The sequence below is a fragment of the Zingiber officinale genome, chromosome 5A (assembly GCF_018446385.1).
Source record: "Zingiber officinale cultivar Zhangliang chromosome 5A, Zo_v1.1, whole genome shotgun sequence".
NCBI classification, from domain to species: domain Eukaryota; kingdom Viridiplantae; phylum Streptophyta; class Magnoliopsida; order Zingiberales; family Zingiberaceae; genus Zingiber; species Zingiber officinale.
Genome location: NC_055994.1, coordinates 97,979,474 through 98,051,562, shown reverse-complemented (window position 1 = coordinate 98,051,562; position 72,089 = coordinate 97,979,474). Strand labels below are relative to the sequence as shown.

Genomic DNA, 72,089 nt, shown 5'->3' with positions numbered 1-72,089 from the left:
TCCAATATGTGCCATTTAAGATTAAAATCAAATCTTCCACCATTAGGCACATTTTACTCTTTCAAGGAGTAAATAATAGGTCCATTTCATTTTCAAAGGTTAACTAAATCTTGAAAATGCTCCTTGAGTGTCAATTTCCTCAAAGTTGGGTTAACTACCCTTCTAATCGGAGTTGACACTCTCTAACCCATCTATGGGGTAGAGAAGATGCTCCTAGGAACCCAACACCTATTGGTGCTCCTTGGATGCTCTAGGTACTCACTAGGGATAACTTCCCTAGATACCTTCCTAGTGACCTTGTTGGGCTTCTTAGAAGCCTTGGTCACATTTTCTAGGTCAACTCTAAGGATAACCTCCCTTGTGACCTTGTTTGTGACTTTCTTAGACTTCTTAGAAGTCTTAGTCACATTTATTGCAAAAATACTCTTAGGGATGACTTTCCTAGTATTTTTGGCTTGACCACTAGACCTAGGGTTTGTTCCATAACTATATGGAACTCTATGGTAAGAGGGCACATCCTTCTTAGCCTTTGGTTTGTATCCCAAACCTCTATGGCCATTAGATGACCTTTGTGCTCCTAGACCTAGGTTATGCTCATTTTGCCCTAATAGGATATTTTCCATCCTTTTTAGGGTCTTTTCCATTTTATCAAGTCTTGACCTCAAGACTTGATTTTCTCTCACTAAGTCCTTAGTATTTGACCCATGAGCATTTTTGTTTCTAGGCTTGTATCTAAAATCCTTAGAGTTTACGCCTAGATTTTTACCTACAATCCTAGCCTTAGGTGTAGTAGTTTTAGCATGAAAAGCTATATGTTTTTCTTTAACACTATCATGCTTTCTATTTTCATGGTAAATAGCATTAAAATGATATAAATTTGAACTATCATGCTTTTTACCATAATGTAGAGGAGTAGGCTCAATAAATGTTACCTTCTTCTTTACCTTAGAGGCTCCCCCTTGACTAGAGCTTCCTCCATGAGCCTTGACCATCTTCTTCCCCTTAGGGCATTGACTTCGATAATGCCCTTTTTGTTGACACAAGAAGCACACAATGTGCTCCTTGCTCTTCTTTGTCCCGGGGGTGGTCACCTTGGGCTTCTCCTTGCCCTTTTGTGCCACTTGGCCCTTCTTCTTGGCCAAGTTGGGACACTTGCTCTTATAGTGTCCATGTTCCCTACACTCAAAACATATTATATGATTTTTATTATTAATTGAAATATTTATACCTTTGCTTGTAGGGGTGGCATCTTTTTCTTTGGATCCGGAGGTAGAAGCTTCCTCTTGATCGGACCTTGATTCTCCTCCATTTGATTTTTCTTGACTTGTGGAGGTAGAAGCTTCTTCCTCCTCTTGATCTCTTGACCCGGATATAGAAGCTTCTTCTTCTTCTTGATCCGGTGTCACCAAGGATTGCTCCCCCTCAATCCTAGAGGTGGAGGCTTCATCATCTTGAATGTGAAACAAGGAGTATGCTCCCTCCTTGTTCCCTTCGGTGCATTCCCTTGAGGATGAAGCTTCTTGGATTTCCTCTTCTTCGGAGGTTGAGTATCTCTCAACCTCGGGGTCCTCCTCTTAGTCTTGCTCCAAAGAGTCACCCTCTTTGGATTCTTCATGATCTTGTACAGTGGAGGGGATCTCTTCATGAAGCTTGGCCAATTTGCTCCAAAGCTCCTTGGCATCTTCGAACTCTCCAACTCGAGCCAAGATGTGGCTAGGCAATAAGTTGACCAGAAGCTTGGTCACTTTGTCATTTGCCTCGCCCCTTTGAATTTGCTCTGAGCTCCATCTGCTTTTCTTTAGAAGCTTGCCCTTGGAGTTTGTTGGAGCTTTGAAGCCTTCCATTAAAACAAACCATTGCTCTATCTCCATCATAAGAAAATTTTCGATTCTTGATTTCCAAGAATCGAAACTCGTAGAAGTGTATGGTGGAGCCACCCTTGTGTCAAATCCAAGCCCATCTTGGAATTGCATCTTGAAGTTGAGCTTGATAAAGTCTTGAACTTGAAGAATTTGCTCCAACTTCTTCACCCTCTAGCTTTTGTTGTTATGCTTGACCCTTCCGGCGATGATTCCGGTGAAGAGCGGCCTCGCTCTGATACCACTTGTTAGGACCAAAAGTAGCTAGAGGGGGGGGGTGAATAGCTCGTCGCGTTCTCTCGATGCTCGGCGTTGCTTGGCGTTGCTTGTTTCTTCAAGAATATGCAGCGAAAAATACAAAAACAAATGCAACAACGCTAACACGGTTGGTTTACTTGGTATCCACCTCACAAGAGGTGACTAGTCCAAGGATCCACACCACGCACGCACCCTCCACTATGAAAACACTCCTTTTCGGTAACTACCGAGGGCGGAGAAGCCCTACAAGACTCTCAGTACAAGAAGAAAGGAAAGGGAAACAAAATACAAGCGCAAAGCTTACAATGAGTACAGAAAAACCCTAACCCTAGCTTCTCTTCTTGCCTTTGATCCGCCTCTTGACTTGGAAAGCTTCCAAGATCCTTCAAGAACTGGCGACCTGATCTTTGAGAGCGCTGTGGAGGAGTAGGCGAGAGCTCTGGAGTGAATCGGAGAAGTTCTTCCGCAGCCATCGAACGCCTGCAGCTATAAACGACGCCAACGGTCGGATCCCGATCGATTCGAATGTTCCCAATCGATCGGGGAGGCTTTGGATCGATCCACGGATCGATCCAGAGCGCCTCTGTGCTCTAGAAACGCGCCTGGATCGATCCACGGATCGATCCAGCGCTTATCGCGCGAAGCAGCCGCGTCCCAATCGATCCACTGATCGATTGGGACCTCTGGATCGATCCACGGATCGATCCAGAAGCTTTCTGTTCGCTGGGACAGGTCTGGATCGATCCACTGATCGATCCAGAGCCTGGATCGATCCACGGATCGATCCAGCACTTGGTTTTTGTCCAAAACCAAGTCCCAAACATCCCTAACCAACATTCGGTCAACCTTGACCTGTTGGTATGTCATGCCTAGCATCTAGTCACTCCCTTGACCTGCTAGGACTCCCTTACCAAGTGTCCGGTCAATCCCTTTGACCCACTTGGACTTTTCTCTGTGCCAAGTATCCGGTCAATCCCTTTGACCTACTTGGACTTTTCTCTGTGCCAAGTATCCGGTCAATCCCTTGACCTACTTGGACTTCCTGGCACCAGATGTCCGATCATCCTTGATCCATCTGGATTTTCCCTTGCCTGGCTTCACTCACCAGGACTTTCACCTAGCTTCACTCACTAGGGTTTTCATCTGCCTAGCTTCACTCACTAGGACTTTCACTTGGCTTCACTCACCAGGATTTCCATCTGCCTAGCTTCACTCACTAGGACTTTCACCTGGCTTCACTCACCAGGATTTCCATCTGCCTAGCTTCACTCACTAGGACTTCCTTCTGCCTGGCTTCACTCACCAGGACTTTCTTCTGCCTGGCTTCACTCACCAGGACTTTTCTTCTGCCTGGCTTCACTCACCAGGACTTTCATTTTGCCTAACATCCCAGTTAGGACTTCCCAGTCAAGTATCCAGTCAACCTTGACCTACTTGACTCTTCTTCAATCAATATCTTATTGTCAAACATCTAAACCCAAACCAAGACTCAGCTTGGTTACCCAGGTCAACCTTGACCTGAAGGATATTGCACCAACATACTTTTCCGCAGCGCCTCATCCCGCGGACGCACCGAGCTCGTTGGCTCTCTCACATGCCATCTTTCTCGCTAGCTGTGTCTTTTCCTCATCTCCTCGAGCAACCTTCCACTTCGAGTTCTCATCCCTCGAAAACACTGCACGCTCCCTTCTCGTCCGCTCGCGTACTCTTCCACAGCATCTCGTCCCTCGGATGCACCGAGCCCGTCGTCTCTCTCCCGTATCGTCTTTCTCGCTAGCTGTGTCTTTTGCTCGACTTCCTATGTCATAAGTTCCTGCACACTTAGACACAGGGTTAAAAATCAACAGAACCTAACCTGACTTAGTTGATCACATCAAAACCACCTTGGGATACCAATAGGTCATGTTTTGTTACCTTCGAATCAGGAGTTCCTTCATGTAGCTCAACTAGTTTGTCCGACAATTGCTTTACATTGTCGAAGGGTCTGACCCAATTCAATTATTCCTTCGTCATCCATCATGAGAGGGTGTTTAGGGTCTTTTTGTCTATCTAGGCCTTCTTCTTCATTTCTAGGTTCCAGTCCTCAGGTTCGAGTGGTTTGTCAGCGTTGTTTGTCAGGATCGTGTAGCCTTTGTGGATGTTGAACTACTGCTCAATGTCTATCTTCAGGTAGACCTCCATCCACTTCTTCCAATAAGGGAAGTCGTTCTCGTTGAAGAGAGGAGGACGAGTAGTGATATAACCTTTGATTTGCAACATTCTTGGATCTCGCAAAATCACGAATGCAAAGAAAATCTCAAGACTTAGTCTTGGATTAGCAAAGTTGGAAGATTAAAAAGGAATACACAGTTAATTCAAAGAGGTGACTGACATCAATTTAAACTAACTACAATAAAGAAGCGAAAAATTGGAAAAAAAAATGAGAATTTTTTAAATTAAAAAATTAGAGGGAAAAAATGAAAGGCCTCCTCGCTCTGATACCACGTTATATAATTTTTTCTTTCAAAAAAGAACCCTCTGCTTGATTGGTAGTTTCACCAATTCAGAGCAGTCTCGCTTTGATATCACTTGTAGGACTGTAAATACGCTAGAGGTGTTGGGACCGAATTCGAAATTCGATGATTGTGTTTCTACACTCCTATGCACAGCGGAAGCCAATTACTATGCTAAAGAAGTTGCCTCTAGGTTTAACAAAAATATTTTTTTATTCAAATTAAAATCAAACTCAATAGCCCTAATCCTTTTTTAAATAACCTAAGAAATAAGAAAAAGTCGCAACAAACCAAAGAAAAAAGTAAAAGAAAACTATCCTAGAAAAGGAGATAAAATTTAAACTAATTTTTAGAAAAAAAAACTAATCCTAAAAATTTAAAATAAATAAAAGAAAAAGTTAAAAGATAAAATCTAGAGTTCATCAAAAGACATAGCATAACGCGTTCATGCCAGGGGCAGGGGATAGCCGTGTTGACCACTAGAAAGACAATTCCGCCTTGTCTGAACTTCAATAGAGCGCAATCGCATTATAAGGTCATGGGTTAGTCATCTTCCTTGTCAATAGTCTCATTCGTCCTTTAAGACCCAAAAGGGAGGCTTGTAGCCTCATTTTCTTCTCATCACAACTCAAAGGGGAACATTCTCGTATCAGAGGACATAAATTTGTCATGTTTCTAGATACTCCTGCATCAAATGCCCCAAGTTGAAAAGAACTCATCCTCAAGTTCATGGTAGTATCTTCAAGATCAAAAGTCCTTAGGTGCTAGTAAATCAAGAATCATCTTGTAAGTGGTAGAATGGGAGGAAGATCCTCTGACATTATCTCAGTCAAATTTCTAGGTGGTTGTTGTACTTCTGATGGAACATGCATAGCATCCTCAGATAATCTATCATCTAGAATTTCATGATTGACCAAAATCTCACAATCATCACCATAAACTACCTCGTCATATACTGGGTCGCTAGTTGACTCGGTCTCATCTTCTTCGTAAATTAGATCGATGACAATTTCAATCTTATCGTCCATATCTTTCTCAAGACAAACTTTATTCAAATTAAAATAAAATAACTTACGACTTTTGAGATCTCAGACACTATGATCATAGTGTGAGACTTCCGCAATCGGAACCTATTTGTCATGATCTTGACATCGTACCTCACGATCTTCAAGATATTGTGTAGCTAGATGCTTGGATAACCCGTGAATTGTCTTTGTAGATCTTTAATGTGCTCGTAGGGTAAGCTTCGATCCTAGTGCAAGACTTACTCAAGTGGAACCTGTCTTTCACAACCACAACCATGACTACAATAATCATTCATAGATCTAAGACTCTAATACCAACTGACGCAGGGGAAGGAGCTTTGGGTACAATGTTCGAATCAGAAATTTGTAAAGAAAGATAGAGGAAGATAATTCGTAAATATAGAGGAGTCGCATCTAGGTTTAAACGAAAACAAACTTTATTCAAATCAAAGTTAAACTCAATATATTTTTACAAGAGCCCTAACCCTTGTTTAAATAGCTTAATAAATAAGAAAATGTTGCAACAAAAAAAAAGTAAAAGAAAACTTATCCTAAAAAAGAGATAAAAGCTAGCCTAACTTTTAGAAAAGAAATTAATCCTAAAAATTTAAAACAAATAAAAGAAAAAGTTAAAAGACCAAATCTGGAACTTTGACAATCCGGTTAGCCGATTCCAGCTTGTCCGGACTCCGAATAGAGTGCAACCATATCAGGAGACCACGAGCTAATCATCTTCCTTATAAGTAGCCTCGATCGTCCTTCTTCAAGACCCAAAAGGGAGGTTGGTAGCCTAATTTCCTTCTCTTCACAACTCGAAGGGGAAGATAGTCGTATCAGAGGACATAAACTAGTGGTGTTGCTGGATGCTCCTGCATCAGACGCCCTGAGTTGTAAAGAACTCGTTCTTGAGTTCAAGGTAGTGTCTTCAAGATCAAAAGTTCTCAAGTGTTGGTAAAGCGAAAGTCACCTCATAAGTGGTAGAATGGGAACAAGATCCTCTAACATTAACTTGGTTAAATTTATGGACAACTCTGATGGAACATGCACTGATACCAACTAATGTAATGGAAGAAACTCCGGGTGCGACTTTGGAATTAGAGGTCATAGGAAGATAATTCGTAAACAAAGAGGAATTGCCTCTAGTTTAAACGAAAATAATTTTTTTATTCAAATCAAAACCAAACTCAACATGTTTTTACAAGAGTCTTAACTTTTGTTTAAATAACCTAAGAAATAAGAAAGAGCCCCAACAGACTAAAGAAAAAGTAAAAGAAAACTCATTTTAAAAAAGGAGATAAAATCTAAACTAATTTTTAGAAGAAAAAATCCTAATCCTAAAAATTTAAAATAAAAAAAAATAAAAGATCAAATCTAGAGTTCATCAAAAGACATAGCATAACACGTTCATGTTAGGGGTATAGGGTGGTCGTGTTGACCACTAGAAAGACGATTCCACCTTGTTCGAACTCTGATATAGTCCAACCGCGTCAGGAGACCACGAGTTGATCATCTTCCTTGTCGGTAGTCTCGATCGTTCTTCTTCAAGACCCAAAAGGGAGATTGGTACCCCTTGTTTTCTTCTCATCATAGCTCAAAGGGAAATAGTTATATTAGAGGATATAAATTGGTCATGTTGTTGGATTCTCCTACATCATTATGACTGATCCTGTCCGAATGCCGAATCAACGAACGCTGGGCACGTGGCACTTCCGGCTGCTGGCGTGGATCTTCGACTGGCAGCACCAAGCTCTGGCGAACCTGCATAGAAGTCGGGCCTGGAAGGGATTCCCGGCGGTGACCCTCCGACGCTCAAGTCAGGCGAAGCTCCAGAAAGAAACAGTGGCTTTAAAACTCGTAGACTGCGTACCTCCGGCAAAGAATGAGGGCCTTTATATAGGGCAGCGAAGAAGTGAGTGTACACATACCGGGGCGTACACGTGTCCATAGCCCATACTCTAGTAAGGACTTGTCAGTGAGCTTCCCTAACCCATACTGCTACAGTCTTAGCATGTCCTCGATGGGACAGCGGAATCCCCTGTCACAAGATTTGGAGCATGGCCCACACGTGAAACATACCTGCTGTCAGAAAAAGACGTTCCTTGTCCTTTTCCCCTTTGCTCCAAATCTGGCTTCCGGGCGGACAGCTCCCTCAACATCCGGCCGGACATATGCGATGGTTTACTTGGGGAGATCCTCCATCACGTGCTTTATGGGGACTATTAGCAGTGTTACCTTATGGCTTTGGCCGAGCGTGAGGTCCGCTCGGCCCACGACCTTTTCCACTGAGCGCCGGAACCCTGATTTCGACAGGGCGCCTTTAACCATCAGCCGTATATCGTCCGGTCGGCAAGCCGATCGGACCCATCCCTCTCCGGGCGTTCGATTCCATCGGCCGGCCGGACGTCCGGTCGGACCCTGCCCTCTCCGGCCGTCCGGTCGGACCCGGCCCTCTCCGGGCGTCCGGTCGGACCCGGCCCTCTCCGGATGGACGACTGCCACTGTGACTTCCACGTGGCGTTGACTTCACAGGGCGGGGTCCCCTGCTCTTACTACCGGATCACTTGCCTCCCCTTCAAGTCTAGTGGAAGGAGGCGAATAGTCCGACTGACTGGACTAAGAATCTGGCCGAGCGGCTCCTCCATGCTGGTATCCTCCGCTCGGCCAACCATAGAGGTAGTATTAAGCGAATCAACAATGGCATTCACCAGATCTCCTCGTGTTCTGTGCCAATCTTCGACATTAAGGTTGAGCATGCTTTCATTAAATGCTCCGAATGATTGAATGCCACGTGGAGCACTGCCATCGGCGTACGGCGGCGGTGGCATGGTGTTTTGATGTGATCGAAGCGATTCGAAATGGACGGCTCGATGCATGCTTTGATTCCCGTGACCTGGATCCAACGGTGGAGGTTGCCCGGTCTTCACCCTATAAATTCTTCGTTTCCTTCTCTTCCTCACCTGCCTCCGCAATTTCGACCATTGCCTCCTGCGCTTCGGAGCTCCGGCGATCCTGTTTCTGCTCTCCGACGCTCTCTGGCGCCTTTTCCTTGATCCCTTTCTCCGCAGCAAGGTCTTATATCTTTCCTTCCTCCTTTCCGGTGTTTCCTCCGCATTTCTTTCTCAGTTTCGATCCTTGAAACTTCCTTTCGTCTACTGTTGTTTTGCTCCTTCCTTTTTGCCTTTTGACTCCTCCCGATCGGCCCATGGCTAGCTCTTCCAACCCCGAAGATCAGTCGCTCGGCCCATGGTACACCACCATGCAATCCCGATTCGAACAGCGGGACTTCGATATTTTGGCAAACAATTTCGAAATCCCAGAGGATTTCGAAATTCGTTTAGCTGGTCCCTCCGCTCGGCCTCACAGGCCGCCGCGTGGAGCTTTCTGTGTCTTCCGAGACCAGTTTATCGCCGGTCTTCGTTTTCCTGTGCACCCTTTCATTATAGATGTCTGTAATTTTTTCGGTGTGCCGCTCGGCAGTTTAGTACCCAATACATTCCGTCTCCTCTGTGGTGTTGTCGTTTTGTTTAAGATTCACAACATCCCCCTCCGACCAGAGGTCTTCTTTTATTTCTATTACCCCAAGCAAGCCGAGCCGGGCACCTTCATGTTCCAAGCTCGGCCCGACTTGGTCTTTTTCAACAAACTTCCTACTTCCAATAAACATTGGAAGGATTATTTTTTCTACATCCGTATGCCCAATCAGGCAAACTTCCCGACCTAGTGGCAGGTCAGTCTGCCCCCCACTCCCGAGTTGAAGAAGTTCAAGACCCGACCGGACTACCTCCATGCTGCAAATATACTGGCCGGTCTGTGACTTGACATCAACAAACTTCTCCACGAGGGAGTAATGTACATCTTCGGGCTGAGTCCTATACGGACCCCTCTTCCGGCCGGCTTCGGTAAGAACTTTGGTTGGGCATTTGCTTTGATTGCTAATTGATTTCTTTTCCTTTCTTTGCAGCGGACATCGTTATGGATTCGATCATGGCCGGTGTTTTGAAGAGGAAGGCGGCCGCTCTGGAAGCCGCGGCGGCCAGAGAAATGGAAGCTTTGGGTATCCAGCCGGTCGGATCCCACGAAGGAGAGAGCGGGACTCAGGCTGAGTCGACCGCTCCCGCTTCTCAGCAAAACGTGGCCAGTGGAGCCACTCCTGGAGAACCAACGGCCCCCGAGGAAAGTTCCGCTCGGGAGGAGGAGCAGCCTCTACAAAAGAGGTGTCGAGTGGAGACTCCTCTGCGGTCGGCAACCTCCGCGGTCCAACCATCCGAGCGGGTCACTGCAACTGTTCGGGGCAAGGCGCCAGAGACCAAAACCATCTCGTCCGACCGGACGCCTTCGGATTGGGACGAGCCAGCTGCTCCAGTGGAGGCTATTCCAATCAGCACCCTTCCGCCCGCTCGCCATTCAGCCAAGCGCTCGACCATTCATTCCCAGTTTTCTATGTCGGCTTCTGATCCCCTTCCGACTGCCGGTCGGACGACCCCCGGTCATGGCCACACGATTCGGGTCACTGTTCATCTTCCGACTGAAGAGCTGATTCCAGAGGTCGACCGTCCATCTGCGCCCGAGCACACCATCACCTTGAAAGGGCCCCTAGCTGAGATGTGGGCCGATGCTCGGGCACGCACTGCGTTGATACCCCTCGGAAACTTGGCCAATAGCCACATGCGGGAGGCCACGGGGGTAAGTTTGCTCTACTATGTTTTGTATGCATTCTTTCCGATCGGCCGCTAATAACTATAATTTTCTTTTGCCAGAGATGGGTGGATGAAATTGCGGTTTCCAACCGCTTGGCCTTGGTGGATGAAGAGCTACGGCAACTGAAGGTCGCAGTTGGTCCGTCCGGCCTTCAGGGCCCTTCCTATTCCGAGCTGGAAAAGGAGCTGAAGAAAGCTCAAACTCTGCTGGCGGCCGAGCAGAAGAAGACAGCCGACCAGGCCCACGCCTTGGCCGAGTCCGAGCGACAAGTCAAGTCGCTTGACACAAAAATAACTCTGGCCACCACTCGGAAGAATACAGCTATCTCCGATCTAGAGAAGAAGAACATTGAGGCTCGGGGCCTGGAGCTGAAGATAAAGGAGTTGACAGAGCAGCTCGACAGGGAGAAGACGGGCCGCTCGGCCGACGCGGAAAAGCTTAAAAATCTGAACGAGTCCCTCACAGGCTCCCAGGCGGCTTTCAAAGAATATCAAGATGTCGAGCCGAGCCGAGTCGCCGCTCTACGACAGAGCTACATCCGATCGCCCGACTTCTCGGAGAAAATCTGTGAGCGGATGTACACAGCCTTCGACTTGGCCATGACTGCCACTATGACCTATCTGAAGTCGAAGGGCCTTCTTCCGGAGTCCACCAATATTCCGGCCGGCGATCAGGTGGCGCTCCTAGATAACATCCCCAAGACCCTCTACGATTATATCGAGTAATTTTTGTAATTTAGCCACTCGGCTAAATATGATCCCTTTTGTACTTAGGCCGCCCGGCCTGAGATTTTATTTTTAATGCAATGCTTTCCTTTTGCGCACTCTATCTTTTTGCACTTTGTCCTTTTGCTAATTAATATGTGTGTTGCCCGCTCGCCTATTATCACACCTCTGGCATTCGAAAGGTATTTTTGTGAAGTACTTGGCAATGCCCTTCCGCTCGGGCAAATATTCCGGACGCGTAACATTCCGCTTTGCTAGAAAGGATCGCTCGCTATAAGCTGACAAGAACCTTTGGGCCTTGAGCCGAGCGGAACGTAGAGTCGGTCGAACGATATTGGCGGCGAACTTCTCGAACACTTGCAGTCTCTCCCCCTTTTTTTTTCCGCTCGAAATATTTATAGATGTCGGCCCGTCTCTCGATATTTAACGTCGGAGCTCGACGATCTTCCCCTCGGACGTTTATAGACGCTGGCTCGTCTCTCGATTTTTAACGTCGGAGCTCGACGGTCTTCCGCTCGGATGTTTATAGATGCCGACTCGTCTCTCGATTTTTAACGTCGGAGCTCGACGGTCTTCCGCTCGGACGTTTATAGACGCCGGCTCGTCTCTCGATATTTAACGTCGGACCTCGACGGTCTTCCGCTCGGACGTTTATAGACGTCGGCTCGTCTCTCGATATTTAACATCGGAGCTCGACGGCCTCTATGGCTAACTTCGACACTGCCGATCGGCGAAACCCTTGGCCATCCTTCGAATTAATTTTTCTTCCTGCATTACAGGGACATGGGCGACTAACATATACAAAAATTATTTACATTCGTGCACCTTTCACCCCGCTCGATAAGGTTGGAGATGATTCGCACTCCACGGTCGATCCAGCTGCCGCCCGTCTTCATCCTCCAAATAATAGGCTCCCGAGCGGAGCTTTTCAATAACCTTGAAGGGGCCTGCCCACGGTGCCTCCAGTTTGCCGACGTCGCCGACCGGCTTGACTTTTTTCCAGACAAGATCACCGACCTGGAATGATCTGGGGATTACACGGCGGTTGTAATTTTGCTTCATCCGTTGCCGGTACGCCATCAGCCGAACGGACGCCTTGGCTCGCTCCTCGTCGACCAAATCCAGCTCCATGTTCCTCCGTTCGGCGTTGTCATCATCATAGCTCTGGATTCGGACGGACTCGACGCCGACCTCAACCGGAATAACCGCCTCGCCGCCATACACCAAATGGAACGGTGTGACGCCCGTCCCTTCCTTCGGAGTCGTTCGGATGGCCCATAAGATGCCCGGCACTTCATCCGGCCAATTTCCTCCCAAATGGTCGAGCCGAGCACGCAGAATACGAAGGATTTCCCGATTGACTACTTCGGCTTGACCGTTGCTTTGGGGATAAGCCACGGACGTGAAGTGTTGCTCGATGCCGTAGCTTTTGCACCAATCCTCTAGCACCTTCCCCGTGAATTGCCGCCCATTGTCAGAAACCAATCGGTGAGGGATACCGAACCGACAGATGATGTGTTGCCAAATGAATTTTTTGACCATCTGTTCGGTGATCTTTGCCAGCGGCTCGGCCTCCACCCACTTGGAAAAATAATCGACCGCCACTAGCAAAAATTTCCTCTGCCCGGTCGCCATCGGAAATGGACCGACAATATCCATTCCCCATTGATCGAACGGACATGAAACAGTTGATGCCTTCATTTCCTCGGCCGGTCGGTGGGAGAAGTTATGGTACTTCTGGCACGAAAGGCACGTAGATACTGTCCGAGCGGCGTCTGCTTGTAAGGTCGGCCAAAAGTATCCGGCTAGCAGGATCTTCTTAGCTAGTGATCGTCCGCCCGGATGTCCTCCGCACGATCCTTGATGTACCTCTTGGAGGATGTAAGCCGAGTCTTCCGAGCTCACGCATTTCAACAGCGGGCGTGAGAAAGCCTTTTTGTAAAGCTGATCGCCGATGAGTGTGAACCGACCGGCTCTTCTCCTTAGCAGCTGGGCTTCATTCCGGTCGGACGGTATGGCTCCCGATCGGAGGAACTCTATGATGGGTGTCCGCCAGTCGCTTGGAAATGTGAGGCCTTCCATTCGGTCGACGTGCGCCACCAACAGTACTTTTTCAATTGATTGCTGAATGGCGACCGGCGTTATTGAGCTCGCGAGTTTGGCTAACTCATCGGCTGCTTGATTTTCTGCTCTGGGTATCTTCTGGACAATAACTTCTCTAAAGTCAGCTTTGAGCTTCTCAAAGGCTTCAGCGTAGAGCTTGAGCCGAGCACTATTGATTTCGAAGCGAGTGAAGCGTTACCCGACCGGCTCCCACATGCCGAGCTGCCTGCAAGCCGGCTATGAGGGCCTCATACTCTGCTTCATTGTTGGTAGCTTTATAATCCAGCCGGACGGATAAGTGCATCTTCTCTTCTTGAGAGGAGAGTAACAATATTCCAATCCCGCTTCCGAGCCGAGTGGATGACCCATCCACATATATTCTCCACATAGCTTCCGGCTCCGACCTTTGCACCTCAGTCACAAAATCGGCCAAGGATTGCGCTTTGATCGCCGAGCGGGGCTGGTATTGGATATCAAATTCACTTAACTCCGTTGTCCATTTGATGAGTCGTCCGGATGCCTCTGGATTTAGTAGAACACGTCCGAGCGGGCTATTGGTTTTGACAATGATCGTATGCGCCAGGAAATATGGACGAAGGCGCCGAGCGGCAAGGACCAGAGCAAAAGCCAGCTTCTCGAGCCCAGTGTAGCGAGATTCAGCATCTTTTAAAATGTGACTAAGAAAATACACAGGCTCTTCTCCGCTCGACCTCACTAAAGCTGAGCCGATTGCATGCTCGGTTGAAGACAAGTACATATGAAGTGGCTCACCCGCAGTCGGCTTGGCTAATACCGGGAGAGAGTTCAAATATGCCTTCAAATCTTCGAACGCCCGGTCGCATTCTTCGTCCCAGTGAAATTTTGTAGCTTTGCGTAAGATCTTGAAAAAAGGAAGGCTCCGGTCGGCGGTTTTGGAGATGAACCTAGACAGAGCGGTTATCCGACCGGTCAAACGCTGCACTTCCCTTGTATTTCTTGGAGGCGGCATATCTTGTAGAGCTTTCACCTTGCTGGGATTTGCTTCGATTCCCCGCTCGGTCACTATGTACCCCAGAAAGCGCCCTCCTTTTGCTCCGAACAGGCACTTCTGGGGATTTAGCTTGACTTCATATTTGCGCAGCGTTCGGAAGGTTTCCTCCATGTCTTTGAAGAGATCGGCCGCTCGGACGGACTTAATGAGAATGTCGTCCACATAAACTTCTAGATTCCGTCCGATCTGCTCTCTGAACACTTTATTCATCAAGCGCTGATATGTGGCCCCCGCATTCTTCAATCCGAACGGCATTACATTATAGCAATAAGTGTCGTCGGCCGTCACGAAGCTGGCCTTTTCTTGATCTTCACGAGCGAGCGGCACTTGGTGATAGCCCTGGTAGGCGTCAAGCATACAGATTAATTCGCAGCCGGTCGTAGAGTCCACCAGCTGATCTATCCGGGGCAGAGGATAAAAATCTTTCGGGCAAGCTTTATTGAGATCCCGAAAATCTATGCACACTCTCCACTTGTTGCCTGGCTTGGAGACTAATACTACGTTAGCCAACCAGCTCGGGAACTGCACCTCGCGTATATGGCCAGCCTCCAGAAGTTTTTCCACCTCCGCTCGGATGATGGAATTCTGCTCGGCGCTGAAGTCCCTTTTTCTTTGCTTTACTGGCCGTGCGTCCGGTCGGACATGTAGCTCGTGCTGCGCTATGCTCGGCAAAATTCCGGGCAGCTCATGTGTCGACCAAACGAAGACATCATGATTTCTTTGGAGGCATTGGATCAGTTCTTCTTTCTGTTTCTCCTCCAGATCGGACGCTATAAAGGTTGTGGTCTCCGATCGGGTTGGGTGAATCTGCACTTCCTCTTTTTCTTCATAAATTAAAGAGGGTGGCTTTTCGGTGATGGCGTTTACCTCGATCCGGGGCGCCTTCCGAGCGGAATTGGCCTCTGCTCGGACCATCTCGATGTAGCATCGCCGAGCTGCTAGTTGATCTCCCCGTACTTCTCCCACTTTGTCCTCCACGGGGAACTTGATCTTCTGGTGGAAGGTTGAGACGACCGCTCGGAATTCGCTGAGAGCCGGTCGTCCCAAAATGACATTGTAGGATGAGGAAGAGTCGACCACCACGAAGTTTATTGTCCTTGTCCTCCTGAACGGCTCTTCTCCCAGCGAGGTAGCCAGCCGGATCTGTCCGACCGGCTGAACTTCGTTACCCGTAGAGCGGAGTTGTCATGGGCAACAGCTCGGCTCGATCAATTTGCAGCTGATCGAACGCCGTCTTGAATATGATGTTGACTGAGCTCCCTGTGTCAACAAATACGCGGTGAATAGTGTAATTTGCTATTACCACTTTGATGAGCAGAGCATCGTCGTGGGGTACTTCAACTCCTTCCAAGTCCCTGGGCCCGAAACTAATTTCGGGTCCTTCTGCTCGTTCTCGGCTACAGCCGACCGCATGAATCTGGAGCTGCCGGACGCTCGCCTTTCTGGCTCAATTGGAGTCTCCTCCGGTCGGCCCGCCAGCAATAACGTTGATCTCGCCTTGGGAAGTATTGCTTCTATTTTCCTCTTCCCAAGCGGACGGTCGAGACCATTCTCTGGATGCCCGGCGATTCCCCTGCCTTGGAGGACGATGCCGATCGGGAGTTTGTGGCTGTCGCCTATCAGCACGCGTCCAATCGGCTTCATTAGTTCTTTGTCGCCTGTCGACTGAGGGAGACCGTCGTCCTGCATTCCGGGGCACGGGATGAGTCACGAAGGGAAGGCTTCGGCAATCCCTTGTGTTATGCGTATCAGTCCGGTGGAAGAAGCAGAACATCGGGGTCCATTTCTTCTTTGGCTTGGGCCGGGCGGCGGCTACCTCTTGCACGTGGGCCCTTGCATGGGGGGATCGGATTGATTCGGCCCTTGGTCCTCTGGGCGGCTGATGTGTGGCGTGTGGTTTCCGCTCGGCCGGAGGAGCTCTCTCGGTTGGAGTTTCTTTTTTCCTAGCCGCTTGTGCCTCTTCCACGTTGATGTATTCGTTCGCCCGGTGTAGCATGTGATCATAGTCTCGGGGCGGCTTTCGGATGAGCGATCGAAAGAAATCCCCATCCACTAGGCCTTGTGTGAAGGCATTCATCATGGTTTCTGAGGTGGCCGTTGGAATGTCCATCGCCACTTGGTTGAACCGCTGGATGTAAGCTCGAAGCGATTCACGGGCTTCTTGCTTGATGGCGAACAGGCTCACGCTCGTTTTTTGATAGCGCCGACTGCTTGTAAAATGATGGAGGAAGGCCGTTCGGAAGTCCTTGAAGCTTGTGATGGATCCGTCCGGCAGCCTCCGGAACCACTATTGAGCCGATCCCGAGAGAGTGGTAAGAAAAACTCGGCACTTTACTCCATCTGTGTATTGATGGAGAGTGGCTGTATTATCGAACTTACCCAGATGATCATCCGGGTCGGTTGTCCCATTGTACTCGCCGATCGTCGGAGGCACGTAGTGCTTGGGCAGATGGTCTTGTAGAATAACCTCCGAAAATTGGCGATTGATCCGCTCGGGAGATGCGTCCGCTCGGGGGGCTTTCCCTTTTCTGTTGTCTCGTCTTGGTATTTCATCCGAAGATGATCCCCGCTCTCGATTAGTTGCTAAGGCTTCAGGAGGAGTGCGGAAGAGAGCTCGATGGAATGGCACTGTCGCTGGTGGTGCTTCCGCTCGGCCACCCGATGCTGACGTGGCTTGCTGGTCTGGCCGCTCGGCTGTTGCCTTCTGTTTTTGCTCCACAAGCTTGGCGGCCCTTATCTCAATCAGAGCGTCGAGTTCCTCGTTCGAAAGCGTCACCATGTGTTGTCGTCCAGCTTCATCCATTGTTTCCGCTCGGATACAGGAACGTTCCCACAGACGGTGCCAATTTGATCCTGTCCGAATGCCGAATCAACGGACGCTGGGCACGTGGCGCTTCCAGCTGCTGGCGTGGATCTTCGACTGGCGGCACCAAGCTCCGGCGAACCTGCACAGAAGTCGGGTCGGGAAGGGATTCCCGGCGGCGACCCTCCGACGCTCAAGTCAGGCGAAGCTCCAGAAAGAAACAGTGGCTTTAAAACTCGTAGACTGCGTACCTCCGACGAAGAATGAGGGCCTTTATATAGGAGAGCGAAGAAGTGAGTGTACACATACCGGGGCGTACACGTGTCCATAGCCCATACTCCAGTAAGGACTTGTCAGTGAGCTTCCCTAACCCATATTGCTACAGTCTTAGCATATCCTCGATGGGACAGCGGAATCCCCTGTCACAAGATTTGGAGCATGGCCCACACGTGAAACATACCTGTTGTCAGAAAAAGACGTTCCTTGTCCTTTTCCCCTTTGCTCCAAATCTGGCTTCCGGGCGGACAGCTCCCTCAACATCCGGACATATGCGATGGTTTACTTGGGGAGATCCTCCATCACGTGCTTTATGGGGACTATTAGCAGTGTTACCTTATGGCTTTGGCCGAGCGTGAGGTCCGCTCGGCCCACGACCTTTTCCACTGAGCGCCGGAACCCTGATTTCGACAGGGCACCTTTAACCATCAGCCGTATATCGTCCGGTCGGCAAGCCGATCGGACCCATCCCTCTCCGGGCGTTCGATTCCATCGGCCGGCCGGACGTCCGGTCGGACCTTGCCCTCTCCGGCCGTCAGGTCGGACCCGGCCCTCTTCGGGCGTCCGATCGGGCCCGGCCCTCTCCGAATGGACGACTGCCACTGTGACTTCCACGTGGCGTTGACTTCACAGGGCGGGGTCCCCTGCTCTTACTACTGGATCAATGACATTTCAGAATATAATTTATTTCACGACCATGTCATTCTTTCTTCACATTATTTTCAAAAGATAAAACATTTGAATAGCGACAACAAAATATAAGAATAAAACAACTAGATAGAACTGAACAATTGATATATTGTTAATGAGGTTTTTGCATATTTTAAAAAAAATAAGTCCAATCCAAGTAATTAATTAGAAATCCAAAGTTCTAACACTAAAATATCTAATTAAAGTGACAACAAAAAGTTCAGCAAACCATTCTTTATATTAAAAAGGTTAGCTTAACTTAAATTATACTTTTGAAATAAATCAGTTAGGCGGTCATCTATAATTTTCAGTCAACCTTAAAAGAATTATAAAATAAATAATGAAAGTTATCTGTAATGAAATCTAAGATTCAATTAGAAAAGAACATTGAATTATCTTTAACTCATCAAATTTAATGCACTGCCTTAAATAGGAATTACTATTACCACTTATCTAAGTATGGGATTACACCATAACCATCTCATTTTTTCTCACTTGGATGACACGACGATGATGTAGAGGGGTATCGGGGTGGTGAGGATGACGAGGAGGACAAACTGTTCCATCTCCAACTAGTTCAGCTACTGCTCACTATCCATCTCAATGAACAAGGGAATTACGAGGATGAGAAAGATGGTGTCAACAATCTACACATCCTTTCCAATGCTACAAAGGAGCTTCTTGGTCATGGTGGCAGCCTCGGCGACAGTAGCCCTATCTCACACAACAATCCTATACTCCTAGGTACAATTTTGGATAATATGCAAAACTAGCTATTTTATTTGGTAAATTATCATATTTATTTATATTTATTTGACATATACAAAATCAATTAAATTAAATTAATAAATTTAGATGTATATTTATTCAGTTGGTTAATAAATACTATTCTTAAATAAAATTTGTAAACTATATTCATTAATAAATTTCTTATTAAATTTAAATAAAAAAATTCTCGAAACTAAAACTAAATTTATGATACCAAACTTACTAATTAATCAAACAAACTTTAAAATATAAAATTTTAAATAATCCAATAAATTTAATTAAGAATTCAATAACATTTAAACAAATAAACTGAATATTAAGAGCACGCACCTTTAACAAAAGTTAACAAAATAAAAGACCTTCTAAATTATGTAAATTATGGTCCTACCTTTTTTAAAAAACAAATCAAAAGCATGTCTATTTTTTAAGAATATTTTTATTTTCAATAAGATTATAATAGCTATTGAATAACTACTAAAGAAAATTAATTATTCTATTTTAATTAAAATTACTATACACGAAAAGTATTATTAAATCAAATTATTTTTTACCAACTTAGTCAAAAAAAAAATACTTAAATTTTATCCAATTCACTTTAAGTTAGTTGAAATCATTTTAAAATAGTTATAAAAATTGTTAAATAATGGCAAAAAGATGATAACCCTCATTTCAAATATTTCTCAATCCATTCCTAACTTATATCAAAGAAGGTAAATCAAGGATGGCCCAAATAGTAATTAGTGCATGGGGAAGATAGAAACCTGAAATGTAAAAAACTATTAAATGTTGTTACACATAGAAGCTACTTAGACAACTAATAACTACAAAAGAAAAATTAGAGCTAAATCCTAAATCTAAAATTTGAATCCTAAATCTTGAACGCTATTATACTCAAATTTTTTTTATAAACTTGGTAAAAAATATTATACTAATCAAAATCCTTAATTTTAAAGTTGTAAAAACTACTAAGGAGCTACTAATTAGTTGCTACATAATTATAAGTAAACTCTGAATCTTGAAAATATGGAGCCCTGAATTTTAAACTTAAAAATATGGAGCCCTAAATCTTAAAAAATCAAATCAAACTGAAATATCCATCAATGTAACTTAATTCAGTTATCACATTTATTAATTATGTTTGAACAACACATTGCCTTGTATTGTACGTTTGAGGAAGTCCCCGAGCCCCGGGTAATGGTGTTAGGTCCTTCAAATCCCCAATAGCCCCTTACCACTTTCCTTAAGCAACCTCTTCCAACCACTTCCAGGACACAATGATGGTCTCCCCAACACCTAGAACCACAACCTCTCGTCCTCGCTAATAGGCAGTGGCTCTTTTTCCTGCGGCCGAAGAAATCTCAAAGGGGGCGATCTATCGAAGGTCAATTCCTTCTGCGGCCGAAGAAATCTAACGGCGCAATAGAGAGAAAAAAGAAAAACAAAAGGTAGAAGAGGGAAGAAAAAACGAAGAGGAAAAACACCATGGATACTGCTTAATTGAGTCTTCACGAGTGCTCACTAATTTATGAGTAAAAAAATTTTATGGATCTGAATTAAAAATTAAATTTTTAATTAAAAAAATCTCCATTAATTATCCCAATATATATTATATCCATAATGCCGACAGACACCAGCACACTGCCCCAAAACCTTGGGCACTGCGTGCATCTCTCCGCTGCTGCCGCCTCAAACTGAACCTCTACCAATAGGCTGCACGCGGTGACCGTGGCAGCTCAAACGTACACAGCAACAGACACCTGCAATTACAACACTCCCACCAGTCCACCAACAAAGAAGACAACACATATATAAGTATATAACATTAACAGGACAATGCCATAAAATATATATATATATAATCTGACGATACACGTACGTCGATCCAAAAAACTTAATCTCACATGTCCAACTATTCCAATCGAATTTAATGAATGCATGGCGAGCTAGGTAGCTATATAGCTGATTCCTTCAGGTACCTCGTCCTGATCCTGGGGACCAAAATCACGAGGCAATTAAGGGTCCACGCGCGGCCACAAGCACCATGGCTAGCTCGATCACTCTAACCCTGCAACACTAGCTGCCGCCTATGAGTCACCAGTCTATCGTTGCATGCCCAGCCGTTTTGGGCCACCGTGTGTGCCCACGGGCGATCCGTTCCCTCGACTCTTTATCAGCCTGCCCGTGAATCAAAGGTAGGGCTAAAAATAATCATGACCAAATTTAATTTGTTATTTGATTTGACCAATTAAATTAATAAACTTAATAACTCATAAAAATAAATGAACAGATTTAAACGTTTTGTTTTTTTAGTTGTGTTCGACTTGTTAACGTTTATGAAATAAAATTTTTATCAACATAGTAAATAAATTAAAAAGAAATAAATGAACAAACAAACTTGTATATATTATCAAATAAGCTCAAACTTATAAAAAAAAATCAAATCAAACCAAATTCGAACATCCATTTTAACGATTTTGATTTATTTTAGACTTAACTTAGTTTGACTCGATTATCTTATTAAACAAGTTAAATTTAAATATCACAAAACTCAACCCAACTTAACTCATTTACAACATGACACAGGACAAGCTATTAAATCTGTTGATTCACGTATAAATACTGAAAATGTTCTTCTACAACTTATTAATTCGAAGAGAAATATCAAAACATAGAAAAAAAAAATTCAAAAGAAGGAGACGACAGTTAAAAACAATATTAATCATAGCTTCTTCAAAATAAATAAACATGCGTTTAAATAATCTAAAACCAACTTGCAAAAGACAAAAATACCTTTAAATATCAAAAGAAATTACTAAAAATAATAATAAAACAGATGTTTTGAGTTTTAAAAAATGATATTTTTATTTCGAAAGTTGGTCGATTATGGGTCTACCGTGTAATAAATATAAGTGTTTGGACGAGCTTCAATTAAAAAAAATTAAAGAGCATCTTATTTTGATATCCGAGTTAAATTATGTATGACCTTTAGAAATTTACTATGTCTTTCCGCATCACAACCCTAATCAAAGGGTTGCCCGGCTGTCTACATCTTCTCTTTAACCGCACCAGAGCCTATGTATGTGAAAGAGAACCAGAGGGGGGCCTTGAGGTCAGAAGAGAAGAATGTTGCCATAGCCTCTTTAAATTTATAAAGTACTCTGAGAAGAAAGTGACTAACTCGGTAGCTAGAGAGCATATCTATATCTATTGATTTTACCATAGCTGATGGATTGATTGGTTCATGGACGACATTGCATGTGGCATAGGCACCAGCTGCTGCCTTTCAGCTCTCATGACTCGCCCAATCATTAGTGGTTGTGTGGTTGTGATTGTGGTTGCGGTTGTGGTGCGGAGACCCCTTCCTTTTCTCGCTAAAGAGCTGCTTAATAATAACGGTGCCTAGCTAGCTAGCACGGTGGGCAGGCGGCCGGTGCGTGTATGGGACGGGCAGTGAGACATCATTTGTCACTTTAAATAAAGTGCTCGCTAAAGCTGAAACGCTAGCTTCATCATTCCTTTGTGCTTAATTAATTAAAAGAAGCAAAGATGTGGTTGCTGATGCTGCCAATCAATCAAGTATTAATTTAATTTAATTTAATTTAATTACTGAGAAAGATGCATGCACACGTTATTCATAAAATAATTAAGCTTGTTAATTAGAAACAGCACCAGTGGACGATATTATTAATATCTAAATAGGAGTGGTACAATTGTCAACACACAATTACCTAACTTGATTAGTCCGTTTGGTCCACTAAGTCTAGCTTAGCTAGTCGATCCTCCTAACTAACCCACGAGCCTAACTCTGTTAATTTCTACCTCGACAGTTTGTTTGGCACGATCATAATCTAGTCATTCCGGTCGGATCAATCGATGCACAAATGAATCTAAAAAACACTTATATAAAGTATGAACAATTTATAGGAATTTTTTTTCTAAATGAAACATGCAATTAAAAGATGCTAAATTTCTTGGTCGTCCGTCACGAGCGCTTCTTAATTTATCCTGATGGCCAGTTAAAAAATTCCATGAGACTAGATCGATTATCCCAGAGTATGGTGCAACTGTAAGAACACTCAGTTGCATGTCTCCCAAGTACCCATGAGTCAATTCTCAACTATGACATATTTATAAGAATCTTTCCTCCAAATGAGACTTTTAACTAAGGGATGTTGGGTTTGACCACCTGTCCTAAGGGCTTTAATTTGCTTTACGATTTATTCTAGTGACTGGTGAAAAACTTTCGTATAGTTAGAATGATCAGGTTAGACTCAACATTATCCAACCTGATTAATAACTTTTTAGAAATGCAAAAAGATTCGTTGACTTCTAAATAATATCAAACTGTTGGCTCAATATTGTGATAGTGTTTTTTCTAGGTCTAATTTAATTAATGAGCAAGTTTATATAAAAATGTATTTACATTCATTTAATACATATAAAAAGTTAATTAAATATCATTATGATAAATAAATAAAAAAATTTAAATGAACAATTATGAATTATAATAACCGATCAAATAAGTTTAGAATTATATATAAAACTTTCAAATAATCCAATCCGATAGTGTGAATTTATCAAATCCAATCCAGTAAAAAACTAAAAGGAAACTAAGCCCAACTTTGAAGAACCATCTCAATAAATTTAAACCTTAGAATAAAGTGACTTACTTGGCTTAGCTCTCAGCATTTTATACCTTCTAGTGTCCATTTCCCTTCTGCTCTCTATGAATTTAATTATCATCTGCACATTAACCTCAAACTAAAACGTAATGATAACTGACACTGAAGAATGTTTACAAGGCAAATTCTCTGATTACAGTGATTTTTATGAACTTCATTCTTCATTCTTCATTCTTCATTCTTCATTCTCCTACTACTTTAACTTTAATTACAGAAACAAAACGATACAATTCCGTATGAGCAACTTTATCAGAGGTAGCATCATCTGTCCCTCAATCGACATGCCCTTTTAAAGTCTCTCTCTAAATCTGCTCCACCGTTCCCGATGCAGCTTGTCCAATAGCATATGATAGCATGGTCCCCGATCATCTCTGCTCCGCCCTGCCCTGTCGCTCCTGTCGTTATTTAATCCGCTTCGCAATCATGATCCTGTCATTTTCCCATCAATTTCAACACCATTTCAAACATTAATAATTTCCTGCCCCGGTCCATCCATCCTCATCGCTCGCGTCAACGAATCATAAATTGTTTGTTCAAGCAACAAATTTAGCTGAGTTAGTTTATCCTCTTCCTCCTCCTCCTCCTCCTCCTAATGTGGAAAAATATATTAATTTGGAAACAAACAGCTCGGCCATCATCTCCGTGATCATCGAGATTGAATCGTATCCGCTGTTGGTTTCTGGGTACCTCTGCGTCGGTCGTTTGCTGATCAGTTTGTTCCTGAAATTAAATCTCACGAGCCGCTGAAGTCGCCGGCGCCGGAGAACTTGCCTTTCTCCGCCGCGTTGTTGCTGCCGCCGGCGCCGGCGCCGTGGCGCAGCCCCAGCGTGAGCGACACGTCGCCGAACCTGCCCGCGGCGCCGTAGGGCCGCCGGTACATGTCGATGAGGACGCCGTCGTCGTCGGCGCTCCTCCCGCCCTCGCAGACCGTCGACGTCGCAGCCTCCGACGAGGAGCCGACGTGGTGGAGCTGACCTTCCGGTGGCGGAGCAGCGACGGCAGTACTGTGGGTGCCCAACTCCCCGGCGGCCTTCTCGCTGTTGTCCCCGTCCGGCGACTTGAACTCCTTCTGGTACATATCCTCCACCATGGGCTTCCATAGCCGGACCCGGGCATTGATGAACCAGTTGGAAACCTAGTCAGAATTCAATTCGTTAAACTACCTACCACTCCAATTAACTGATCACGATGACAAAAGCTCAAAATCATGCACGCACAGTGAAAACAAACAAACAAACAAAATGTTCTTAATTCTTCGTTTCAAACACAAAGTGAGAGAGAGATGGTATAAATTAAAAACCTGGTTTCTCGAGAGACCAGTCTGCCTCGACAACAGATGCTTATCTGCATCGCTTGGATACCTGAAATATAATTGAGTTCACCAGTCACCAAATTAATAATTTTAATTAGTTACGTTCATCAAAACTACTAATTAAATGCGGATGGATTAAAATGACTACGTGGAGCAAACTGATAAGCTTTTGCTTTGTAGTAAAGAAAAGACAACCTTGGCGGCAGCGCATGCTCAACTACTTATTTAAAGTGGGAAAAAGACGAATTTACGTCAGAAAGCTGTTCTTGATAATTATAAAAGTAAACTCCCTAAGATCAGTAATCAGTTAGGGTTTTGAAATGGAATCAGCGAAGAAGAAGAAGAAGAAGAAGAAGAAGAAGAGATCAGGCGAGAGGGAGACGTACGGGTGGAGGAAGTGCTCGAAAAGCCAAGCTCGCAAGATGTTGACGGAGCGCTCCGGGAGGCCGCGCTGCGGCCGCCAGGCCTCCTGCTCCATCATCCCCATCTGGTGGAACGTGCGCTGCTGCCGGAGGTTCTGGTCGATCATCTTCAGCTTCGGCGTCTCGCCCTTGGTGATCCCTCCTCCGGCGCCGCTGGCGGCGGCGCCGTCCTTGTCGCCCAGAACCTCGCACGTCTGCCGCAGCTGCGCCGCGATCGCGTCCTTGAGGCACCGGAAGTGCCTCGACATCGCCTTCTGCGCCAGCGCCGTGTACGGCGCCGCCGACCCCAACCCCATAACCGAGTCGAACGAGCTCACCACCGCCTGCATTTGCTCGCAGTAATGGCTGTATCTTCTCTCCACCTGCAGAGCAAAGCAAAACAATTTAACAAATATGAAACAAAAGTGGGAAATCAATCATTGTTTTTTCTTTTATTTTTCTCGATAATTAATTTTATACTACCTACATATCCATCGATGTTGCCGCACAGTTATAAATAGTCGACGGATTTAATTTACAGAAACGAATAGATAAATATATGGATAAAAGACTGCCAAAAGATTTACGTGACGACAGTGCCTGCACCAACCCATTGCGAGATCTCTGATCGAATGGTGATTCGCAGTGCAGTAATTATAATGATTGTTTATAGAACACAATGCGGGAGAGATCGTTCTTGAAACAGTGAACGTAATGCATGCGTTCGCGTAGTGTTCATCATAAACAGTGAAATGCATACTGCTACCGCCTTAGCAAAGTCAACTCCCACAGCTAGCCATGAATTAATGCCCATTTTCAGGACAGTTGTAAGCTAATTTCGTAAGAAATTTGAGTGAAGAGATCTAGATGGAAGGGAGAAGTACGCGTGCCTCGTCGAGCATGGAGATGAGCTTGGCTTTCTTCCTCTGGTACTCGAATTTTTCGGCAGAGGACAATGGCGGCGCGTCTGGTTTGGAGGCCGATGACGAAGGCGCCGCCATTGTTGAGGTAGAAGGGCCGGCGGCGGCGCCGGATTGCCGGCCTCCCCCAGGGGTTTTCGGTTGCCCTGATCGCCCCACGCTGCAGAACTCCTCTAGTAGCTGCTGCGCCGCCCGGGCGTACTTGGAGCTCCGGAGAAAATTCACCATGCCTCCCATGCCGCCGCCGCCGCCGCCGCCGTATACCTGCATCATCTGCACCTCCTGACTTTGACTGTGACTTTGACCTTCTTGTCGGTGAGATTGCGTTATGGGCAGTGGTTGTTGCTGCTGCTGGTTGTGGCTATTGAAGTAGAGCACTCCTTCCCTCACTTTTAACTCCTCTGCCTTCGCCATGTCGAATTGTTGCAGAGACAGAGAAAGCCCCTTCCCTTCTACGATCCCTCCGAAGGCCGCCGCCGCCGGCTCTCCGAAGGATTGGAAGCTGGTTTGGTTAATAGGATGGTGCTGGTGTGTGGGCGGAGACGGCGATCTCCGCTGCTGCTGTGGGGGATTCATTAGGAAAAGCTGCATCGCGGCGGCCGAGTCGGCGTTTAATCCCATCAGCGGATGCTGCTGCGGCTTCAACGCCGGCGACGATGGTTCTCCAATCGAGCTTAAACCATACCAATCGGAGCCGAGGAAGGATGCCGGCGGCCTCACCGGGAGACGGTACCCGCCGGCGGCGGACATCTGGCTAGCCAGCAGCTCCGTCGCCGACGGACCGGCAGGGAAACCGAACATGTCCGACAACATGTTGCCGGCCCCGGCGATGCCAGCGGCCGACTCGTACACGCCGCTCCCGGTCTGGGTTTGCCCATCTATCGGAACCAGCTGCTGCGGCTCCCCGGAGGCGTCGACGAACCCTTGCACCCTCAGCTTCTCCCGCCGGCTCTGCTGCGCCACGTGCTGCTGCGGCGGCGGCTCCTGATTCAACGTCGACCGGTCGAACCCGTCGGAGAAGCTGAAGAGGCCCTGGTGGTATCCCTGGGACATTGATGTGCCCCCGGCAGCGGTGTTAGCTCCAAAAGGCGGGGACTTGAGGTAGGCGGAGGCTGCCGGCTGAGAAGGCAGCGTCACAATTCCCATACCGTCGTCGTCGTCTCCTTCTTCATCATCATCATCATCATCATCCCGCCGCAGCCCCAAGTACTCTCCACCTTACAAATTAAACTAGCCGCAGCAACAACACAGTAGTCATGATCTACACCGACAGATCACGAAGTACACCTCCACATCTATATATCTTCAATTCCCAATAACCAAATCCAGCAAAATTAAACCAGATCACAGAAAGATCCCAAGATCTATTTGTAAATCAAACATTACCCTGTCGCCGAGGCATGCAGAGGTCGGCGATCGAGGATTTCAGGCACAAAAGACATATCGTTGTCTCGCCATGGGACTGAAAGCTTAATCTCAAGCTAGCAGCTCCTCCATCTCTTTCTTCCTCTCTCTTTCTTTCTTTACCTCCTCCTCCTCCTCCTCCTCCTCCTCCTCCTCCCTCTCTTAATTTCTTTAATCTAAAAAAAGAAAGTGAATGAAATGGAGGCTGGTAGCGGACAGGCACAAGATAAAAGGTCGCTGTTCTTCTATAGACGCCTCCTTATCTTTTCCTCTTCCTCAAAAACATCCAATAATTCAAGCCCTTCCTCTATCAGAGAGAAAATAAAAAATTCGAAAGAAAGCAAAAAGGAAAAGGGGAAATTAAATTAATTAACCTCGTCTCTTTTTCATCTTAATTTTGATTCTGCTATACATATCTATATATATATAATCAAAAATAAAAGAAAGAAATTACTAAGTTGGTTCGGCTGCCCTTTTCTTTTATGCAACCTACTAGCTCTGAATTATAACTACACACACATGCATGCATATATCGTCGTCCTGTGAATTTTGTTGGGTCAGAAGCTGTAGGTAGGGTTAGCAGGGCTACAAGTTAAATGCCTAAAGTGGAGTGTAGCACAGCACACTTTGGCCCCCCTCGCTCAAGGTAAAGAGAGGGAGAGAGCGCACAGAGCAGTGTGGGTAGTAGAAGGTGAATGGGATCGGAGGGCCAGCTTAAAGGAGCAGATAAGGTGGTGAGTCCCAACCCAACCCAATCCAACCCTGCGATTTCGCGCGCCTTGGTAGATAGATTGATATGTGTGATCTGATTATCGATCGCCAGGGCCGGGCCGTGATCGGACGGCAGGATTGAGGCGGTGGCGGTGGCGCGACGGTGACCGTGTATTCCGTCGGCTGCTTGATGATGATCAGTCTTGTTGACAATGGGTATGGCGTACAGATTGTGATTTAGACACTTCACCGAATCGCACACCGCTTTGTTATTTTTTTAAAAAAATATATTATTATTATTATTATTATTATTATTATTATTATTATTATTTAATAATTCACGTATATTATTTCCAGAGCCAACTAATTTTGAAGACGATTATTGAGTCTTAGAATAAATTTTTGTCAGCTGTCATAGTAAATTTTAAAAACACAGATAAAATTAAATCTATCTAGCTATAAATTATAATATATATATAATTAATATATAGAGATAATATTATTAAAATATTTTTAATAATGACTTAAAGAGTATATTTAACTAGTCAAATTCTATCCATTAAGGATTGGACAAGGATTCTTTGGTCCAAGATCCCTGGATCAATCCTGAACTCTTATATGTTCATTGGATGGGTGGACTGTACTTCACCTGTTAAATAGGTAGGGTCCAGTTCATCCCACCAATGAACATGCAGAGCCTCCTCTGGTTCAGAAAATTCTAGACCAGAGGATCTGACCTCTTAAGTATTATCCAATATCAATATTATGAACATATGATATATCCTATGAGAAATTTAAATTCCAGTACTAGAACTCGCCCTATCTTTTATTATCATTTACTATATACTAGTAGTAGAAGCTAATATAACACTCTTCTGATAAAAATTAATTTAATATTATATTAATCTCAGCAAGAAAAAAAATATATTTTCTAACTTCGTCGGTCTAAACAATTTATAAAAATTTTCTATTCATGGTATTCCTAATTCTAAGATATAGGACTAAAGAAAACTATAAATTTCTAATTGATTAATAAGAAAAAAATATACTTTCTAATATCGCTGGTCTAAAGTATTTATAAAAACTTCTCTGCTCGTAATATTCCCAATTCTAAGATATGAGACTATAGAAAATTTTAAATTTCTAATTGATTAATGAAAAAAAATCCCAACAATACGCTGCAGTTAAGTTTCGAATTCTAGATTCAAAATTTAACGAGCATAAGAAATTCATCTTCCACCTATGAATCACTGAAATTGTTAGGCCATTGTATAAATTATTATTTATGTTTTTAAATTTACCCTAATAATTGGTAAAAAAAATTTATGAATTCTATCGGTTAGCTTTGATTCGATCATATGACCTAGATAGATTATAAAAAAAATGTTTTTATTTAAGGTTAGCTAATTTAGTTTAAAAATGATTTTATTTTGAACTTATCTCAATCTTAACTCAACCATATATAATGCCTTACGTCCACCAAACCTCTTGGATTTTTTTTATTCTCAATTGCACCAACCCTTGTAAACTATTCATTAATTAAACCTCTCTACCAATAATACTTTTATATAAACTAAAATAACTCTCCCATATTAGTAAAAAGTTTACCAAATTTAGTTTACTTACTATTGCATCATCAAACAACTCTTAGTTCCTTAGAATTATTTAAAATGCACCCGAATCAATCCTCGGTCCACCCGATCATCACTTGGCTAAACCTACGGCATCATAATCACATTCCTTAGGCATCACGTGCTAAAGGAGTGATGGTAGACACTATAGATCGCGCTTATCCTCCTAGGCCCACATTTCTCATTCATTATTTATTAGGTTGCAAGTAGTACATCTCATGTCGATCACTTGTGTTGAATTAAAGTTTCCAATTGGTCTTTTTTTTTTTTTTTTTTGGTTTGTTTAAGTTTGAGATACTAAATTTTTTTTCTTCTCGAGTTGTTATCTTCTCATTTATTTCTGAGAAGAAAACTATTTCGCGTACACATCATAGAATATTACTCCTACCAATATAATCTAGCGCATTAAATCATTAGTGTTTGTAAATTCAATTGAATCCAATTAAAGACTTGTCTATCAATTTGCTATTATCCAATTCAACCTTGAATAATAATATTTTCTTTCTTTCTGTTCAAAAACAATGTTAAATCAAGTAATATTGAACTTGAAACAATAGATCCGGTCTCATAGAAATTTTTTACTGACTATCAAGATAAATCGAAAAATTCTCACAATAGACCGCCTAAGAGCTTATAGAGGATATTGATATATACATAAGAAATTCATATATATTTTATCTAAATTTTATTCGCATTTGTCATCGCATCTATGCGTACCAAGTCTTCCACCATGAGGCTACGATCCTTTCACATTACACCACACTTCATTTGACTTGGGGTGTTTGTAGGGTGGGCAATTAATTTGTAGTTTACAAGAAAACTTTTTTAGCTTTTATTTTTTTTCTCTGGAATATTTAGTTGAATGAAAAATATATAGATGTGTGCCCTTCAAGTGTATCTACAAATATAGTATCGAAAAAGACTTTTCCCCTTGTTGGCTAATTAGAATCCTTCCAAGTCCAAATGCTTGTTTGCTTGTGAATAAAATATTCTTCTCCTCACCTAATGCCTTTTATCCACACGCATGGCATCTTTCATTGCATCTACATAAAAAAAATATTTTAACAATAATAATAATAAAGTCATTTTTAGAATATCTTACTAATTTGAAAGGGCTCATGACTGACCAAACATGGTTTTCTTGGTTTTTATTTCAGCTTACTCTTCTTTCATTGATGGAGAAAGGTGAAATTGACTATTGACAGTTCATCTTTTTATTCTATGCCAAAACTTGAGCAGGATGACCATTTTAAAGGAGAATTATATGCTAAAATATTATGGAGTTTTGTATCTCAAAGATTTTTTTTATTAGTTTGCTATACAATTTTTTTAATAATTTAAGTATTCAAGTTTCGTCTAATTAATCTGTTAGATGCCCGCCTCTGTAATATTCTCTTATTAAGATCGAAACTCTAGTCCTCTTATTTAATCCTGCATCGCACGCGAGAAAGCATTAATTTGCTATACATGAATAACGAGAAGGGAGAAAGAAGTTGCGGCTACTGTTGTTTCTTCACTGTTTTTTATTTTATTTTATATATATATATATATTTTCTTTACTATTTTTTTATCATATTTTTCTCTTATTTGAGGATATTTTAGGTTTAAAAAAAATTATTAACCCCAAAATCAAGAAAAATCTCAATTTTTCAAGATTTTCCGATTCCGAGTTGCATACACCTTTTGTTGACGTATCGAACATGACACATTACTCGGGAATCATCGATTACCTAAACCAAATGAAATTTTCATTGATAATCTTAGATAGATAATCAAAATTATTAAGGATAATCCCGAACCAAACACGTCCCTAGTGTTTTTCTTGTTGAGAGTTGATGTGTCTCGATGTGCTTGTACATACTTTTCGATCGATATGGTCATTTGCCCCTTGTGAAAAAATGACAACAATATTCTATGCTCGACTAACATGCCTAGATTTTTATACTTTAGAAAGAAAAACTAGTGTAGACTAAACTCAATGTGTAAAGTAAAGCTTGAGGAACTCTTTACAAGCACATACTGAAATTCTCAGAGACATGTTCTAAAAAGAGAGATCATTATTATGATTGAAAGAGTTTAAAAAAAATCCAATAAATATTACTAAATTAGCATCAATGTCAAAGTCCAGTTCTAAAAATTCAATTTTCATTGACCTTTATGATCTTGTACACATAAGGAGGTTGGGCACCCAGTACAAGTTAGTGAATCAACCTAATTAGAATGGGAAACCAACCTCTAGGTTCAGCGTGGTGAAAAAAAAAATCAATCTATATACTTAGCAAGAGAAGACTCAAGGACCTGAAGTATGATGAAACAGATTGGAATCTAAATGTTGGCACTTACACTGCCATGGATCGAGACCGAACCTACCACAAGGGTGCTTGGGTGATTGGGTTGGTCTGCGATCTCGAAAGAATCATGAATTTTCCACTGAAGAGAGTGATATTTTGCTCACCCAAACAATGGACGCAAATGTTCAAACTAAACGGTACATAAAATGACTCAATATAGACGGCCTCGACAGTTTGAAGCCTCACAATGACAAGGATGTCCCTCTCCGGGTAGTAGCTTGGTACGATAGTCGTACGATAATTCTTCCCCTATGACAATCTGACAAAGGATAGGAAAATAAGAATAGCTGTATACAAAAAGACAAATAGGACAGGAGAAAGATGCCATACATCTCGACTTGCATATAGACCGATATGAGCAAGCTGGATGTCCATGCTCTCCACAAAAACTAAATGATCAACTAGATTGGGTGAACAGCTGTAGCCATTTGGAAGATGATAAAATAAGTGTCAGGAGCATTAAAAGGCTAAAGAGAAGAAATGCTGACTGGAATATATGCCTCTTCACAAGTTGCAAGAATAAGAGCCGCAAAGCATGAATATTTTACCTGTGATTGATGAATCGTGCAACATTCCCATGTTTAGTTGCATCAATGACACATGGCACCATCCCACCAATCCATTGTCGGGTGCCATCAACATGGGCACTGATGTCATAAACATAGCTACAGCCATCAGAGTCATATCTGAAAATAATGGAGAATCAGCATAGAGGATATGAAAAGTAACATACTTTCATATCATACAAGAATGAGAATCAGCATAGATGCATTAGAATTTAGAAGCATAGCAAACCTCTACCTCTTTGTGTTCGTCTCCTCGACATTCAAGACCTCTCCAATGTACTCGCAAATGAAAGTGCCACGTGAAATAGTCTCCCCAGCCCTGACTGCCCAACCCTGCAAGAACAGACAGACTTAGTCAAGAATTAACAACTTTTGAGGACTTGCAAACGTTTACCTTCTTTTCTGTTCTGAATATTTCCAGCTTAATTTGAACTCCATTCTGCAATACTCTGTTGGGACATGTTGCATCACACTTGCAGCAGGAATTGCATTCTTGGACTAGGAGATCTTTCTGCAAAAATTGTAACAAGATGTCTTACAAGGACAATATACTCCACAAAAAAAATTGAAATTTCATTTGACGAATGATAAAATTTCTACACAAGCATTAAAGCAACATCAATGTAAAAGGTTAAGATGGTTTATCACACCTATTCAAAGGAAATCATCATTAATAGGACAGACTGGATGATTAAAAAAACTCATCGGGTTCCCTTTAAAGTAATAAAATTTTAGAATAATATGGCATGATCATATAGTATCCGAGAAACAAAAAGATTATATAGTTAGACAAGTTGAAATAATTATAATTGAAGGTGTAAGAAATAGAGATTAAACAATATTCTATTTAATGTAATTCAAATTGATTTAAGAGATCTGAATATTCCTATCAATATAGCCTCTTTTTTTTAGAGTTGGCACTAGGTATCCAACTTACGCTGACTAATCCTGGGGGTGATCATCTCGGCTCCACAAAGTTTCCCACCGGCGACTAGTAAATTGAAAAGTGCTCGCAATGGACGGTCAACCGCCCAGCATTCTAAGTCAACCGCACATTAAGGGAAATTCATCTGTTAATTCGTCAAAGCTGAGACTCGATCCTTAGATATTTGTAGGCACTCTGCCGCTACACTATTGCCCCGGGGCAATATAGCCTTGTTTACTCATACAGAAAGTGATGAACATAGAAAAATGAGAAAATTTGAGGGAAAATAGATTTTAATAGGTTGTTTCTCTGGTGAGAAAATGATGAAAGATAGAAAGTTGGAAAGATCAAACACCCAACTCTTTTCCAAAAAATGAGAAGTAGCTCCTTCCTCAGATTTACCTATTCCCAATTCCGGTCTTTCTTTCCATGATTATCTTCATCAGGTGCTGGCAAACAAGGACTACTCACCTCAAGTCTCACTCACCACAGGCACTGGCTAGGATAACTGCTGCTAGTGAACCATAAGGGGGCAAGACAAAGGAGACAGAAGATCAGAGTAAAAGTGGTCTTTTATGAAATCCTTGCATCTTCCCAATTTTTTCTCTTCCCAAATAAACAAATTTTTGCAACTTTCTTCTCTCCCTGTTTTCTGTCATTCTCTGAATATCCACATCCCCCAACTTTCTCTCTTTCCTAATAAAGACGCCCTTACCCGATTGCTGACAAAATCACCAACATGAAGGTAAACAGCTAGATGAGAATATACACAAGGATGTCATGCAGAGGATTCCATCAAGGTCATATATAGTCATTGTAGAAAAACCCTAGAGGAAACAACCTTTGAAATAAAAGATGGTTCATTTGACTGGTCAGGCATATATTTTCAATAATCTAGGTCATTGTCGAGTATTAAGAGACAAGTTATTTATGTATATATTTTAGTTAACACCAGGTATCTAGCTCTTTGAACCGGCTAATCCGATGATCGGCCCGGCCCTACGAAAGTTTCTCACTGACCACTAGGATAAATCGGGAAGTAATCATGGAGGCCCATCCAGCCAGCCAGCATCATTCTTAGGTCCGCTTCTCACGGGAGAGAAAATCCCCTATAGTACGCCAGATATTAAAACCTTAGATCCCTTGGTTATTCATTGGAGGCCTAACCATTGCACTATTGCCCCAGGGGCATCAAGAGACGACTTTTAGTTCTCTACTGTGATGATATCATTATCATCACAAATCTTCATTTTCATCAAAATTTAAATGTTCTCTCTAATACCGCAATAACATGATACAAACACCACATATCCCAGACACAAATTATACAAACAAAACCTGAAAGTGACAACGCTAATATTAAAATATGATGCAACTTGATTTGTTTATTAGTACATAGTATAACATTATTTTTTAAAGACTGATAATTTATTAAATTATGATACAGCTATCACAAGAATAACACAAGAATTTGCCAACCCACATGCAATCATATTCCTAGGTTTTTGTTTGTTTTAGCTGATCACTAATATTTTGTGGAGTTTTCATGGCCTAACTAAATAAGTCCTTTATTGAAACTCCATTCAAATTGCATGAAAATGTGAGCTAGAATGGATTAAAATTGCATCTATCCTCTGATCAATTATGAATCGATGCACATGCATACTGTCTTCCAGATATTTCTAAATCAATAAGGTCAGAATATTGCCTTGCTCATTGAAAAACTAAAAGAGGCCTTACAATATACATGAATTTGGTGGTTACCAAAGTCTTGCTCTAGTCAATATTTGATCCTGAAAGTGTTTCAAATTGCACTAAGCCCACTAATACATGAAATTTTCAAGCAGCAACCTCCCATTGAAAAAAAGTAGCCACTTTTAATCTTAGAGAGTAGCACTTTTGGTGCATTCTATGACTATTGAAGTTGTTGCCTTTGAATGAAATCAAGTTGATTAAACTGAACATGATTTGTTTAAATCAATACAACTTCATTAGAAGAATTATGATTATTAGAAGGGTCCAGGAGCCTACAATTTATCATTCAAGATGGTTTTTGTCTCAGCAAATTCATCCTTGTAATCCAAATGATTAGCTAAAGACTGTCTAGTGCCAGCGAAATGCATGTTAGAAAGACATTATGGTTTACACATGATAGAATTTTTTTGACCAAACTTACAAGCATGGCTTGATTGTCAAACTTGTAAATTAGAATAATGTGCCCGTGCACAGCTTAGCCAATGCCCCACATTCCACTGGAAGACTTAAAAGTTTTAATTTTTTTTATAAGCTTTAACATGAGCCATAACAGTTATGATTGTTGATTAAGCAATTGAATATATTTAATAAAACCATACGTGCCATTCAGTGAACCAAAATTTATACTAACATACAACCAAATATTTCTATCAGAGTTAGGCTATATATTCATCCAAGTCTAGTGTCTCAGAGATATTGCATCATCATAAACCAGTTTATGGTCTAATTTATTTTATTTTATTTTAATGTTAAATTTTATTGTTTTTGTTTACTATTTCTAGTAAACTTCTCTATTTGCCCTGGATATAAGATGATATTATTTAAGGTCTGAAAGAGTTTCCCTTCTCACTGTTTTCAATCATCCAAGAAATAGTACAACATTTTATATTTTGAAGATTATCCTCTACTGAGATTGCCAATTGAAGCACACAAGCCCATGATATTAACAGACGAGCCCCACAATATATCCTATGTTGAGTCACTAAGGTTGGTTCAGTTCGCACAACACATTCTAATTTAGATCAATTTGATAAATGAAACTCAAGCAACTAGATAAATAAATTACCTCCAAGACTATACGGCCTTTCTTATCATAAGCAAATCTACAATGCATTGAGTTTCCAGTGGCATCTTTAGCATTCATTTGATCAGCGTCAAATAAGTATATATGACTGCAACTTTCAGGATAGCACATTGAGTCTGGGCAGTTGCAACCCAGTTGTAAATCCTGCACAAATATACTTGGAAGCCAATCATTCACTATAATGTCAGCATTACTTAGATTAAGAAACTATTCCTATAGAAAGAAGGTATAGTTTTTGCCGCAACTAGCATTTCAATCAAAATATATGAACTCAGCAAGTACCTTTGCCTCCAGAGAAAGATATGATCCTATCAACTGCTTAGTTATATATTTAAATTCTTTCCAAGGCATATGTAGTAGAGGTTCTTGATCATAGGTCCCTTCGTGAGATGCTACAAGGAAAGAATCCTTCAAATACTCATCAACAACACAAGTAATGGGAACTGCTTCTTTGCCAAAACTCACATCTTCACACAAAATAATGCCTTTCTGCAAAGATTTGAAGTTAAGATGTTCTGGGTTGAGTATATAGTGACTTTCATCCATCTCCCAATTTGCATTGCTGCAAGAATCTACCATGTATGCAGGAGTTTGTGCAAGTAATGGTTTGGAAGCAAGTAGAGGAGCTAAAGAATTTGTCTTTTGTAAAGTCTTGCATCCTTTAGGGCAGATGAATCCATCTAGATGCCAACCTACTTGGATATTCTGCTCACTGCAAAGCTTTAACGCCTTCAAGTAAACATTCTCCGGCAGGAACCCATACTTAACCTCCAATGCATAATGAAAATTAGTTCTGCAACACGCAGAACTTGCAACAGAAAGTAGCTCCGGGCTACTTGGCCGAGGCTTTGTTTTCTGGATCTTAGATATAAAGGTTTCTGCAACTCCAGAGCAATGGATATCCAGCAGCAGCCCAAGACCCAATGGTTCAGGTGAATGAGTATTTTGTTCTCTGACAAAGTGTATGGAATGAGAAGACTTGTTATGCTTTGGCATGCCAAAACTAATAAGGCCTTTATATCTCTTTGATGCTTCAAAGTTTTTCTTAAATCTTGGATAGAAATTCCTATTACGTTTCAGATGGTGATTTCCACTCTGTTGAGGAAATTGGATAGTAGAATTTCGGTTCATATGGGCAACTTGGTGGTGCCGACCAAGATCAGGTAGTAGATCAAATCTTAAACCACAAGACTTACAGGTGAATTTTTGGGAACCCTCATGGTTTTCAGTGGCATTGTTATTACTACTGACTATATTGTTTATCTCTATTTTTGGCTGAAGATATTCATCCAGGGGTCGTAGATTAAGGTTTGGTAATCTAAAATCCATTGAATGGCATGACAATATGTGTTGCCATAAGTGATCAGAACTGACAAAGTGACTATTGCAAGACATGCATCTGAAGATTATCGAGTTTTCAAGGAATTGCATGCCATGTCTCTCTTTTACATGGGTTTCAACAACTTTTCTGTTGGTAAATGATGTCATGCAAACAGCACAAGCATATCCTCTAAAAAGCCATCGAGCCTCCTTTTTATGCACTTGAGTCCAGTGTATACCAAGAGTATGGTCATCAGCAAAGACCTCAGCACAAATTTTGCACTTAATACTTATTTCATAGTTCTTATCATTATTTACTGTGGGCATGGGTATTTTGTCTTCCCAGGATGATTTTCCCCTGTCTTTATCCATGTTGAACCCCCAACTATTTGAAAGTTTATCTCTTTCACTTGCCACCAACTTCAATAAGAAATCTCCTGTTGGTGGATCTTTCATGGCTTCAGATAATATCCATGATAATGTGTCACCTCTTGATACTGGCCTTTGACAGGACAGACTAATTTTCATGAATCCATAGAGAAGTTCACATGCTTGGTGTAAACACAACTTTTCCCTCCTTGAGCTGCACTGATTCAGGAGATTCAAAAAAATGTCTTTTGATACTAGTCGACTCCTACCATTTCTTGCACGTTTAAGAAATTTCGGAAGGTGGTTATTGCAGTATAATGTGTGCCTCGTGGCATACTCTAGACATTGATCATCATTATTTTGATGTTGGCTTCCTATGCAGCGTGGTAAATCTGGACGACTACTTAGAGGAGCAGGTAATGCATTGTAAAGCTCAGATGTTTTCATCAAGCAATCTCTTTCATCTGAGGTTATGCCAACCACAACTGGAATTAAATTCTCATGTGTTGTCTGAATTTCTCTTGGTGATGTAAGCTCATTGTGAACCATGTTTGAGCTAGAAGAACTTTCCAAGACCAGATTGTCATTGCTACCTCCCCTGAGAGTGTGCCCTAAGAGATGACTCTTGCTATGCATTGATCCATGACTTCCCAGAAGCTGATGTTTCTTACAAAATGTGGATCCTTGTCGAGCATGATGCTTACAGTTTCTGCCATGAGTAGTTGTGCCCTTGCACATGGGGGCTTCAAGAGGAATTGTTTGCGCCTCATGAGAAAGCTTTTCTGGATTTCGAACATTCAGGTGGGCACAACAATAAATATGGCCATCACTTGCCCATCTTCCACACTGTCGTCCTTTAGATAGGACAAAAGCTTGACATTGTCGATATTTTTCTTTAGCTTCTAATTCATTTTGAGTGTACAGCAAGACTCTGTTTTCTCTTACTGTTTTTGGAAAAATATCCACTTGTGATGACTGAATTAGCTTTACATCGCTACCATCATCTACAAACCCATTGCATGTCTTGGCCAAGGATTGAGATTCTGATGACCCAGCCACCATATGTAGTTCTTCAACCTTATATGACTTACATGGAGGCTGAGATTTTACTGATTCTTGGTAACTTTTGAAATCAACTTCTATCACATTGGTCTGAGAGAGTTTGGGAGTAGCACATATTTCTGCTTTGCAAATTTCAAGTTTTGAGTACCTCCCACTAGCTTCATTTCCCACAACCAAAGAACCGCTCACATTGTTTGGACCTGTGTTTCCATAAACATGAGTCGATGGAGAGGAAAAGAACAATTTCATGGCATCTTGTCTCCAAGTTTTCCATTCAGGACCTAACTCAGGCTGCATTGGTGCATTCCACAGCTCATTAATTTTCACCCAGAATATTGAATCCATCAACTCCTGGTTCATGCAAAGATGTGGATCATCCAGAATAATTGAAACTAGTTAACTGACTAGGTATGCCAAAATTGTAATGTAAAGATTGGTAGCAAAGACAGCCAGACATATCACAAGGTCCTAGATTTTTAAAAGGATTTACATGCATGAATATAAAAAATTAATCCCAGGTGCATAGTACTTACACCAAAATTGATCCAAGGATGCAAGAATTAGTATTACAGAAAGTTATATTCACATTATCAAATGATAGGCATCCTTTATATAAACCAGCCTACCCTCACATGGTTAATAACAACTTTTCAGGTAAAATGAGAATAAAAATAGCAATTAAAAACTAAAAATTCAACTTATCTAATAAGAGCATATTTAAGCTCATTAGGACCAATTTACCTGCAAGTGCTCTCACTAATTTAATTTGCTGAAATGAAGCAATTACCATAAAGAACTTGATATTTGTAGCTCCTCCCAATTAACACTATTTTCCAAATTCTAATATATACTACTTTCAGATATACCAAAGAGGAAATTAAACTAAAAATATAATAGCTTGAAGTGTCTATGGCTATTGGTCAACATAATATCATTTTGGCACCATCAACTAATACCCATATAGTGTTGACATAGGTAAATGTCATTATCTTGCCTAACCAACACAATTTGATGATACAAACTGAGACAACTTGTTTCGACCGACACCATTTGAGACATGAAGATTCTATTCCCATGACTCATCCTTTGATTTCATTTATTGGTCATAAGGAGATGAATCACTTAAAAAATAGAAGAGAGGAAGAGGAGAAGCATTGACCAGAGTACTATAAGCAACAAAGAAGAGTGACACTAGAAGCAGAGAAATTAATATTTATTCATATATTGCACGTGTTTATTGAAGTTCTAGATGTATTAGCCAAAATATAAATCCCAGTGGCTAACCGAATATATTTATATGCATGTGTAGAAACTAATTTTAGTATGGATGTCCTAGGAGGACTATTTAATTAGGGCTTTAGGGAAATTATGGGGTTTATCCCATTAGGATAATAGAAAGAACTAAAGCACTCATCCAATGCATAACACTCATTTTTTCAGCATTAGTTCAGTATAAAGACTAATCAAAGTATTTGTTATACTAGAAGAGTCATTTATCATTACAATAGATGTCAAGTGAATGTGCAATGATGTATACTCTCAAAATAGGACTTATCAAGTTTTTGGTTCATGATTGAGGCCAATAAGCCACCATCTCTCTTGTCAAGGGATCTTCACTTCTGATAAAATTTATCTTCTTTGTCCCTTTTGGCTATCTTAGTGTAATATCAACCAATCTCCTAGGTTTTATATTAGGTTTTCTACAAAACTAAAATGATCCTAGAGTTAAATAAACCACATTACCTCTTTTTATTGAAACATTTCTAGAATAAAAATAATTTTAAAAAGCAGTGTAGATTATGTCCTTAATATTGAAAGCACCGCAACCAATAATATTTAATAAAAATAATCAAATAACATTAAATATAAGAATATTAAAAAAAGATATACTAAAATCAGAGACAAGTGTATCAATATGCAAAGTATTTTTAACAAAATGTTTAAATATATACCTTTTAAGAATGTAGAAATATAATCAATCTAAAGCCATCTAAAAATTTAACACTGGTTGATGAAGGAAAGCAACCATCCAGTTTTCTAACTACATTAATATTGTTGTTTGACAAACTTGTTAGTTGGACACCAATGTTCAAAATCCCCATGCACTCAAGACCAATAAATGACCCCTAAAAGAATATAGTCACGTATTTTGCTTAAGCACAATAAAAGAACAGCAATAGTCCAATACCCTACCATGTTATATCTAGTGTATCAACAACATGCATTTTAATAATGATCCAAACCAACTTCACTGCCTCTCTTCATAAAATCATGAAAACTAGAACATGTATTAAGCACAATTTCATGGCATCTTGTCTCCAATTTAACAAAATAAGATGACAAATCTAGCTGAATAAAGTGAGCCAGCAATAGATTGCAATTATCCATAGGATGGATCTATAACTACTTATTCAAGTCTTAAAATTCAAACTTCATTTTTTTCATACCTCTATGAGTGTTTCAATAGAGCCAGCACTTTGTGCATTCTGACATTTATCTTTCCAGGAAGACAAATTATTCAGAAGCCAAGTATTATCTATATAACAAGGGAGAATCATCTGCAAGAGATCAACAAGCAAAACAAAGATATATCAGAATCCAGCCATCTTAATCTATTAAGCTCTATAGGCAAGTCAATTCCCTATAGTGTTAAATTGCCAATTAGAGGCTGAATGAGGTCAACAAAAGGAAAATTGGATTTAACAATAAGAAACCAATAAAAATGCTAATAGTAGATGAAGTTGTACCAAGCAAGATTTTGAAATGCATATTGTTGTAAATTATCCTTAATAAAAAATAATCACTAAAATTGAGTAATTGGCAATTTAAATAGTCATCAGTTAATAAATATAAACAAAAATCAGTTTAACCACAAGCAATCAGCATTTAAGTTTCTAAAAGTTAACTAATGAATAAAACATTTAATGAGTATCCAAAAAAAATAAAAATATAAAGGTAATTAAGTGACTGAGTGGAATCATCATTGATTTCATCATATTCCTCATTTGCTATGGTGAGGAGATAGGCAGATTACAGATAGGTGGCGCAGGTGCCCTGCTATTGATAGCTCACCAACAAATAAATTGGCTATAGTTGGTGAGCCTGAAGAAGAAAAAATTTACATTGCATATGCTTTGTAATCTCTGGCCAGCACATTTGATCCACCCACATATTGACAGATTATATAACCACATAATCGCAGTTTGTACAGTGTAAGATGTGGAGAACTGTTGCATTCATGGACCACCATGTAGAACAACCAAGTACGCAATAAGAAATATAGAAAAAAATCAAGGTTTTGGTCTTGCTTGAGCCTTACCTTCTTTTAGTGAATCCATATACATAGAACTCAGAAAAATAGATGAAACAAAAGGTATTTTCTACTAAAAGTAAAATTTTCAAAAGCATGGGTAATCAAAAAATTACCAGTTTTAAAATGAATAATGAATAAACTTGAAAAGGTAAAGTGATTTATTTATTTGAATTCAAGATGGTGAAAGTATATCAACCAAATGAAAATGCAAAATATTCAAAAGGTATAATAAGATTATACTTGAATCTACCATGCAAATTCAATCTAAAAATTGGACAAATTTTTTATTCATAAAAAATAAAATGAAAGATCTTGAGAAAATACCAAAAGAAGAGAAGAAAATAGTTTCAGGAAATGATGATAAAACATCAAAAATTAAAGAAAGTTATTTGGCAGATAGAATTAAGCGGTGGAAATTAAAAGATGGGAAGCAAAATATATTTAAGGAGAAGGTAAAAGTACAAGCATTAGGTAAAATATACGGTGATCCTAATATGACATGGATAAGATGGTATCAAAGTTGAAAATAGTAGCTAAGAGTGTACTCGGTGAGTTAAAGGGACATGCACCACTAAGTAAGAAATCTTGGTGGTAGAATGAGAAAGTATAAGAGAAAGTAAAGAAAAAATGAATACCTTATAAGGAATTATATATTTGTAAGAACAAGAAAAACTTTAAAAAATATACAATTGCCAAGAAAGAAGCTAAGAGAATAGTGACTGAAGCAAAGAATGAAATTTTTGAATGATTATATCAAAAATTGGATACAAAAGAAGGGGAAAGAGACATTTATAGAATAGCTAAAGTGAGAAAAAGGAATCCAAGAGATCTTATCCAAATAAAATGTATTAAAGATGAATGTAATAAGGTACTAGAAAATGAAGGAGAAATAAAAGAACGGTGGAAGAGATATTTTTATCAACTTTTTAATGAAGATTTAGGTGACTAACTTAACTTAGATAATTTAAGTAGGTCACATGAGCATAGAAATTTAAATTTTTATCGTAGAATTCAAACTTCAGAAGTAAAATAAGCTTTAAATAGGATGCATAATAGAAAAACCGTTGGACCAGATGATATTGCGATAGAGGTATGTAGGTGCCTAGGGAAACAAGGTATTGAATGATTTACAAAATTATATAACATGATATTAAAAATGAAAAAAATGCCTAAATAAAGGATAAACACTCTAGTTCCCTTATATAGGAGACATACAAAATTGTGCAAACTATAGGAGTATTAATAATACGTTATACCATGAAACTTTGGAAAAAAAAAAGTAATAGAAAAAAGATTAAAGAGACTACGGTGACCGAAAATCAATTTGGATTCGTGTCTAGAAGGTCGACAATAAAAGTTATATATCTTCTTAGACAATTAATTGAAAAATATTGAGAGTAAAAATAAGGATCTACCCATGGTATTCATTGACTTAGAAAAAGCTTATGATAGAGTCTAGAAATTATATGGAGAATTCTAGAAAAGAGAGGGGTTAGCGTATCATATATTGAACTAATTAAGGATATATACGAGGATATAACGACTAGAGTAAAAACTTCAGGCGGAGTAACTGAAGCATTTCCAATAACATCAAGGATTAACTCTAAGTCCTTATTTTTTTACACTAATTATGGACGAATTTACTACACACATTCAAGACAATGCATGTTATTTGCAGATGATATTATCTTGGTAGATAAAACACCTGAAGGAGTAAATTCTAAACTAAAATCTTGGTAGGAACCATTAGAAAGGAAAGGTTTTAGACTTAGTAAAATAAAGACAGAATATATGAAATTTAATTTTAACAATATAGACATAATTAGACAATTATTAAGATAGAAGATGACCAGTTGCCTGAACGGAAAACTTTAGATATTTAGGATCATTTTTACAAAATGATGAAGGGATCGAGAGAGATGTCTTACATAGAATACAAGCGGGATGGTTAAAATTAGAAAGGAAAGGTTTTAGACTTAGTAAAATAAAGACAGAATATATGAAATTTAATTTTAACAATATAGACATAATTAGACAATTATTAAGATAGAAGATGACCAGTTGCCTGAACGGAAAACTTTAGATATTTAGGATCATATTTACAAAATGATGAAGGGATCGAGAGAGATGTCTTACATAGAATACAAGCGGGATGGTTAAAATGAAGGAGAGCGTCGGGTGTTTTATGTGATCATAAAGTACATCTAAAAGTTAAAGGAAAATTCTACAAAAGACCTGTTATGTTATATGAAACTGAATGTTGGACTATGACTCGAACACATGAGCAAAAGATGAGAGTTGCCGAGATGAGGATGTTAAGGTGGATGTGTGAATATACGAGAATTGATAGAATAAGAAATGAGAGCATTAGAGAGAAAGTCGGAGTTACATCAATTGATGAAAAACTCTGAGAGACACATTTACGATGGTATGGCAAATGTTCTAGCTAGGCAATGTGAAACTATGGCAAACATGCATATCAAACGAGGAAGACCAAAAAAGACTTGGTTAGCAACAACAAAACAAGATAAAATTTATTTAAATATAGATGATGATATAGTAGGAGATAGAGTTCAATGGCGTAAAATGATTCATATAGTCGACCCCATCTAGTGGGATAAGGCTTAGTTGTTGTTGTTGTTTGTTCAAAAGAATAAATCCTCTACTGATACACAAATCAAATTATTTTATGAAATCTTTCATTAGATAAGCAATATCATTCAATTGTTAGAAATAATCACAAAAAGAAATGCGGTAAGGAATGACACATCTTAATCTTGCCATCATAAATTCAATGTCAATAGAATCATACCAAAATAAGCACAACCAGTTTCTATCATAGTTATGATCAGTTTGCCATTATATTCTTCATCATTGCAAATGATTTTAATTTTTTTAAAATACCATAGTCATATTCGTAAGTCAATTTAAATGAAGTAATCATGACTATTTGATGTGAAACAGGTCATGTCTCAATCCATGATTTCACAAAAAAAAAGGGCAGCCCAGTACACGAAACTCCCGCCATGCGGGATCCCGGGAAGGATCCATTGTACGCAGTCTTACCCTGCTTTTTTGCAAGAGGTTGTTTCCAGGATTCGAACCCGTGACCTTTTAGTCACAAAGCAACAACTTTACGCAGCCTTACCCTATTTTTTCTTTTTCTTGTTGCGAAATCCATGATTTCGCAACAAGAAAAAAATAAATGCTATGCGAGAGAGTTAAATAATAGTATTTACCATCCATACCTATCTTAAAAAATAGACATAAGCCTCTAATACACTTAAGAAAAATATGAGAAATTCATACTTGACTTAGAAAATAAAGTTATAAGAAATATTATATGAATATTTGACCCATCTAATTTGATTTGAAATGACTTATCATTTATATTATGAAATATAGATTATTATGTTACAAGAATTGTCTTGAAGGATTTGACAAGGACTCAGATCATATGCACACAAGTAAATAATTTTCATTGTTGTACTCTCTTAGCCTATGATGTGCATCATCATGTTCATATAATTTTCATTATTTAAATGCAATGTTCTCCTGTCATCCGCATATTCCTGTCAAATATGTTCATCAACTCTTCGGCTAACTCAGATAGATGAGAAGAGATTTTTTTTAAAAAAAATCTCCTTTGTTGTGCAAAACACTAAAAACTGACACTAAGAAGCATGCAAAGAATCTTACACCAAGTAAGTCTCCAGGAAATGACTAGTCATGATTTCTCTGATCCAAATTTCACTAACCCAACCATTTCCTGCCACACCCAACTTAACAAAAAAACTCAATGAAGTAGAATCGTCAATATCAGATCCACCCTGGTCAACAAGTTTACAAACTGTACAAACTAGTTTACAGAATTTTTTAAAAAAACCTTGTTCATAGTTGATAATGGTAGGGATGTAATATCAGATCCATCCATATTTAGTCATGTAATATGCGTAATCATTTAATAATGGTAGGGATCAAGTTCTTGACATGATTAAGTAATCATGTCCTGTTGATGCCTGTATCATGTTTTGCAATTGGTTATTGATACATAAAATTATGGTAGGGATAAAAAATAGACAAGCCTATCCAAAAAAAACAAAGCATGTACAAATTAAGTTAATTTTTAAAATAGCCACTGAGAGAAGGAACTTACAGTTTGGAGCATCAAAAGCATTCTTCCAAAATCAGGATAATCTCTACACTGAGAAACTTCTCTGGCAAATTCTTTCCAGAAGGCAGCTTTCCGGACATTCTCAATCACAGCCTGGAGAAAGTAGAAAATATACAAAAAAAATGTACCATTAGGATAAAATAATGCAATGACACATTCATGATATTGCAATAATATCACCTCTATATGCAGATGATCACTAATATTTAGCATTGTTACAGCAAGCTTTTGCATGACATGTCGACGCGGAATAGTCAAATCCTTCACCAGCTTTCTCCATTTCCGATGGGTACCACGGACAAGTGGTTCTGGTAATTCATTGATGGAACAAACAAGTAGCATATCTGTCCAAGAATATGTCCTGCTACGAGGAAAAAAGATTGGAATGTATCTCTTTCGCTCATGTGTAGGCTTTGCTCTTATGGCTGAAAGTGGACAATCAGCCTGAGGACACTGAATTCCTGTTTGCCACTTACCTCTCCACTGTTTCAAGAGAAAATATGATTACTCAAACACAAGTAAAAGAAAAAGAAAATATTTCTATGCAAAAAATTATGAAAGATGTTTGAATATTGATAATAGGGAACCATTAGGTCTGTCCTGGAAGTTTAAAAAATCAAGCACAGCATTGTATTGGCTATATGTTTAATAACTAATACATATGCTTTTTTTAGAAACACTAGATATTACCAAAAAGTATATTGTGGTAACTTTATTATATATAGCTAGATCCATGAGACAGAGCCGAGCAAGTTTGTACACATCGCAATACACAGACAAACATAGGAGAAAGAAAAACACAGCATCACTTACAATTTATTCAGAAGAAGCAAAAGGTCAAGAACTAGTTTTTATGAGATATTCCTTGAAAGGTTCAAATATGTTTAAAGCCAACTACATTTCTAAGGGCAGTCACTCAAGTTCCCAGTGTACAAAGCTTTGCTATTGCCTCAAGACTCGAGAGTCAAGAGTGCATTGATCATGGGGAAAGCAGAGAACCAACAAGGAGGAGAATAGAGATGAAACTACTGGCAAAACTTATGTGCCATGTGATCCATCCAACAATTCATAGAGGGTTCATGGGATGATTGAGCAGCGTTTCAACTTTCAATTATACCACCTAGAGCATACATGACCATACTAGATAGATTCAGCTCTATGCATGTGTGGGAAGTCAAAGATAGTTAAAAAAGGAAAAATACAACTAGATTAGCTGTAAAAGACAATGACTTTTGACAGAAAGGTTCTCAGGGAATCCTCTCTTCACTATCAACACTAAACAAACAAAAAATCGGGCCAGAAATATCCCATTTTAAGCTTTCGCACAAAATTCACTTTATTATTGTTACCTTAGAATTCAAGGATAAAAAAAATGCTGACAGAATCATAAACCAAAGATAATAAATAAATGATCAAAGGTAAAAAAAAAACATCCAAGTTCTTTACAGGATATGAGAAGATTAGTGAATATATATAGACATACAGGCTGTTGCTATTTATAAGAAGACATAAGGCACACCTTTACCCACAGTGCAACAGGATGATCTGGCTCAAGGGTGTTGTTCCTTTGTGTACCTAACTCTCCCTCTTGGTTTACAATTTGCACAGTGCCCTCATCTACTTGATTCTCATTTTGCACCCAATCATCCTGCTTGACTTTTAAAGAACTGCTGTCAGTGGCCAATAAATGGTTATCTTCTTGCTTCTCCATAACAATGTTATCTTGCTTGAAATCTCTGACACTTGCAAAGTCATCTACTGCAACAAAGGGGCGAGGTTGATCATTTATGTCCCTAAGGGAATGAGAAATACATGTTGTTTCCGATATTGTGTTCTGAATCATATCCAATCCAGAACCATCTGTTTCCCCCCTTTTGTCATCTTTTGTGGAAATGCAATCATTAGAAGCTATTCTATCCACTAATTCAGCTTTTTTTTCCAGTGTGAAGTAACTAACCCTTTCCAAAAAATGAGGATCTGATGAGGAATGCAATTTCATAGTAGAACTAGAAAACATATTATTGCAATCTTCTTTATCAAAGGAACATTTTTCTTGTGCGTGAATATCTGATATTCTATATCCGTGAATGTGCATAACAGAAACTGAGTGGTTAGCACTTCCTTTAGTGCGGTTGGTTTGATCCTCTTCCACCTTGCATTGTTCCAAATCATCAATGTGCATGCTTTCCAGCTGAGTAAATAACGGAATGCGAGGAGAAGTTTCAATACCTTTCAGATTGTCATCTTCTACACAGTAAAACGTATCCACTCCGTATCTTTTCTGAGCAAAATCAACACCGAATTATGTCCTCTGTAACAATTTACCAACAACAGCCGTTATCCAGGCATTGTCTGCTGATAATCTGCACGTGGAAAGCTAGATTATTCTACCACGTCTCTTATTAACTACTTGGGCTTCAACGCAGAATGTACTGAATCCCTAATAAACAGACAATCGGCATGGCTCCTTTTTTCACTGCAATTTGGAAACGTCCGAAGTAAATTGAATCCGTCGACCACAATGAACCGGTTAGTCGATATCAAGTCAGTAAATGGAGGGTTCAGAGCAGTCAGAACTTTGCCATGCCGACAAACTTAACAAAAAAAATCGGCGACGCAAGTCGCTTCGGCTCCACAGTAGGTGTTCCGCAACGGAAAGAAAAAAAGGGAAATGGTGGATCAGAAAAAATCAGAGGCAACAAGCGGTTTCCGGGAAGACGGAGCTAATCTTCAGAGAGGGTAATAGATGAGGGCAGAATCGGAGGACGAAGAGAAGAAGTAGACCAGATAGAGGAGAGGTTTCACTCACCTGCACCGCCCTCAATTTCCGTAGTTGGCGGATACTTTCATCGCCGTCCTTGGTAGGTTTCTCCGGCCACCAGCAACCAGCGCGCCACCGCCCGTCGCCGCCTTCGATGCCTGGGAGATCGAGGATTAGCCTATTCTCTCTCTTAATCAGATGCAAATTTTGTGCATGCGGACCGCATAGAGAAAGTTATGAACAGCCTCCTTGTAACCGTCCGTCCGCCTCTCTTCTTCAATCTCATCCGTCCAAATAATTTGGATGCAAGAGGGAACGATCCTGACTATGTCGACAGAGAAAAATGCTTTTCACACCCAAAAGCCTTTATTTAATGACTTCTGCCACAGATTGGGCCCATCAGATTGGGCCCAAAGTACAATTTGGCCTCTCATTTTCTGAATAATAATAATTTATATAATATAATTTGGGCTCTCATTATCAGAAAAAATAATAGAATATATATGATATAATTTTTCAGGAAATAAACAAATTTATTTATTAAATTTATTTATTATTTACACGTATGATTTATAATCTCTATTTATAAAGATTAACAAATTGAGCGTGTCTTCAAATTTGTTTATTAATTTAATAAATTATTAAAACTTATTTATTTAATTATCTTTATTTATATTGAACAGATTTAAAAAAAATTAATAAATCGAATACTAAGCCTACTCGAACATTTAGTTAGTTTATTTATAATGCAAGTTAGAATTCTATTTGCCCTCAGTTTTTTTTTAATATTTTTGTAATTACAAAACATGTTAAGGACATCCTCAAAGCTCCCACTGCCGATATAATCATACGGAAAAAGCTCTCTCCCATTTCCATTCGGCATGGAGTATATGGAGTCGTTCCTTTATTATTTTATTTTTTTTATTTTTTATTAAAATGAATTCTTTAATTTAAATATGATATTGGTGGTTTTTTTTAATTAGGAGAGAGACATGCGGTGTGAAGATTTAAAAAATATGAGACCTATCAAAAAATTATTGAAAAGTGTTTTTAATAATAAATAGTTATGTAAAATTTTACTTTTAACAGAGTATAAATATAATAATGAAAGAGCTCGTTAAGGATTCCCATGAATGTGGATCTCTATGATAACTTTTATAGTATTATCGCATTTAAATTTGAGATTTTTAATATTTTAATCACATAATTGTGTTAAATTTAAGAATAAAAAAACATTATCTTACCTTTTAATTGCAATGTGTGATTTATAAATTAGAGTTGACATAGATTTTTAAATTAGATTCGTCCCTTCGGTTATGATTAGTTTGGGTCATTGACCATATTCATCAATGATCATTCGACTCAAAATCTCATTGGTAGGTATAACTGAATTGATCATCATAAAAATTTCAGAGGATATCCAGATTATTATCTAAGTACACACAATTCGATTTTCAAGTATAATATATTTGTAGATTTTTTTTTTAAATAAAGGACGCAATCAAAGAATATTAAATTTTTATCATATGTATTTTCTAATTTATTCTGATGATCGATAAAATCTTTTTATAAAATCGAACTAATGATTTAAAAAAAAATAGTCAATAAAATTATTAAAATTATTAATTTTTTTAATTGATCCTTATAAAAATGGATAAGAATCCTTCTGGATGAAGTCGGCATAAAATAATTTTTTATACAATGATCTGCTTTGATTTTTTATTTATTTATCTTTCTACTAATAATTATGGAGTCAATTATATGGGATGATTGGATCCACGTATAATTTTTATTTTTTTCCCCCAAAATTCAACTGAAAACGTATGAATGACCAGCTATTCCAAGTAAATTCATAACATTGACCATTGGTTATGTCGATCTAAATTTTTTTAATGAGAATAAATTTCCTTCTAATTTATAATTATTTTTAATCAAATTTTAATTAATTGTTCATTCAAAAACATCTAAGTGTATGTCGGTGCAACAGTAGAGCACATAATCCATTATAAAATATTTTTCTCTAGTAAAATGATAAATTTGGAATATTAGATTATTGGGTCGTTATGTTCATTGTGAGCACTAATAAATTGTTTATGAGAAACTTCTGGAGATAATAGACTATTTTTGGAGATGACCAGTCTAGATCCATAAAAATTTTTTACCAACCATCAAGGTTTATACGGCGAATAAGGTGAGGCCCCCAAAGTTAGGGCCGAAGTCAAGAAAGCTAACTAATGTGGCAGTCAAAATCAAATAAGGGTCAACAATCAAGCTTAGCATGGCGGTAGAGCTCGACCGAGCACTTCAATCAATTGGATCTTTTATCCGAGCTACTCTCGAGTCCTCCTAGCTCAATAGGAACCCAAGTCCTCTTGATCCGATCATATCTTCTAGACATACTACTCGACCGGGCTCTTTGTCTGATCGAATGTGGAGTCCTCAAGGTACCTAACTTTTGATAGTCGATCTGACCCGTTCAAGAGCAATGTCCGATCGAATAGCAGATAAGGCTCGTCCAATTCATCGTTGAAGTGTTACAATTAATAGCCCCTCGGCCCAATAACCTGGTATTCCATTTTGGCATTTTATGTAACTCCTGTCAGAAATCAAGGGAATATTTTTTGTGTTGTTCGTACGTTGCAAACTCAGAAATAGTGGGTTCAATTTAGGAAAAACTGTAAAGTGTCAAAATGGTTGATCATATTTTAGTAATGCATTGTTCGTGCAAAGATGAAAAACAACACTATATAAGTGGTCTCCTCCTCAAGGCACAAGTACGTTATGCTCTCAGAATCCACTGTTCATCGTCACTGTCATTCACTCTCTTTTCTACAGCTCCTTGTCTAATTTTAAATTCAGAGTGTCTGCGCCGAAGACCCTTCCCTGGCTCAATCACTGATGTTCTCTTCCTCCTTCGTTCTTCTTTGACACGCAGGTTCACTCGTGGCACCAGGTTCCTCTTACTTAGAGTATTCCCACGGTCAACCTCGAAGCCACCTAGCTAACCCGTCATCTTCCCCGATTTCAGACAGGATCAAATTTGACACCGTCTATGAGAACCTCACTTGATTTTGAAACTTGAAGATGGAAGAAGCTGGAAGGTTTATAACAGTTACCCTATTGCAAGAGGATCTAGATTTACTCCTAGCCGCCAAAGCACAGAAGTTGGCATAGCAAGCAGCTGGTTGTCCTCTGCAAAATGACCAGCACTATCAGTGATAGGCCCACACATTGAGCGAAGGACTAGGGTAGAAGGGTTGATGGGATTCCCCCTGGTCCCTTCTCTGTCGGTCGATTTCACTCAGGCGCTTATACAGCCTATCAGCCCTTCACTCATGCCTCCATCCCTGCTCACGTACCACATGGCATTACTCCCCACACCTTTCGATGATATGGGCCGAGAGGAGAGGTCTTAGAGATCATCTTCAAGGGATGCACCTGCTCGGGGTCCTCATAAGGGAAGGCTCTGATTGCCAGTTGTTGGTGCAGCGGAGTGCCGGTAAGAGGGGGGTGAATTGCTGAAAGCAAAAATTAAACTATACCCTCCTCGTACTTTCAACTCAGTTAGTGCAATAGTTAACAAAATAATAAAACAGTAAAAGAAAGACACAGAAGAATTAACCTGGTTACAACCAAGGAGGTTGTTAATCCAGGGCAGTAGAAGCGCACTAAAAGAAACTCTCCTTTGCTGAAGGCGGAGAAGCATTTTACACTTTCAAAAGCTCAGAACTATTGCTAGGAAACACTACAGATTGAATGCTTGAGTTGTTATTCAATTCCTAGCTCCAGGGGCCTTTATATAGGCCCTGAAAATCTTATCCCGAGAGTCCAAGGTGCCTCCAACAGGGTTCAAGGTTCCTCTAACTCGATCTGCGGATAAAACTTTATCCGCAGCGCAAACGGTCAAACTGGCCTGCTCAAGGCGCCTTCAACAGGCTTGAAGGCGCCTTCAAGGGCGCCTTCAAGCTTATTTAAGGCGCCTTCAAGCTACAGTAACTTCTGCTACAGTAACTTCCTGCTACAGTATTTTCCAGCCTCTTTTGACTCCTTTTCTTCTTCGCTTTGGCTTCCGAAGCTCCGTTCTTTTGGGTGATTGCGGCCAACCGGAATAGGGCTCACCCGAACCCAATTCCCGGCCTTCTCCTCGAGCAGCCTTCCGTCCCGGCTTAACGTCCCTCGAACGCCGCGCACGCTCTTCACGCCCACCGGAGTACTCTTCCGCAGCTCTCTCGTCATTCGGACGCACCGAGCCCGTCGGCTCCCTTCCCATGCCGTCCTTCTCGCTAGCTGCGTCTTCCGCTCGACTTCCTGTGCTCCTAAGCTCCTGCACACTCAGACACAGGGATCAAATACAGCAGGACCTAACTAACTTGGTTGATCACATCAAAACTACCACGGGGTCCAACAATCTTCCCCTTTTTGATGTGCATCAACCCAAGTTTAAGTTACGGTTTAAAATAGACATAAAGAGTAATTTTAAAGAAAATATTACTAAACTAACAAGTTAAGCATAATTTTTACAATTAGTAAAATTGCAACACTTTTTATAAAAAAATAATAATAGAAATTTTAAATTTTTCTAACTCCCCCTAAACTTGTACTTTTCTCTCCCCCTTTGATCACAGCAAAAATGGGGTCTTAAAAATTCTCAAGTAAGATTGAAGTTTTTGAAAATTTTCTAAGTAAAAAAATGAATTTTTTTTTTGTTTTTTAAAAAAATTGCTAAGTTAAAACCAATTTTCCAAAAAAAATTTAAGTAAAAAAAATCCTAAGTAAATGTTCAAATGTTCCCAAAAAAAATTCCTAGGTTAAGTGAATGATCTTTTAGAATATTCCAGAAGAAAATTTCTAACTCAAAAAAAATTAAGTTAGAATATTTTAAAAAATTTCTAAGGAATTTTTGTTTATTTTAACAAATATTTGATAAACTTTCAAAGCATTATTTAATCTTTTTTTTAATGCTTTTTCAGAAAGTTAATTAAACATTTTCTTTCAATATTTTAGCTTCTAGGTTGTGGCGAGACACTAGGCCTTCTTGGTTATTGGAGCAACAACCACTTCCTTAGACAAAGCTTCCATAAAGAATTTCAATGTTTAATTTTCTCACTGTAAGCTTTTAATTTTTTGAAAAATTAATTAAGCACAGATTTTGGAACCCAATAGAGGTTCCTACCTACAGGATTATTCAGATACTTAGGGGGTACATAATTTTTTAGTATTCTTCTAAGTTGACCCTGATGGTTTCTAATGTACCAGTTCAATTTTCCATAAAGTCTTAATTTTGAATTTGGAAATTGATTTAAGCATGCAACAGATTTCAGTTTTTCAATTTCTAATTTTAATTTATCATTTTCTGATTTTACACTATCATACATTTCAAGTGGACATGCTTTTGCTAATTTTATTTTTAATTCTTTATTTTCTTTTTCTACTTCGAATAAGTCTTTAGAAAGCTATTTAATAAATCGAAAAGACTGAGAAGGGGTTAGATTGCGTACCTTACTTACCTAATCTGGTGACGCTCCCCCTTCACTGCTGCTTTCTTCTTCTGATGTTCCTCCCCCTTCATCGATGCTCATCTCTGAGCTTGAGTCTTCTTCCGGTTGATGGTTCGCCAATAGCGCTAACCCCGAGAATTCTTCGATGTCCGACTCAGAGGTTGACGAATCTGACCAAGTAGCCTTCAGATTCTTGTGCTTGGAGGGTTCTGGTTTCTTGTATTTTAGCTTTTCCTTTTCTTTCTCCTTTCTTTTCAACTTTGGGCAGTCCTCCTTGATGTGTCCTTCTTCATTGCAGTTGTAGCAACGAACCGTCCTCTTCTTTCGATGATGCTTCTGCGATTTAAATTTATTAGTGCTGAAAAACTTATTGAAGCGTCTTACCAGTAGTGCCGCTTCGGATTCGTCGACTGAGGCTTCAGAGTCAGAACCGTTTACTTTTGCCTTTAGAGCTATGTTCTGACCGGTCTTCTCTACTCCATTTGGGTCTGAAACTCGAGATTCGTGAAGTTCAAAAGTCGAAAATAACTGTTCTAACATACTTACCTCGAGGTCCTTAGAGATGTAGTATGCATCTACTAAGGAGGCTCACTCTGGAGTTCTCGGGAAGGCATTGAGCGCGTATCGAATGGAATCCCGGTTGGTTACCTCTTCTCCAAGGTTCGTTAGTTGTGTTATCAGCTCTTTGATTCTAGCTTGGAGTTGCGCTACCTTCTCACCTTGGTTCATCCGGAGGTTCGTTAACTGGTTCCGGAGGATGTCGCGCTTCGCTAGCTTCGCTTCGGAAGTACCTTCATGAAACTCCAGGAATTTTTCCCAGAGATCTTTCGCTGAGTCGTAGCTTCCGATCCGATTTACCTTCTGCGGCGGTAGAACGCTGAGTAGGTGGAACTCAGCTTTTCCGTTGGCGACGAAATCTGCTTGCTCCTTTTTCGTCCAGGTATTTTCCTCCTTGTCTTTCGGTACTGCATAGCCATATTTCATTATTAAAAGAATGTCAAATTCGGGTTTAAAAAATACCTCCATTTTTGCGCTTCCATGTGGCGAAGTCTCCGTTGAACTTCGGGGGATGCATGTTCGCTCCGGCCATCGTCTTGATCGTAGTGCTTCAGTTGGCGGTTAGTCCTTCTGAGGCGATCAGGCTCTGATACCACTTGTTGGTGCAGCGGAGTGCCGGCAAGAGGGGGGTGAATTGCTGAAAACAAAAATTAAACTATACCCTCCTCGTACTTTCAACTCAGTTAGTGCAATAGTTAACAAAATAATAAAACAGTAAAAGAAAGACACAGAAGAATTAACCTGGTTACAACCAAGGAGGTTGTTAATCCAGGGCAGTAGAAGCGCACTAAAAGAAACTCTCCTTTGTTGAAGGCGGAGAAGCCTTTTACACTTTCAAAAGCTCAGAACTATTGCTAGGAAACACTACAAATTGAATGCTTGAGTTGTTATTCAATTCCTAGCTCCAGGGACCTTTATATAGGCCCTGGAAATCTTATCCCGAGAGTCCAAGGCACCTCCAACAGGGTTCAAGGCGCCTCCAACTCGATCTACGGATAAAACATTATCCGCAGCGCAAACGGTCAAACTGGCCTGCTCAAGGCGCCTTCAAGCTACAGTAACTTCCTGCTACAACATTTTCCAGCCTCTTTTGACTCATTTTCTTCTTCGCTTTGGCTTCCGAATCTCCGTTCTTTTGGGTGATTGCGGCCAACCGGAATAGGGCTCACCCGAACCCAATTCCCGGCCTTCTCCTCGAGCAGCCTTCCGTCCCGGCTTAACGTCCCTCGAACGCCGCGCACGCTCTTCACGCCCACCGGAGTACTCTTCCACAGCTCTCTCGTCCTTCGGACGCACCGAGCCCGTCGGCTCCCTTCCCGTGCCGTCCTTCTCGCTAGCTGCGTCTTCCGCTCGACTTCCTGTGCTCCTAAGCTCCTGCACACTCAGACACAGGGATCAAACACAGCAGGACTTAACTAACTTGGTTGATCACATCAAAACTACCACGGGGTCCAACACCAGTAACTCCTCTAAGTGAATAAGTATGTCATTCTCCTAGAAAATCTTAGAAGACAAATTGTAGACCCATTTCTGACCCCTTGACAATTGGAAAATATGGAGGCGTAACTGACCAGAAGATCACCTACTCAAATTTGAAAATGCAATACTCATCCTCTATCAATATACGAATGGCGTTAAGTGTCGAGTGCTCTTAACTAGGTTTTCTGGCTCCACTCAAAGATGGTTCAACACTCCCGGAGGACTCCATCTTCAGCTTCAAGAATTTTTGAAAGGCTTTTCTGCACCACTTCACTAGTAGTTATCGATATCACAAAATCACATTAAGTTTATTCTCCCTTAAGCAAGGTACAAGGAGGCGTTGAGGGTATACATCAAGCGGTTCAACCAAGTGGCTATGAACATCCCTTCAGTTATTCCGGAGATTCTGGTGTATGCTTTCTCCCAAGGACTCACAGATAGGGACTTCTTCTAGTCCCTGATCAAGAAGCTTCCTAAGGATTTTGACCATTTGCTAGGAAGGGTGACCAAGTACATCAACGTAGAGGAGGCATAGTTTGCTCGGAGGAAGGAGGTGGTCGCGCCTGCTCCCATATCTACCTCAGAGCAATGAGCCCCTCTCCCTCCTCTACACAAAGGATCAAAATCAAGCCCCCAGTTACATCCTCACATGCGGAGGACACATATGGTCCAGACTCCAGCATATGGAGGTCGTTCAAACCCCGTTTGCCAAGACCCACCAATGGGTCCAACCTTTCTGCACTTACCACTGGATAGGAACCTATAGCACTTAGGAGTGTCATAAGTACAATCAGGGGATGCGCAGAACGATCAACCAAGAGTTCCGGCGGCGATCGCTATCTCTAAACAACTGGCATTATCAACGATCGAACGGACCACCTAGAAGAGGTCCTCGAGACGTCGATCGACCCCAGTAAGTGCCCCAACAACAAGAAAATAGGGCCCCGACCCTTGTCCAAGTCCAGCTTGAGCGTCCCTCGACTCAGCAAGAAGAAAATCACAGTAATGTCGCTCAGGGAGACATATGCATGATAGCGAGCGATCCAATCAATGGAGATTCTAACCGACCCAGAAAGTCACACACGCGTCGATTAGAGATTCATGTGGTTGGGTGCAGCCGAGAGTAGGCACACGGGCCAGAGATCAGTTTTTGCCCCAAGGACTTAGAGGGGGTGGAAATACCCTATGATAATGTCTTGATCATCAAGGTTGTTATAGCTAATTATAATATATACCAAACTTTTATTAATATAGTTATGTTAATGTCATCTTCAAGAAGGCGATCGAGCGGTTGCAAATAGAAAAGTGTCACGCCGCGAGGGTATACCCGTCTATCAAATCGGACCGTACCCTCTAGTGACAATATGAGAAATACTATATCATCGAACTCAGATCAATCAAGATAAATATTGATGCAAAATGAAAATGTGCTAACTTTTTTAAATACCAATGCATGTACATGTAATCATACCAAACCAAACAAGATAAAACCAATACTCAAACATTCAATACTAAAAGAACATCATAAATACAAGCAGCAGAAATATAGACCAAACAACTTAAAATGAAATCTGAACTCGAGTGGGGCTGGCAGTCAGGACCTCTGAGAGATGGACACATCTTCTATATGCGGAAGGTCAAAGAAAATAAAGAGTGATGAGTGTAACAACTCAATGGATATAAAAAAATAGTACATGAACAATATAATGTAAAGAGATCAAAGGATGCAGTCTCAGATAATAATACTTACTACCAAAGTAAAAAATATTGACAAAAATCATATACTAATCAAATCATAACCAACAATGTAATCCTTTGCCGGGTATAGCCAATAAATTGTTAGTATATACAGTACATCCAAAAACTACCTGCATAAACTCAACACATAACAAGCATATAATAAGTACTGACTGCAAGAGAAATGCATTACCATGAATAGTCTCATGGGCAGTCAGGGTAAATAACTAGTCACTATCTGCGAGAGAACGCTCTACCACAGAGGGTCCCATGGACGGACAGGATAAGATAGCTATTTAGCTCCTCTATCACTAACTACGGTAGAACGCTCTATCATGGATGATCCTATGGACAATCAGGGTATGTAACTAGTCACTGTCTGCGGGAGAACACTACCACAGATGGTCACATGGGCAAACAAAGTATATATCAATAGTCACTAACGACTCTCTTAACTACGAATGGGAGACAATGATTGTTAGGACATAACAACGTAATGACAAGCAGAAAATATATAATTGCATCCGATAACACTCTATAGTCACACCTTGGTCTAACTTCACTAATATATAGGCATGGGCCTAAATAACAAGGGTTTAGTAAGATACTTGATATCCTATACTATGGTATGATCATCCTGATGATAAGTACAACTCAAATCATCTACCAGGAGTCTACCAACATCCTACACTATGGTATGATAATATCATACATATATAACAAAATCAAGCACACAGGACAATGAGACTGCATAGATATAAAATGGATCATCTCTAAGGTCAAACAATATAAGTATCAAGCTCAAGAAACAATACGAATAGAGTCAAGGTAAGTAGTAAATGTTGTCTAATCAATAAACGACAATAAATAATTATGCACTAAAATCAAAGAAATTAAAGAGGTCAAAGCAGAAACTACTCATCTCATTATAGATTGTCCTGACCGTCTTCAAATCAAAGATCTATCTTGAGCTCAAATCCTGCAAGTATAGACACAAAGGATATCTAAGGACCTATAATCGATTAATCAACCTATTGACTAATTAATCTACATATAATTAATCAATATATTAATTAATTAATTAGCTCATCAATTTATCAATTAGTCAATCCATTATTTTAATTAACCTTTTAGTTAAATTAATCAAACAGATTATAACTTAGTTAATTATATAATAGCCAATTATCTAACTTATCCATTTAACCAAATCACATTAATTAAAAAAATCTGTTAATTAATCTAGTAATTAATTAAATTTAAACAATAAATCATAACCAAATTAATCTATCAATTAAAACTTACCAACTATAATTAAACCTATATTTAGCCTAATTATTCAATTAAACCTAAGAATTATTCATTCGATAACTATTAGTTAGTATATCAATTAATTAATTAATCACTAATTAAATTAATTCCCTTAACTCAATCAACCACTAATTGATTAATCAAGCAACAAAAAGGAAACAAAATCCTAATTAAAATTGTTATCGTCCGTTTCTTCTCAATCTCCGGTGGTAGACCACGACCAGCGATAGAGATCGGTCTGCAGTTGGTGGCGGGGGTTACACACAGGGGTGCCTTGACGGTCGTCGAATGCAAGGGCAGTACCGACCGTGGATGGCGTCAGCAACAAGGTGCAGACGTCGCCTGCAGGGGCGGCGGCGAAGTCTAGCTGCGATGCAGGGTTGACTGTGGCGGACAGAGGCAGCAGGAAAGAAGACCGACACCGGTAATGAGGGAGAAGAGGAAAGAGCCTCCAGCGTTGGTTGCTTACCTGTACAGAGGGGTTGGGGTTGCTCGCGACGGCTGCACACAGCGGTGATGCTAGTGCGCAAGACAACTAGGGACAAAGCTTGCTGTGGCATGCTACCGGCGGCGACAGCAGTGGCCGACGGTGAGATGGCACGGTCGGTCGCTCGCACCACCGACCAGTGTTGCGGGTGCGCGATGGAAAGAACTAGGGGTGCAAACGAATTGAGCCGGCTCACGAGCTTTTCGAGTCGGCTTGAAAACTATTTGATTCGTATTCAAAATTTTCAAATTCGAGTCGAACTCGAACATGTTCAAACTTTTTTTTAAGCTGAACTCGAGCATAAATTATATTGTTCGATAGATCGTAAGCCACTCGCAAGCTTTAATATTTTTTTAATATAAATTAAATATATATTAAATAAATAAATTTCAAGCCTTTCAAATACCTATTTTCGAGTAATAATTCAAATAGTTTGTGAACATGTTCGAATCTTTCAAGCCCAACTCGAACCCGAACCCTTATTCGAATCGAACACGAACAAAAAATTTTAAATTTTTCGGGCTTCAAATTGAGCTCGAACTCGAATATATCTATTTCAAGCCGAATTTGAGCCTTAGATTTTTTTTTTTTTTTTTTTTTGCATATTTAGCTCGTTTTGGTTCATTTACACCCCTAGGAAGAATGACGAATAGAAAAAAAACAAGAAACCAAAAATTAACTTAGGATTTTATTGCTTTAAACCTAAGTTTATTTCAATCAACTCTCACTTTATATAGGGTATTTTTAAATAGATTTTCTATTATCCCATTTATCCTCGTAAAACATAAAAATACTAAATAAAAAATTTAGAAAAATCATAATAAATCTCTAAAATTTACATATACTCTTTGACATTTATTTCTTTATTTATTATGAATTATTTTATCTGTATTTTTATAAATTTTAATTGTTTGTCTTTCCCTCCTTTATATATATATATATATATATATATATATATATATATATATATATATATATATATATTATGTATTTTTATAAATTTTAGTTGATCGGATAAATCAGGTTGGCTATCTATCTTGAGGAGGAGCCCCTGATAAGGACTTAGCAGTCAGCTTTTATAATGGTGGATGTGCCCTCAGCCTATAACGTGATTTTAGGCTGACCAACACTGAACAAGTTTCAAGCAGTTATCTCGACCTTATGTCAAAAGATTAAATTATAGGTGGACAACTAGGTGGATAAAGTAAGAAGAGATGAATTGTTGGCGCGCAAGTGCTACGTGGAAGTTGTTAAGACCGAAGCTCGCACAACTGTTAAGATCTAGCAAACGAAGATCAACGCAATATATGAAGCGCCCAGATGTTAATTTACGAAGAGAAAGAAGAAGTGCAAATTTGACAAGGCTGACCAGATGCTACAATTCAGATAGTGGCCGACCTGAACCACGAGGTCAAGACAAAACTAATCACGTGTTTAGCGCGCAACAATGATGTATTCGCTTGGACGTCCAAGGAGATTATTGGCATATCTCAGATGTTATGTAACATGTGTTCCATGTCCTCTGTACTCTTGTCTACTATGCAAAGGAAGAGAGATTTCAAAGTTAAGTAGAACAATATCATCTGAGTAGAGGTTGACAAACAGCTCAAGACAGGGCACATTCGAAACGTATAGTTCCTGAGTTGGTTGACCATCATAGAGCTGGTGTCCAAACCAGGGAACAAATGGTGTGTCTGCATGGATTTCTGAGACTTGAACAAAGTGTGCCTAAAATATTATTACCTCTTGCCTCGTATTGACCAAGTGGTAGACTCGACCACTGGTGTTGGCCTTTTTACATGTCACGTGGCACATCAAATTAATTAAGATTGGAAACTCACATAAGCTAAAGATAAATGTTGTAACAATGAGTCCCAAGTTGTATTTTTCCAAGGATGACTAATAAATGTGTGTTAATTCTAGGATTGATTTGAATAAAATTCTTACATCAACAAGTTCTATTAAACACTTCCATTTGACTTACATTACAAGGTAAATTCATCTAATAACATCAAGAATAGAATCGAAGGAAGGTTCTCTCTTATAAACATTATTCTCTTGCATCTCACCCAGCTTACAACAACTAATTCAAATTTAAATGCACCAATGAATCAAATAAATCAATTACTACCTCTTCAATCTACAACCACAGTAATTTCAGATTCAATAATTAAAATAAAAGTACAACATTTAAAGCTTGAAACTAAACTCAATCTTGCATGAACTGAAATGACATTCAACTCTGAATCTCACTCATAAATCAAAGAATTCATTCATATCTCAAACTTGCACCATTGAAGATAATTAATCAACTATCAAAACTTCAATTCACAGCTTCATTCAAGAATGTAACAGAGGTAAACAATGATAAGGGTGAGTGATTCATTCAACATTTAAATTCAATCACTGTCACAACAAATCCAAGCATAGAATAAAGATTTTCTGAATTTAAGACTTAAATTTAAAGGAATTGCAGAAAACATGACTGGAATTGTAAACTAAGTTAGTAGCTAAACATGGTTTGAATTGCAAACCTTTAAAGAAAACAAGTATCAAAATTGAGAAATAAAATCTGAATTGCAAAACTAGGAAATCAGATCATCGGATCTGAGCAAGTTCAAGCATAATTCAAAGACAAAGACAAAGAGAACAAAAGCCTAAAGTATTCCACAACCCTAATCCGGATACAAACCCTCTCCTCTCTACTGTTAAATAGATATGTTCTTGGAAACTTCCCCTTAAACACCCGACTACGATCCCAAGCTTCCAACTATTACCAGAGGTCACTCACAGCTCCAAGAAACCTCCCTCGAAGCTCACACCCAACTGGAAACCTCATCAGCCGAAGAACAGAGCATAAATCCTGTGTATTGCCAAACTAATTCGATTGATCAGATCTACTTAGCTTAGCTACGGAATAGAAATTAGAAAAGGATCATAAACTCCAAGAAACCTCTCTCGAAGCTCTGTTGAATGAGAATAACGTCGATCGGGAACCTCCCTCGATCAGGTATGCGGCGGTGAAGTAGAATCCAAATCGTAGCTGAGAAACCTCCCTCTACCATTCTTTAATCTCGGAGGATGAACGTCGGCAGCTCGAGATCACCATCGGTGAAGAAGCTAAGCTCTTAGATCTGGTTTGTGGAATGGAACCTCGGCATCGCTGAAGAAGGAAGAGGAACAATAGGAAATTGCGAACACGCCGAGCCCAAGGAAGCATTGTAGCTTCTCGCACGATTTAAACCTCTCCCAATCTGATCGGACGGTCCATATTGGTTTGGGGCTTGATCAACGGTCGGATGGATTCAGATCTAAATCAAAACCTCTAGATCTTATCAACAGATGAGATTTGCTCTTCATTAGGTTTGGATGAACCGGATCTTCATCTGATGGCTCAAATCTGTTTGATCTTAGATGAACGGTCCATAATGCTCCACAGCTCGATCGTCTTGTTTAGCCCTAGATTTGACCTCAAATGTGGTCTGATTTGATCAGGTCCATGACCATTTTAATGGCTACAAAATAATAATCAAATATTAGCATCAAATACCATGATAATTGACTAATTTACAATTAAGTCCAAGATCAAATGTAATTTATGAAATGTAATGTCAATGTGAGTTCAAGCTATGAATAGACCATCAAAAATATGCATTATGAATCAAAATAATATAGCAAAATCATGGTTATCAAATCCCCCACACTTAATCTTGGACGTCCCGTGCAAGTAAAGAAAACTAAAAATCATCTCCACAAAAAATTCCCTAGCAATACCTAGAAGATAGTAAAAGAAATTTAACTAAGATCATCTAAAGATCACAAACAATCATGAATACAATTCAAACAATAATTAGTAAGTATAATAGTTTCAATCAAATTAAAAAATTAAACAAGTTGCAATCTCACAAGGTTTTTACTATTCTAACTCTCACACTCAAAATTGCATATAAGTGGAGCTCACTCAATGTCACTCACAACATTTCACTACCATAAGCTTGCTTATTTTCTAATTCTCCACCACTATAAAACATAGCATACATGAATCAAAAGGATTTTATCAACAAGAATTGAAATAGAATCAAGAAGAACAAGTGAAAGTGGATAAAATAGGCAAAAGAAAAGAATTCAATGAAGAAAGTGAGAAGATGAGAATATTGGAGGAATACACTTGATGAGTTGATCGATTTGATGTGAAAAGAGATGAATACCATTTTTTGTTACCAATTCAAAAGATCAAGCTAACCTCTCCTTCAATTTGATGGCAATCCACCATTCTTGATACATTGTCTTCACTCTTGATAGTCCTTTGATTTTGCCACTTTTTTTTTCTTCACTGTTTTTACCCTTTAATTCCATCACTTAGAGACAAAACAATCTCAAATCCCTTATATAGAAGAATTCTCTCCCCCACACTTAATTCTTTGGCCGTCTCGGACAATGAAAGATATCATGCATTCCAATTACTTGATATTCTTCTAGCACTGTTTACCTTTCTGCAGATTTCCTCTATTTCTGTTATTGCAGACTCAAACTCAAACTTGTTCATTGTTCATGTATGCTTTCACTCATAGAAGATTAAGGAAGATTTAATTGGAAGAACAAATGCTACACTTTAGTTTAACAGGCCAATGTAATATTCCAATTCTGCACATTTGATAAACAACCATTATTCATTCGTTCTCACAGATCTTAAGAATTTCTAAACTAGCACAGTTCAACAGGAGTTCAATAAGCTGCAAATCAGAACTTAAGAAAACAATTTCAGTAAAGATTGATGAATTAAATCACCACAAGGTCCAAAGTTTCAGGAATTTGGAAAAACCAATTGAAATCAACAGCTGAAATGCAGCTAATTAAATTCAAGTATTCAGATTCAAAAGAATTCCATTGAAGTGCAGCTAACCAATTCCAAATTCAGCAACTTCTGTATTCTAGAATTCTAGTTCCTGAAATATCAGTTTAAGTTTCAGAAATTTAAAACCCAAAGAACCCCTTCATACTGAATCTAGGAAACTTTTTAAGATGGAATTATATCTACAATTCCTGAGCTACAGTCCAGATTTAGAACTTTAGTTTCTTCATGATCAGAAAATTACATAAATAATTGGGCACTCCACAGATTAGAATTGACACATAACAATTTTTTTTATCATAAACTAACATTCTACTAATTTCTTGCACTGCAGTGCAATTGATAATTCCAGATTCTGCATCTTTGGAAATTCATGCTCTTCATCATGGTACAAGTTCTGAAATTCCATTCTAATTCGTGAATAATTCATGCACGAAACCGCATAAGGGCTTGGCACACAACCTATAACAACTGATACATCACAATTTCATGTTCCACAAAGTTGCAACCATTTCAGCTTACTTCAGTTTGAGTTCCTCTCTGCAGTTCTCTGCAATATCCAGGCTCCCCACAGTAGCTTTTTATATCCTATTCTAATCCAATCTATAGTATCAGACTTAGCAACCATTTCCAAATTAAGCATTACAAGTCAAAGATTCAAATGGAATTTCTTAAATCTTTTGCTTGAGCTTCTTCACTGATCAAAAAGCATTATAAGAACTCAGCAAACACACTTTCAGAATCTACCTTTCAGAAATTCAGCTTCCAATTCTAGAGTATCAGAATTGATAATCCAGGAAATTCCATTAAGGTTATTCAACTTCAGGTTTCCCAAATCAACCAACAATAAGTTCAGCTATGAAAACTTTTTGAATTTGATTTGTATTACATATGGTTCAACAATCTGATTGGTGTGGAAATGGAACTTAACAATTCTGTACCAATCCAGTGACATTTTCAGGAATCACAGAAGTAGGAGATTAAACTCATGAATTTAGATTCATGATTCATTTCAGAAAATCAGCACTCTTGCACTATTGTTTCAAAACTCCACAAAATAACATTTCAAGAATTCATCTATAATTCTCCATCTGTACTTCAACAACAAAATTTCAGAACACCATTTGATCCAACTATAGCTTTTGATATCAGATTCCAGTTTATCATAATTTCAGGAATACCATTCAGCATTTGATTGTTTAGTGTATCAATCCTCTGAGGTAACAACTTAGCTGGAATTCAAAGTAATCTCAGCTTGTATCAGAATTTCAGGATAGTTGCAGAACTCAACATTTCTAATTTGTGAACCAACATCGAAGCATTGCTGTTGCAGATAGCATAGTGTTAACTGAACAAGTATCCAGACATCAGAAATAATTTCTATTATATCTAATTCCAACAACAGCTACGGGAATCCAGTTTCATAAACTCAAAACTAACTGTAGAGCAGAATTGAAATTTTCACATATTCTTGGACTTTAGTCAATCCCATTTCTCCCCTTCTAATTGCATTTATATTTTGATACAGATTCCAAAACTTTTTCCTGAAATCCAGTAACAACTTTCCAAGATGTGTTTCCCTACTTTGCAGTAAGTACCTATTCCTTCGGTCAAACAAAATTTGTTCAGCTATTGACAATGTCATCTTGTTGCATCAGATGTAGGAGTTGCTAAACGTACTAACTACTATAATACAATTTCAGAAATCAGATTCTAGAATATATAAATTCACTAAATTTCGAGCTTAAGTCTTGATGAGCTTCTGTTACTGCAATGGATAAAATTTCAAAATGGAATGATTTGTTGATCAATAATTGTAATAAAATTTGGCACATAATTGCTATATCAATTCTAGTTTTGCCATTCTGCTAACTTGTTTCTTCAGCAACTACACAGCAGCAAGATAAAGTATTATGTTCAGTTGCAACTTTTGAGATAAGATTCCAATCCAATTCTCAAGGAACTCCTTCAGCAAGAATTTTTAGACATCTTTAATTGTTCTTGCATTCTAAAACTCCCAACTGAAAAACACAGAACTAGAATTTTTAGAGTTCTGAAATCTGTTGAAACCCAAGAATCTGAATCCTGAGACTAAATCTATAGAATCTTACCTCTGAAATCTGCATTAATCAAAATATGCAACAATTTACTTACACAGTTCAGTAAAACTAGCTCCACAATAGTGAACTCTTCTCACTGCAATCTGATAAATTTCAGGTTTTGTCATTTGTTGTGCTTCAATTGATTTTTCACTTCCAGATCTATTAAACTTTTGAATCAAAGCTTCACAAAGTTAGCCTTATCCTTTCTCAATTTGGAAGTCACTCATGTACAGTATCCTACTATTTTCAACTGAACAACAACCCACTTGCTTCATTGCTACTGAAGTTATAAAAACTTCAGTCACTTCTCACTGATTTCCTAAAGCTAATGATTTTATACTTAATTCAATTCTTAATTTGTTACCACTAACATTACAACTTAGCCCTGTGCATTCTGTGTTACAACAATTCCAAATCTCTTTCCTCGAATTCCAGCTATAGAAGCACTACTGCATTTTTAGTCCAACCTTGTTACATAATTCCAGACTCAAGTCCCTGAACATTTTAATACTTCAACAATTAAGTAAAAGTGTCATCAAAATTGTTTCCAATAGCAAAATGGCTTCAAATGCTTCCTCAACGAATTAAAAAGTTAGCAATACTAAGTTGATGCATAATTATCAGTTTCTGCTACTGCTCACAGCAGTGTGCAAGTTGGCCCTTCCTTTTATTCCTTATTTTAACTCCACTGGACAGCTCTCAACTTTTGTAATTCTGCACAATTTTTGTCTCTGAAATTCTCATCATTAGACGAATTTAACTTCTAGCTCAGAATAATGTACAATCTTCCCACAATTGTTTCTCATTTAATCCTAGATCTTGGCACAACATTGATACTAAGTATGAATTAAAATTGCTGAACTCTTAACACAACATATCATAGTTCTAACATTTCATTCATTCATTTTTAAAATGGTTAAACTTCCAGATTTAAGCAATTTCTAGATTTTTGCAATGGCTGCACAAGTTTCTGAAAATTTCAGAGTTAACAATTCTGAACTTCTCCCATGCATTACAACTTCAAATTTTAAGGAATTTGAGGAATTTCCTCTTTAACTACATTTATTCAACTGCTTGTCTTCAACTTGATTTCATTTATTGCTCACAGCATATCCCTGAACTTAACTCTCATTCAATTTCAGCTCCAAAGTTTCACTAAACAACTCCATAACAAGTAAGTGTACCAATATTCATGAATCCTTGCAACTTCTTACATATTTCCAGAAATTTATCATGTCATCATCTCTCCCCCACACTTAAAAACCTTGTCCATCTTATCAATCTAACTCATCAAGGATTCAACCAAAACTCTCAATAAAAGAAAAATGACAAGCAAAGGGAATCAAGAATTAGAATGCTAGATGAAAATGTTTCAAGAAAATTGTGGAGAAGGAAATGGAAAATATGTTGGAACAAAATGATAAATATCCTTTATCACCATGCACACAAATGTTATTATGACCTTGAAAAGAAACTAAGCAAGTTCTAGAGTTCAATTGTTATGAGTACATGCCACACAAAAATATAATAGTGTTTAGGCTTAAAGTGGTCCTCTCTAGGTAATTTTTCTTATAATCAAACTCAATCAATCAAATTGGAATCCACCAACAAACTAACCAACATCATGTAAGAAAAGCATCCAATCATGTCACATGACCTAAAATTGATGATCAAATTTAAGAAACTTTTACCATCTTAAAAATATTACTAGAAAATTTCATGGAGAATTTTATTTAAATGGCACGCTATGTATACCAAACAAAATGCAAAGTGTAGAAGTAAAATGCAAATGCAAAAACAAAGTGCAAACGCAAAGTATAAAACTAAAAAAAAATGTATAAAGTAAAAATAAAAGCAAGGAATAAACTCTCCTCAATTCCGGCCGGTTGAAGAAGATTTAGAAGTAGAATCCACACCGGAAGTGGAGTTACCTTGGTTGCAATCAACTTCTTTTTATTCATCACTTGTCCTCGCAAATTCTTTCTGGAGGACGGAGGCGGTTCAATTTAAGCATCCACTCCGGAAGCTTATATTCTCCTACGACATCAATAAAAGGAAACACCTCACATACGCATATAGGATAAGAAAAAAAATAGGAGAATATTAATCTTGGTAAAAAATAATGAATCACATATAATAAAATCAATAAATGGTACCTCTATTAAATTTTCTGAAAAATCACAAAAAATTCTCACCTTGTCATGTTGAAAGGTACCTAGAGTGGTGTTTGTTACCTCCTTTTCTTCAAATAATGATACATGCTCTGGTTCTAGTGAATGCATATCTTCATGTAGTAATTCTTGGGTGCTTGGCTCCGTACCACAAGTCCCTACGCTTACATCCTCTATTCTTGGTGATTCTTGAGGTAATACTCCCAGTAAGTAATCTCCTACACTTAAATCATCTTCAACAATAATATCTGCATCATTTTCAACATCTACAGCAACAATATCAGTAAAATCAAAAATATGTTCAACTACATCATCACAACAATAAAAAGTACTTAAAGAATCTAGTAAAGTAGTAGATGCAATGTCAAGCTTGACAAGAGCTCCACAATCCACCTCCTCACTGGCGCTTTGTGTTTGTAATTGGTTGACGGATGATGTAATTTGATCCAACTGACTCTGTATATTTTGTATCCTTGAGAATTGCTGCTCTTGATACTCACTCATTTGTTGCATAATTTCCTTTAATTTCCATGTTGACTCATTCATTTGAGAATAGTTCTGTTGATAAGGATGTTGCATAAAAGATGTTGAAACCTCTTGAAACCCATATGAATTCTGATAGATTGGATATGACTCAATAAATTGTACTTGTGCACTTTCATATCTGAAACATGAATTATCCACCAAATTAGCATTAAAAGCATTTGAAAATGACTCATACCTATTTTGTTGATCCATGTTTGGGTAAAATTGATGCTCAGACTGAAAATACTGATTCTCCATTCCACCTCCAAAATTATGAAAATATGGATCCATGCTATTGAAATCTCCTGTTCTTACACCACAACACTAAACCCAAAATTAGAAGACTCAAGAGCATGAAGTTTCAAACACATGAAAATATGAACATTTAAAACTTTACAATTCAGAGATTAGCCAATATGAAAATGTTGGTTGCTACTCGAAAAACCTAATGGTTCCACTGTACAAAAATTTGTACAAAGGTCTGAACCTTTTCCTAGCTACCATGTGTTCTTTTAAATTAAACTCGGATCACCTGCGGAACTTAACACGTTTGATCCTAAGTTTAATTTATTTGTTCTTTTAGGTTTAGACTTGGATCTCCTGCGGAACTTAACACGTTCGATCCAAATCACCTAGGTTATTAATTCCATTAAATATTAATTTCTAAAATGGGCTTCCAGGACTGCATGGCGAGGCACATGACCTTCTTGGATATGGGAACAACCACCACCGCTTAGACAAAGCCTTTTAAGGAAAGCTAATATTTAATTTCCTTAAATAACTTTAGGTCAACCAAAAGGAACAATCAAATCACAAGGAAAAGAAAAATAAAAGAACATAACATCAAAAACTAATTCGAAATACTAGAATCGCATGTCTCTTGTATTTGATATTTTTACATGAAGATAAAACTAACATGATGTGGAAAACAATATTAGTTATACCTTACTTAGTAGATAATGACCTCTTGATCTTCTACCGTATTCTTCTTCTAATTTTGGACGTTGTGTGGGCAACAATCTTTCGAGACGAGGACCACCTAGCACCTTCTTCTCCTTCCTTCAAGTTTCGGCCAAGCTCAAAGCTTCCAAAGGATGAAGATCTTTTTCCACCAACCAAGCTCCAAGGGATGCAAACTATAACGACCCACCTTTCTACACTACTACTATTCTCTAAAGGTGGACGCTACTTGACTACTAACTCTACTTAACCGGTATGATTAAAAATCACATAGAAACTCTACCGAAAAATTTCGGCAGAGTCTCCCCTGTACCGGTGACCCCAAACTGGGATACATAACATGTATACTCAGCCACAGGCGGTTGGAACATATAATTTCACAACCACGCAGTATAATAGCACAATAAAAATATGAAACTACTCTAGCAATGGCAAACAACCATATCACTCCAACAATAGGAGGTATCAAACTACAAATGCGGAAATAAACTCAATTTCAATATAACATTAAAAGAGAACTAAAAGAAAAGTCTTGACAATTTTGCCAGCTAATTCTGGATCTCTCCATAGTCCACACATCACACACCGTCACAGCACCTCCTTGTCGCCTTCTTCCTTATACTTTAGCTTTTTCCTTTATCTGCAGTAGGAGGAAAATAGTATCTATAAGCTAAAAGCTTAGTGAGCGCTATCCTACTCACAAAAACTCGATATGCATGTATATAAATAAAAACATGCTAAAACTGAATGCTAACATGTAAAGCTACTCATGCTCATAAATAGCCAAGAAATCAACTAACTGGAAAACTAACATGTATAGCTACTCATGCTCATGAATAGCAAAGAAATCATATCATGCTAACTGAAATACTAAACATGTATAGCTAATCATGCTCATAAATAGCAAAGGAACTAACTGAAATACTAAACATGTACAACTAATC

General features: G+C 39.4%; 3 protein-coding genes across 17 annotated transcripts; all 3 read right to left on the bottom strand.

The window, feature by feature from the left end:
* Positions 1 to 23,483: 23,483 nt before the first annotated feature.
* LOC121981163 (BEL1-like homeodomain protein 4) lies at positions 23,484 to 27,631 on the bottom strand. Its single transcript, XM_042533553.1, has 5 exons — positions 27,429 to 27,631; positions 26,013 to 27,345; positions 25,108 to 25,505; positions 24,710 to 24,770; positions 23,484 to 24,544 (listed from the first exon to the last, which is right to left on the bottom strand). The coding sequence occupies exons 2-5, from the start codon at positions 27,186 to 27,188 to the stop codon at positions 24,143 to 24,145; spliced, it is 2,037 nt and encodes a 678-aa protein (XP_042389487.1). The 5' UTR covers positions 27,189 to 27,345; positions 27,429 to 27,631; the 3' UTR covers positions 23,484 to 24,142.
* Positions 27,632 to 31,915: 4,284 nt separating this feature from the next.
* On the bottom strand, positions 31,916 to 49,710 carry LOC121981162 (histone-lysine N-methyltransferase SUVR5-like). 5 transcript variants are annotated; one of them, XM_042533549.1, is made up of 12 exons: positions 49,517 to 49,708; positions 48,227 to 49,183; positions 46,888 to 47,190; positions 46,690 to 46,800; positions 41,668 to 41,778; positions 36,752 to 39,571; positions 36,452 to 36,613; positions 33,100 to 33,216; positions 32,941 to 33,038; positions 32,688 to 32,786; positions 32,470 to 32,557; positions 31,916 to 32,398 (listed from the first exon to the last, which is right to left on the bottom strand). In XM_042533549.1, the coding sequence occupies exons 2-12, from the start codon at positions 48,887 to 48,889 to the stop codon at positions 32,291 to 32,293; spliced, it is 4,680 nt and encodes a 1,559-aa protein (XP_042389483.1). In that variant the 5' UTR covers positions 48,890 to 49,183; positions 49,517 to 49,708; the 3' UTR covers positions 31,916 to 32,290. The 5 variants fall into 5 exon arrangements, 4 of the variants coding, with proteins under 4 accessions (XP_042389483.1, XP_042389482.1, XP_042389485.1 ...); XM_042533548.1 differs by having other exon boundaries at positions 32,688 to 32,825; positions 49,517 to 49,706; XR_006111747.1 differs by lacking the exons at positions 31,916 to 32,398; positions 32,470 to 32,557; positions 32,688 to 32,786; positions 32,941 to 33,038 and having other exon boundaries at positions 36,452 to 36,626; positions 49,517 to 49,710.
* A 12,886-nt stretch (positions 49,711 to 62,596) lies between these two features.
* Positions 62,597 to 70,730, bottom strand: LOC121981160. 11 transcript variants are annotated; one of them, XM_042533539.1, is made up of 3 exons: positions 69,421 to 70,730; positions 63,489 to 64,050; positions 62,597 to 63,398 (listed from the first exon to the last, which is right to left on the bottom strand). In XM_042533539.1, exon 1 carries the CDS (start codon positions 70,474 to 70,476, stop codon positions 69,553 to 69,555), a length of 924 nt encoding a protein of 307 aa, XP_042389473.1. In that variant the 5' UTR covers positions 70,477 to 70,730; the 3' UTR covers positions 62,597 to 63,398; positions 63,489 to 64,050; positions 69,421 to 69,552. The 11 variants fall into 11 exon arrangements, with proteins under 11 accessions (XP_042389473.1, XP_042389478.1, XP_042389472.1 ...); XM_042533544.1 differs by having other exon boundaries at positions 62,599 to 64,050; positions 69,421 to 69,526; positions 69,685 to 70,730; XM_042533543.1 differs by lacking the exons at positions 62,597 to 63,398; positions 63,489 to 64,050 and adding an exon at positions 65,402 to 66,991 and having other exon boundaries at positions 69,421 to 69,526; positions 69,685 to 70,730.
* Positions 70,731 to 72,089: the final 1,359 nt, after the last annotated feature.

What these genes read in the sequence shown, in the direction of transcription:
- LOC121981163 (XM_042533553.1), bottom strand. Translation starts at nt 27,188, where the DNA reads ATGGGAATTGTGACGCTGCCTTCTCAGCCGGCAGCCTCCGCCTACCTC. An exon ending in TTCGAGCACTTCCTCCACCC is followed by an intron (nt 24,771 to 25,107) that starts GTACGTCTCCCT and finishes ATTATATTTCAG; the next exon opens with GTATCCAAGCGATGCAGATA. An exon ending in CTGGTCTCTCGAGAAACCAG is followed by an intron (nt 24,545 to 24,709) that starts GTTTTTAATTTA and finishes AATTCTGACTAG; the next exon opens with GTTTCCAACTGGTTCATCAA.
- LOC121981162 (XM_042533548.1), bottom strand. Translation starts at nt 48,889, where the DNA reads ATGCACATTGATGATTTGGAACAATGCAAGGTGGAAGAGGATCAAACC. An exon ending in CTGTTGCACTGTGGGTAAAG is followed by an intron (nt 47,191 to 48,226) that starts GTGTGCCTTATG and finishes CTCTTGAAACAG; the next exon opens with TGGAGAGGTAAGTGGCAAAC. An exon ending in ATCTTTCTCTGGAGGCAAAG is followed by an intron (nt 36,614 to 36,751) that starts GTACTTGCTGAG and finishes ATATTTGTGCAG; the next exon opens with GATTTACAACTGGGTTGCAA.
- LOC121981160 (XM_042533539.1), bottom strand. Translation starts at nt 70,476, where the DNA reads ATGGATCCATATTTTCATAATTTTGGAGGTGGAATGGAGAATCAGTAT.